This window comes from Tasmannia lanceolata, unplaced genomic scaffold, assembly GCF_043159265.1.
Source record: "Tasmannia lanceolata isolate RefF3 unplaced genomic scaffold, GAP_Taslan_0.1 ptg000003l, whole genome shotgun sequence".
Classification (NCBI taxonomy): Eukaryota; Viridiplantae; Streptophyta; class Magnoliopsida; order Canellales; family Winteraceae; genus Tasmannia; species Tasmannia lanceolata.
The window spans coordinates 6,067,253-6,128,200 of NW_027518680.1; the positions used below are offsets into that span (position 1 = coordinate 6,067,253).

The 60,948-nt window shown below is 39.2% G+C and overlaps 3 protein-coding genes and 1 long non-coding RNA gene across 8 annotated transcripts; 1 reads left to right on the plus strand and 3 right to left on the minus strand.

Annotated features, from left to right (window-relative positions):
- Positions 1 to 4,164: 4,164 nt before the first annotated feature.
- LOC143849358 (E3 ubiquitin-protein ligase BIG BROTHER-like) lies at positions 4,165 to 15,160 on the minus strand. 4 transcript variants are annotated; one of them, XM_077358372.1, is made up of 11 exons: positions 15,007 to 15,160; positions 14,815 to 14,921; positions 14,614 to 14,640; positions 14,393 to 14,477; positions 14,069 to 14,238; positions 13,358 to 13,592; positions 11,954 to 11,988; positions 8,841 to 8,885; positions 5,440 to 5,567; positions 4,603 to 4,711; positions 4,165 to 4,509 (listed from the first exon to the last, which is right to left on the minus strand). In XM_077358372.1, exons 5-11 carry the CDS (start codon positions 14,207 to 14,209, stop codon positions 4,459 to 4,461), a joined length of 744 nt encoding a protein of 247 aa, XP_077214487.1. In that variant the 5' UTR covers positions 14,210 to 14,238; positions 14,393 to 14,477; positions 14,614 to 14,640; positions 14,815 to 14,921; positions 15,007 to 15,160; the 3' UTR covers positions 4,165 to 4,458. The 4 variants fall into 4 exon arrangements, with proteins under 4 accessions (XP_077214487.1, XP_077214502.1, XP_077214483.1 ...); XM_077358387.1 differs by lacking the exon at positions 14,614 to 14,640; XM_077358368.1 differs by having other exon boundaries at positions 14,815 to 15,138.
- Positions 15,161 to 25,788: 10,628 nt separating this feature from the next.
- On the plus strand, positions 25,789 to 28,672 carry LOC143849410 (uncharacterized). Its single transcript, XR_013235666.1, has 3 exons — positions 25,789 to 26,061; positions 26,247 to 27,167; positions 27,755 to 28,672. It is a non-coding gene; the product is annotated as an uncharacterized LOC143849410 (long non-coding RNA).
- Positions 28,673 to 29,507: 835 nt separating this feature from the next.
- Positions 29,508 to 34,810, minus strand: SLO1 (SLOW GROWTH 1). Its single transcript, XM_077358395.1, has one exon. The coding sequence runs from the start codon at positions 32,558 to 32,560 to the stop codon at positions 30,545 to 30,547; it is 2,016 nt and encodes a 671-aa protein (XP_077214510.1). The 5' UTR covers positions 32,561 to 34,810; the 3' UTR covers positions 29,508 to 30,544.
- A 137-nt stretch (positions 34,811 to 34,947) lies between these two features.
- On the minus strand, positions 34,948 to 45,109 carry LOC143849395 (ADP,ATP carrier protein 1, mitochondrial-like). Of its 2 annotated transcripts, none has more exons than XM_077358405.1 (4): positions 44,954 to 45,109; positions 37,725 to 38,235; positions 36,579 to 36,950; positions 34,948 to 35,514 (listed from the first exon to the last, which is right to left on the minus strand). In XM_077358405.1, exons 2-4 carry the CDS (start codon positions 38,223 to 38,225, stop codon positions 35,218 to 35,220), a joined length of 1,170 nt encoding a protein of 389 aa, XP_077214520.1. In that variant the 5' UTR covers positions 38,226 to 38,235; positions 44,954 to 45,109; the 3' UTR covers positions 34,948 to 35,217. The 2 variants fall into 2 exon arrangements, with proteins under 2 accessions (XP_077214520.1, XP_077214524.1); XM_077358409.1 differs by having other exon boundaries at positions 37,725 to 38,247; positions 44,954 to 45,082.
- Positions 45,110 to 60,948: the final 15,839 nt, after the last annotated feature.

The window sequence follows — 60,948 nt, forward strand, 5'->3', positions numbered from 1 at the left end:
ACGAAGTTTACAAAGCCGAGATGCTATGATTCGTTTGTTGAAACACAATTTGCATGAAGCCCAAAACCGTATGAAGCAACTTGCGGATAGACATCGCACTGAACGTCATTTTGAAGTGGGGGACTGGGTATATTTGCGGTTGCAACCATATAGACAGACTTCAGTGGCGCTTCGCAGAAATATGAAACTTGCCCCCAAATATTATGGACCATTTCTTATACTTCAAAAGGTGGGACAAGTTGCTTATAAATTGGATTTACCAAGGGAATCTCGTATCCATCCTGTATTCCATGTATCTTGTTTGAAGAAGAAACTCGGAGATGCGGTTCAGATGCAGACCAAGTTGCCAGAATTGGGTGAGGACGGAGAAATTAAATTTGAACCAATTGCTGTTTTGGATAGACGGGTGATTAAGAAAAATAATCGAGCAATTACTGAAGTCCTAGTTCAATGGTCTAACCTTGGGCCTGGAGAAGCTACGTGGGAGCCATGGCACCAGCTGAAAGAAAAGTATCCAAGCTTTCAACCTTGAGGACAAGGTTGCTGCCCAGTGGGTGGCAATGTTACGTATCCATACTTAGTATGAGTCTGTTGTTTTTATTTATGTTTATTGTGTCTGTTGTTGTTAGATATGTAGTAGTTAGGTTATGTGTATTGTTAACAATCATGTGTAGTTAGTGGTGCTGTAACTGTTTTACAGCTTATAGGTAGTGGGGTGATGTGGCAAGGTAGTTACTGTTTGTGATGAGTGGTTCTCAGATCTGGGAAAAGTGATGTTTATGTAGTTAGTTTGTACTGGAAAAAGGCAGAGAAATATTTTCCTAAAATAGAACTATTGAGGTTGTTCCCCTGGAAGTAGAACTCTTTTCTCTTCTATTTTGTGTATCTTCTTTTGATTCAGTGCAGGATCTTATCATCTTCCGTCCAAAAGACAAACCCTAGAAGACTCTTCGACAGTAGAAGAAGGAGGGACGGTTAGGGTTTCTTAGAGCACAGAGGAAGTTAGTTATTCGCGCTTTTATTCTTCACAACTTATTTTGAAAATGCTTCGGTGTACGTAAAGGCCCCACTTTTCTCGACCCGAATGATAAATCCACCCCCTTTTATTTCCACTCGCACCCCACTCTTTATACACGAGTTCGCACTGTTATGACTTATGACATGTCAAATATCTTATATTTAGAGTGGATTCTGGTCCCGGAGTAAATTTTAATTGGAACAGCAAGTGCCTGTTCGTTTTGGATTGTGAGCACCGATTATAACTCAAAATTCACAATCTATAACGAACAGTGCCCAAGCAATCTCCGGCGGCCGGATGCGACCAACGTACCAAAAGATATGGAGACGTCGTGCCAATTATTGGATTATGACAACCGATTGTGGACTCCCCAACCGATTATTGGACTCCAATTTAGTGCAATTTTCAGTCCAATAATCGGCTGAGGAGGTCCACAATCGGTTGTCATAATCTAAAACAAACAGGGCTTGAAGTATAAATAATCGGTTTGCGACTCCCAATTGATTGTCATGATCTCAAACGAACAGGTTATTGTGGTGCATTTGGAATACTGGATTTAGGTGTTGGAATCAGCATTTGATTCCGATTCGACCTAATTCCTCTGTTTGGTTAAAAAAACAGGAGATCTTATATGATGAAAGGCCTTATAAACATCCCATCCTTCTTGAGGAGCTGCTGTTGGATCAAATTTCAAGGATGGTACCTTCACCGTTCCACCTTTACGGTTCATAGAGCCTTTCATCATATAATTTCTCCAAAAACACAATGATGTTGGAGAATAAGTCTTTAAGATATAGCCTCAGGACCCTATTTGGATTTTAGGATTTTTTTTGTAAAAGTTAGGAAAGGAAAAGCTTTTCCAAAATTTCCTTATTTCGATTATTTGATTACACAAGGAGGAAAAATTGAATGAGCGTGTGGTTCAAGTTCTATTTAGAGAGACTTTCAATCTATGATGGTATCCCTCTAACTAAGACACAATCATATCATTCCTCTTAAAATCATGGAAAGGGAAAAATTCCTAAGAAAAGTTTTTCCTACAATCCAAAGATGGCCCAAGTAACTAGTCTTGCCTCAGTTTGTTTATTCGCTATTTAATTTGTAATTTTTATTTAACTATCACCTAAGACCAATGTCGGATCCTTTAAATGTTTTATTTTTTACTTGCATCCGTAGGAGTTTTTATATGGCATCCACATGAATCTTTTTTTTAAAATAGAGCACGTAAACTCCATAGGATGATCCTAACCATTCATTTATTGCAGCCTCTCATAAATAGGTCATGCCCCAAAAATCACCATCCTAAGCCTCCGATCTATTATTTATAGAGATTTCCATGTCTTTCCATCCTACAGATTAGAGGATTTGGATCATCTTACGGAAATAATTTTCTGGGCACGGTTTATTTGTGTTGTGGCCAAACAAATGAGTGGTAGGGATCATTTTAAGGAGTAGGCGGCACTGTATTTTAAAAAAAGGAAAATATACAGATACAACCCCTCAACTTTCTAACATTTTCAACGATAACCTTGACTTTTCGAAGTCATTAACAACATCCCCTTAGTTTTCAATAATACTTGTTATATGACGGGGTGGACGAGAACGAAGAAATTGTCACGGGTGGTCTTTGATGAATTTTAAACTATATGGTGAAAAGTCATGGGTCTACTTCATGGACGGTGAAAAGTCAGGGGTGCCATTGATAACTTCGAAAAGACAGGGTTATCGTTGAAAATGTCAGAAAGTTGAGGGGTGTATCTGTATTTTTCCCTAAAAAAAAAAAAAAAATGCGTGCATTTACTCGGAGACACCATATAATAACTCTCTAGTATAGTCTATAAGTCGCCACATCCCTAGTCAATCAGTCGGCAGCCCTTCTCATTCTCGCAGAATTAAATGGGCGGAAACGGACTCATGAGAATCTTCAGAAGCGACTGAATCGATCCGAAAAAACTCGGGTTCTTGGATTCTTTTTTCTCAAATGATTTTACTGCCTTAGGGCATCTTTAAAAGCCAGAAGATCTATCCTAATTTACAAATAAGATTAGATTAGGCTTACTTTCGTATGGGGCATTACAGTAATATAGATGCAAAAGTATCTATAACCTTTATTGGTTCCTATATGATGGGTGCACGGGGAAAAGAAGAAGTGGAGGCCAGTTGCTCAATGATCCAAACCATTTGTTTCTTAGGCCTTGCTATGGATGAGCAATGGAAAGAAATCCATCCCCATTGGGAAATTCTAACCGGTGAAAAAAGGGTATCAGTCTATTAATCAAGAAAAAGTCTCCATAATGGAGGAGAATAAACTTCCAATGAGGATAGGTTTTGCTCGGCTCTTACACGATGGATCCTAGGGGTTAGAATAGTCCGATGGGAGTGGATTTTGATGCATGGCCTAAGGCTTACTAGAAAAGGGGTTTGGATCGTTGAACAAGTGTGCTCCCCTTTTACTCCTTGAAAAACAATATGTGCATTATTGGCTCATCCATTACAAGGCCTAACAGATAAATGGTTTGAATCATTGAACAAATGAGCCCAAATTTTTCTTTGAAAAATATGCGTATACATCTTATGACTATGAAAACCCATTTATGTAAATAAGATTTCATGTGGACAAAATCTTGCCCTTAGAGTATATGAACTCAGCTTCAATACCAAAGTTTCAAATGAACTTCAAACCAAATAAAGAAACACCAAGCACAACACAAGAAAAAAGATATGGCAGACGGGGGGGAGGAACACCAGATTCAGCAAATAGGTGGATAATATTGAATCCAAAAGGCAAATATTCATAACAGAAGAGAAATAGAATGAAATTTGCAAGATCAATGGAGAAGAGAAGAGGATAGAGACTAGAGGGGAAGGAATTTGGAAGGAAAAATACTATCTAGAAAAGAAAATATTTTAAGAGAAGGAAAAGGGATAACAACATCTAGACACGCAGAGAGAGAATTGGCGAAAGAAGGGAAAAAATATGTGGATTTAATGGAAAGTTTCCATATGATTTTCAAGCACAAATACTAACTTGGACATTTGCATGACACACTGCAGCTTTAGAAACCAGATTGCACAACATAGTTTATGCAGCATGATAGACATGTAATTTTAGGTTGGAAATGCAAGAAAGGAACTTCTCAATCAACTTAGGCCAGACAAATTGTAGAATCTTTCAATTAGACAGAAGACCAGAGGAACTCAATTTTTGGTAAATCCCACCCTCCATAACAAGGCAACCGGAGAAAAATCCATTAAAATTGTTCAATACATTCACTTGTTAAATCTAGGAAGGTTCCTCTACTAAAGAAAGCTGTGTGAGAAAGAAAAAAAATCATTCAAATCCTTTTTAAGCTCCTCGTGTGGAAAACCAAACTTGGGTGAAAACCCAAGTTTCAGAGTAATGGAAACAGGCCAAGAGATAGTTTTAGCTCACCAAGAAGCTAATGTTTGGGCTCATCACTGAATACCTCAGTGTAGCAAACTGGACATGCCTGAGAGGAAGAAAAAAAATATAAAAAACGGCAGAAGAATTAATCTGAGTTCACAGAAAAGTTTTAGTGGATTTAGTAAATGCTTAAGCTAACCTTGTTGATGCTAAGCCATCTGGTGAGACAGTTGGCATGGTAGATGTGCTTACAGGGGAGAGTCATTTGCCGGTCTCCTCTTTTATAGTTCATCTGGCAAATCACACACCTGTTACAAAGAACACCGCAAAAATTCTTACACATGATCAACCCAGAATGAGGAAAGCATAATTTCAGCAAGATCCTGGGTTAAACTGGGCATCATTGGACGTGCTAAATTTTCTATACGGACAATTACTCAAAAAACAGATTCCAGACTGTTCTAGAGAAAACAAACCAAGAGTAGAAACAAGGAAACAGCAAATCAAATGTAGGAGAGAATCTCCTATTTGTTGATTCTAAATGCCCTTAGGTAAGTAGGGGGCGCCACCCAATCCACTCTTCCATTCCTTCTGAACGTGGCCAACGCAAAACCGTGCAAGGCTATTCGTTCCATCGTTGTTGCTTAACAGTCAACCGAAGCGAAAAAGATTGGATCAGGAGGTTAAGTTCACAGATAAGATGTAAAACACATGCAAGACCAAAGCTGGTTGGAGGAAATTCTAGGAAATACATATATCTCATAGCAAATGACAAAAATGCACATATCTCAAAGAGAATAACCAAAATACTCTCTCCTAGAAAATAAGCAAAATACACTTCTCGTGAAAATGACCTAAATATTCTTACTGATAAAAAACCTAAATACCCTTATTTATATCACAGAAAGTTACCAAAAAGTAGGTCTATATGATTTATCCAAATGCACCAGATATTCTATTACATATGCATATAAATTGAATAATAAAGAATACAAGCATTGAGAATGAAAAAGCAAACGTGAAGGCCTTAACTTACCGTTCACATCTAGACTTTTTTCTGGAAAAGAAGCTATATTTGTACTTCGAGATTGGAAGTAAGGAAATACGGTCTGCGGAAAGACCTCGGCTGTGAGTTCCAACTGCTTCACCTAAATCCAATAATTCCTGCGCATCAAAACTATTTTCATATGAGCTTTTAAGGACAACGAAATTATAAGCACTGAGAACGAAATCCAGATAACATAAAGGGAGTCCCATTCAACCACCGCTCTATCCAGATCAAAGCTCTCCAGAAGCTTGATACCTTGATAGGCGGCACGGACCTCCACCTCACTGGAGGTTCGTATGGGCGTAGTTCTGTCATTGTACTTATAACTCTAGTAACACACAAATATATATATATATATATATATATATATATATAGAGAGAGAGAGAGAGAGAGAGAGAGGGAAGTGATATATCTGCCCCTTTTGATCACCAGGAACACCCCCTGTCAGTGTCAGTGTATCAATGACTAAAGAGGGGCCGTTGCACTTATGTCAGAAGAATTCAATGCCCCTGATTGCCACAAACACTGACAGGGGGTGTTCCTGGTGATCAAAATGGGCGGATATATCACTTCCCATATATATATATATATATAGAGAGAGAGAAAAGGGTTGCTGCGCTCGAGCGCGGCTAGGCTTAGCTGCGCTCGAGCACAGAAACAGGGGGGTGGGGCCATTGGGGGGGTGATCCTAAGCATTCATTTGGAAGGCCCCATCATGGATGGGGGGCCTACCAAAAATCAGCTCCATTGGATCACCAATGGGTGTCCATTTGTGGGGCCAAAAATGGACAGATACTGTTTGTCCACAAATCTGTCCATTTTTTGCCCCACAAATGGACACCCTAAGGTGATCCAATGGAGCTGATTTTTAGTGGACACTCTACCCATGAAGGGGCCCATCAAATGAATGCTTTGGATCCCACCCAAAATGTGGCCCCACCCTGTTTCTGTGCTCGAGCGCAGCAAATGCATGCTCATATATATATATATATATATATATATATATATATGAGAGAAGTGTTCCTGCGCAGGGAGTTACCTACGCATTAGTAGCTTAAAAAGCCACCGATTGGTCGCTTTTTGTGGACCCCGCAAAGGTGGACCTGCCATACGAACCAATCGGTGGCTTTTTAAGCCACTATTGCGCAGGAACACTTTTCTCATATATATATATATATATATATATATATATATATATATATATATATATATATATATGAGAAAAGTGTTTCTAGTCTGCCGACTAGAGATCCTTCTCTAGTCCGTCGACCAAAAAACATGGGTCCCACCTTATTTGAGTGATGCAAAGCATTCATTTGATGGGCCCTGACATAGAGAGGGTGTCCAGAAAAAATCAGCTCCATAGGATCATCCCAACCCTGTGATTTGTGGAGCTTAAAATGGACGGCTATAAATCAGCACAAATCTATCCATTTTTTAGCTCCACAAATGGAAGGGTTAAGATGATCCTATGAAGCGGATTTTTTGTGGACACCCTATCTATTATGGGGCCTATCAAATGAATGCTTTAGATCACCACAAAAAATGTGGAGAATGATCTCTAGTCGGCAGACAGAAACACTTCTCTCTCTCTCTCTCTCTCTCTCTCTCTCTCTCTCTCTCTCTCTCTCTCTCTATATATATATATATATATATATATATATATATATATATATGAGTTAAGTGAAGCTACACATACGTGTAGCTAACTTAGCTACACCAACGGCTTAAAATACAGTGGGCCCACATTGTTTGAGCGATCCAGACCATTCATTTGATAGGCCCTCGCATTGATAGGGTGTGCCCAAAACATCAGCTCCATTGGATGATCCCAACCCTTCAAACTGTGGAGGCAAAAATGGACAGATTTGTGAAGGTTTTTACAAGTCCATTTTTGCCTCAACAAATTGTAGGGTTGGGATGATCCTATGGAGCTGATTTTTTGGGCACACCCTATCTATGTGAGGGCCCATCAAATGAATGGTTTGCATCACCGAAACAATGTGGGGCCCACTGTATTTTAAGGCATCGGTGTAGCTAAGTTAGCTACACTCTCTCTCTCTCTCTCTCTCTCTCTCTCTCTCTCTCTCTCTCTTATATATATATATATATATATATATATATATATATATATATATATATATATATATATATATATATATATATATATATATATTATGAGTGGGAGAGCTCTCTAACTATCTCATCTCTTTTCTTTCCATCTCTTCTAACCATTAAGACATCAGATAACATTAAGGAAGTCCCCTTCAACCACCGCTCTATCCAGATCAAAGCTCTCCAGAAGCTTGATACCTTGATAGGCGGCACAGACCTCCGCCTCACTGGAGGTCCGTATGGGGGTATCTTTGTCATTGTACTTAAAACCCTAGTAACACACTTAAAACCCTAGTAACGGCACAAACCTCCGTCTGATTTTTTGCGGACACCCTATCAAGGTAAGGGGCTTTCAAATGAATGGTTTGGATCACCCAAACAATGTGGGCCCCACTGTATTTAACCCAACCGAGTAGATAAGCTTAGCTACAAGACCGAGTAGCAACACTTTTCCGTATATATATATATATATATATATATATATATATATATATATATAGAGAGAGAGAGAGAGAGAGAGAGGAAAATGATTGTACGCTCGAGCGTACCAAGCTTATGGTACGCTCGAGTGCCCAATCACATGGGTCCCACATTTTTTGTGGTGATCCAAAGCATTCATTTGCAAGGCCCTATCATAGATAGGGTGTGTACCAAAATCAGCTCCATTGAATCATCCTAACCCCTCCAAAAGTGGAGGGCAAAAATGGGCATATTTGTGGTCTGTCCATTTTGCCCTCCACAAATGGATGGGATAGGATGATCCTATGGAGCTGATTTTTGGTAAACAGCCTATCTATGATAGGGCCTTTCAAATGAATGCTTTGGATCATCCTAACAAAGTGGGCCCATATGTGATTGGGCACTCGAGCGTACCATAAGCTTGTTACGCTCGAGCGTACAATCCTTTTCCTATATATATATATATATATATATATATATATATATATATATATATATATATATATATATATATATTATGAGTGGAAGAGCTCTCTAACTATCCCATCTCTTCTCTCTTTTCTTTAATTCTTTCATGGAGACAACAGTGGTCAAGATAAGCTTATGCAATAGACAAGATACCTGAGTCTAAAATCCAGGAGAAAGAAAACTCCTACATAAAAGACTCCCGGAACCCTAATAGCTAGAGGTGGTGAAAATTATTACACTCTACATATTCTTGAAGTTTCTAAGCATGCAATACAATGGTTTTAGATTTCAATAAAATAACATCCAAAACATAAAAGGTACTGATGATAGAGTGTACGTCGCAGACCTCGTAAGTCATATTGTCAGGGTCAATATTGTCTTGCCGAATGACCTGCATCCGTCCCAAATAAAAGACTCATTGTGATGACAAAAATACATATGCATCCAATCTTTCAAATAACTGCAATTATATGCATATACATCACAATGCAAATAATTACAACAACAAAATTTAGAAAAAATAAATACATTGTGTGACAGATACATAAATAGAAGACATTTTTCATGGAAGACATACATTGAGATCTATAATGAGTAGAAAAATATGTGGATCTTCGTCTGATAGTTTTTAAAATTTAAATGAAATAAGTAAAAGATGTCCAATTAAACCCTAATAAATATTTAGGTATAAGGGTGTCAATTTTAGCTCGGGCTCGGAAGCTCGCTCGAGCTCGGCTCGACTCGAATCCTTAACGAGCCGAGCCCGAGTTAGGCCAGGCTCGGCTCGGCTCGGCTCGTTAAGGCTCGTTAAGAATTTAATATATTTAAATATATATATTATATATTAATATATACATTAAAAGGGTTGTCCATGGAGTGAAAGGGGGGGGCAAAATATGTCACTTCATTTTTGGAACCCCATTTGTTACTAGGACCACCCCCCATAGTGTAAAAAAAGTAGTCAAATTACACTAGTAGGGCTGTCCAGGGAAGATGAGAGATGTGAACATAATATAACCCGAGCTCGGTAAGGCTCGCGAGCCTGACCGAGCCGAGCCTCACTTGTGAGCTTAACGAGCAGAGCCGAGCCTGGCCAAGCTCGGCTCGGCTCGGCTCGGCTCGTTTACACCCCTATTTAGGTAAGTAATAAATATGAGTGCATTTTCATTCCGAAGTCCCAACACCTCAGGTTAGTCATACAAATAGAAATAAGACACATATCCATGAGACCCAAATCCATTGTGTCGAATGAATTTTTCCTTCAAAATCAATTGGATTGAGAGGAGTCCAATAGTGAAGAGAAGACAAATAGGAGGCACCAAAAGAATAACAAAAATCAAACAACCAAGCGGAAGGAAGCCAACCCGAGAAACTAGATGCATCAACAGTCTAACATGGAAGACATATACATTGAGATCTATAATGAGTAGAAAAATATGTGGATCTTCATCTGATAGTTTTTAAAATTTAAATGAAATAAGTAAAAGATGTCCAATTAACCCCTAATAAATATTTATGCAAGTAATAAATATGAGTGCATTTTCACTCCGAAGTCCCAACACCTCAGGTTAGTCATACAAATAGAACAAGACACATATCCATGAGACCCAAATCCATTGTGTCGAATGAATTTTTCCTTCAAAATCAATTGGATTGAGAGGAGTCCAATAGTGAAGAGAAGACAAATAGGAGTCACCAAAAGAAGAACCAAAATCAAACAACCAAGTGGAAGGAAGCCAACCCGAGAAACAAGATGCATCAACAGTCTAAACAAGAACCTCAAGAAGGAATTGCAACAGACAATATCTTGTTCCATGCATCAATATCAAATACGGACTTTAAAAGCCTGAGCAGGAAGTCATGGAGTAGAACCATAAGGGGAGTGAGAAGACACGTGCACAAGATGCAGAGTAACAAAGAATGAAAAACTATATGCAGGAAGAAGAGAACAAAAGCATAAGCACAGTAGCAGAACAAAGACAAATCTCCACAGTAAGGGCTTCATGTCACCAAGGAGAGCAGTTAAGATGCAAAAATCACAATCTAATATTAAAAACAAATATGCAGCAGGAAGAATATGACGACACGATGGTCATGGTACACAAAAAACATCCAAACAGTCTTGATTAGAAATCTCAAGATCAAATGCTTAAGAGAACTACTCAAGTCCTTCATAATGGAAGATGGATGTGAAAGGTAATGGATGACATCCACATCCCTTTGATGCAATGCAAACAAATTTGTGCAACTAAAAGGAACATCTACAATCAGCTTGCCAATACAAAGCCTGATGTACTTCCTTAATGAGGAAGCCCTCTAAAAGACGGGGTTTACCGTTCAAAAAAAAGACCAGGTTTAGCTCCAATCAATTAAGGATCTAGACAACATAGGAGGTAGGTACTAGGTAAATGCAATAGTATGACCATTCTTAACATTTATTAATATCCATTGCAGATGGAACAGCATCTAAAGCCCAATGAGTAGCACCAGCAGCTAAAGCTCAATGAGTAGCATCATCAACATACTGAAGAAGTTGATTAGTCTACAAAAGTATCTTCATATAGAAATCCCAATTACAAAGTCCAAACAGAGTGGGAGGGAGCCATTCAAAAAAAAAAAAAAAAAACAGAGTGGGACAGAGAAGATTGGCTCAAAGAAAACAAGGTTGAGTTGGATCTTCCACTGGATCCGTTTTGCTTTGGTCCTAAGAGGTGTAAGCACATTTACCAGCTGTAAGACTAGCATTTGAAGGCATTTTGAGAGTAATCATAATGCGTAAATAGTTCCATCACCCAATACAGAGAATATTATGCAGAAAGCTACTTTAAGGGCTCCAGGTCTTCCATGTAAAAAGTGGCGTTTTAGTAAAAGAGATATTCTTGGTGGTTGTGCATATTTATTATTTCAACCAAACTATCAGGGCTTTTGGTGCATCATATCCGCACGCAGCCCTAGGTCCCAACATGTTTCTTAGTCTATAGGCTTGATAATATTGAAACCTCAATGGAACAGATTTTTTACATGAGTATCAAGTACTACATCCAGACAAGAATAAATTACCAATCCCAAAAAAGAATAGCAGCACTCAACTTGGCAACCAACTACATGAATGCCCGCATGATATAATAACAAGGAATTCCTTTTCTGACAATGTAAAACGGAAAAATCATTTTGTGACTACCAATCAATGCATTCTTGATTTGGATGTTTTGTTGTAGTTCTAGTTTAAAACTGGAAATTAGATGCAAGTTCCGAAAAATGAGAGTAGAGTGCTAATGTTTCTTCTAAGGCTACAAGTAGATGCCTATTTAGAATACATTTAGAGGAATTACACAATATATGAACCTTGTAGAAGAGGAAAAGATCAAGAACATTTAAGTATTGAGATGCATATTTCAAGCCATCTAAAAATCTAACTACAATTCATTTCCAACCGAGACAGATAAGCAAACTTCGTACCTGAGAACTGCTTGCATTATGGTGATTTCGAATGCCTGCAAAAAGTATGGTGACAAGCAATAAAAGTTCAATTTCTCCATAAAAACAAAGAAATGGGTGAAAATAACAATTCACATAGAAACCATGCTTACGAAAGAGAAACCAGCCCATTAAAAATACCAAACTAAAGAATAGTTGGTTGTCCAATTGTACACATCACTAGACTGTCTACACAAGATGGACTCGTATGGCCAAAACTGAGTCACAAGATGGACTCATATGGCCAAAACTGAGTCAACTCAGCCAAGTCAATGATTGACTCTAGAAGCTTTTAAATAGTGATTAAAGTTACTTTTACAGTTAAAATACCATCCACTTCCAAATCAAATAAAAAGTTTAAAAAATCATAAAGAGACTGAATTAAACTTTGCCAATTTTCATAATATTGTCTGATTTTATAAAATAGGAAATGTGAGGATTGACTGAACTTATTTCTTCAAAAATCCAGACTTGGTTCTTGGATCCCAACCTTAGCTATCATATCCAGACAGCCAGGTTCCAAAGTCCAATTTATTTTTTTTTAACCTTGCAAAAGAAGTAAAACATGATCCACCTAGAACAATCAAGCATGACCAAGCATATCCCAAAAACCCAAAGACATGTGGGTGACATCAGTATGACCACAACCACAATATATTAACAAACTACAGACGTATGACTAGTTACCACAAGCTGATCCAAATTTAACTTTGTGGTCAAAGCCTGAATTGACGCACTCCATGCATGCTGCTTGTAAATGCTTGATTTACAATTAAATAAATTGGAACTTAATTTCAAACAAAACACACTATTCAACTATAGGAAAGAAGGAACCAATCTATACGAATATTTCATTACGTTGAAGTAGGGTTTACGAGCCCTAAACTAAGCAAGAATGTCCAGCCCAGCAAACTTAGGGCTACCATAAACATAATAATGTGTCTAACGGAAGCAAATATTTTAACTCGAATTCCCCATGCGATTAATGAAAATAACACAACAACAAACATAAACGTAAGAAATGCATATCTTGTCCATAAGTGAGCCAGCCAGCAATTGGTTAACCATTTGGGACATCAACGCCTTACAGATGATTTTCTGCCCGAGGTGGACTAACTATCCAAATTTGAAGTTCCTACTTTATGGTGATTGATAGAATCTTGATTGCTACTAAAGGTTCCCCGGTTGCATGAGAGATATTGAAATGATTCACACAAAGGTCAAAACACTTTCGATAGAAAATCAATTAGTCCTTGACCAATTTCCTAAGAGCATCTAAGTCATATGAGTGTCAAGAAATTGCTTCTCCTATCAAAATTTCCATTAGAATGCCAAACCTTTCATAGGAATCATATCATTATATCAATACAACAGAGGCGAACTTACACTCCTCAGGGCTAGTGTGCATAGTTGTGTCACTGTATCCGGCCCCATGAAGAACTGGGGTTGGCGGTTCTTCATTTCTGATAATTGATGGGTTTTCCCAAGCCCTCCTGCCTCCATCCATTCTCAGTACTTGATCATTTACTTCATATGCATGATTGTGACTGAGATATGGAGCACTGCCTGAACCAGACCCATGCTTATACGAACTGGTATGTGCTGACCAATATGCACTTCCCTACATAGAGACCAAAGAAATTCCACAAATCACCAATGTTTTCAAGACAGAATTCAAAAATACACTCATAATCCAAATAAACACAGGTACTTCAGTCACTACCACATCCATAAATATTCAAAGCCAATATTTACAACTCACCAAACCTAGCCTAAAAAAGACACAGATTCAGATAAATCCGTTTAATTAGCAAATTTCCAGTAGCTATGAAACCTAATAGAATGCACCAAAACTATCGAATTTCCCAACCATTTCCCAGGTTCCACCATATTGACAAGTCAAATGCAAGTTCCCCATGTTTCAGCATAGATTTGCAAAAACAGTCTCAGATTCCATTACCAAAATATATACATGGTGAATATCTTGGAAGTTATTTCAGCAAATAAACTATGCTTCCACATGTTCAATAAGTATGAGGAGCAAAGAATCTGATTCCACTTTCAGAAAAAGAGAACTAGTCACATCCTGGCGCGAACCTGATCATGAAGAGCTTCGGCAAAAGTAAAATCCGACTGAGCGTATGTAAGACCTTCAAACAAATCCATAAAACTTTCAGTACTAGTATAAGGAAATCCAGTATTTATGTAATGAACCTCCATCTGCCGGTAATCGTTCATTTCTAACTATTCTGTTCCGTCACAATTTGCTGAAACAGAGGTAAAAACATATCAAAAATATAAATAACGGCATTGAAAGGCTAGAATTTAGGAAAAGCAAAATACGAAAGAAAAGCTTCAATTTCTAAACAACAGGATCGACACGAAACTTAAAAAATAGGAACAAAAGCTACTGGAAATTACCGTTTTTAGAAACTCAAGGTTTCTAGGGCACCGGAGAGCAAACTAGTGAAGATTTCTCCTGCATTGATCGTTTTCCCTCAGTTTCCTGCACTCATTTAACATAAAGAGGCTAAATCTTCGATTTCCGAGGTAAAGAATCGATTATTACTGCATCAAACATGATCTCCCCGTGATAAAAGGAAAGAGAATCGGTTTTTAGGGCAAATTAACCATATATATACCTCGATTAAAGTTATCTATTCATTTTTCTGCAATAACGACATGAAGAAACAGAAACGCGATCAAATTCTAGAAAAATAGTCATCAAAACTTTATTTAACACGATCGTTGAATATTTACATCATTCTATCGATTCTACATTCAATGCCATGGAAAAAACAACTGAAACTACTGATTGTAGGTGAAAAAAAAGCAACTTATACCTTATTTAACATAAACTTCTAAATTTTCCGGCAATCTGGTTCAGATTTCGGTGATTTCAATATTAGAGAAAAAGATTCGAGACGATCGATCGATCAACTGACAAAAACTGGAAAAAGAAGATGATGAAGAGTAGAAAAAAGAAACTCTAAATTCAAAGCACGAGAGACTGAGATTTGAGCGCTTTAACCGACATTGATGATCACTTTTACAGCATTTTTCCTGTGAATACGAACTCAGAGAGAGCTCTCGGAGGATGAGCTTCGCATGAAACTCTCACTCTATCTCTCTCTCAATCTCTCTCTCTCTCTCTCTCTCTCTCTCTCTCTCTGTTTTATATGCAGACACAATACCACAGGCACGAGAAATTGGATTCCTATAAACCGCGAGATGAGAAATAGTGAGAGATAAAATTGGAATGAGATCGGGAGCATGTGATACTGTTTATAATTTTCATTGTTTTTTGTTTCCTTCTTTCAGAAGTGTTCGGCGGTTTTCAAGGGATAAAACTTAAAAGAAGGAAAAGTGCCACTGCAGATCTGCTTGCAATCTGCACCGTACACGTGGAGTAAATCAATGATCAGGTGGGCCCACAATAGGACACGATCGGACGTTCATAATAATCCATGATGACCTTCACATGGAGGACTATCGAACTCGTTCGGAATCTATACTATCGTACAATATTTTGGTTGCCAACCATGGAAATAGGGTTTCCCTTGAATAGAAAGTGAAATGATAACATTTTCTTAGTGAGTTTTTGTTGACATTCCTCTTGTTAGTGTTGATTCTACTCTCTGTGTTTGCAAGGAATTTCTGTAACATGTTCGGCAACACTTCTCATTGTCGCCTAAAGAATCGGGGGAGTGATGAGAAACTTAAGAAACGGTTATTTATCGCTTCAAGGAATCCTATTTTTTAGTCAAAAAAGAAGTAGAAATTTTGAAAACGGACCTTAGCGGTCACGTAGCGAACAAGATTTTTGAGATTTTTTTAGCTTTCGTCATTCTCCACCCCTAAAAAAGGGGAAAATCCGTTAAAAGAATAATTGCCGAACACACTGGGTTTCTTGCCAGGTTGAGAGTAGGGGTGCAACTTCGGCAGAGTTGGATCGGGTTGAGGCAAACCCTAGTCCAACCCAAGTTATCATTCACTCAACCCTAACTCGACCTATCCTGAGCCTTTGGGTGTGGATGGTCAACCCTAACCCAACATGCCTCTAAATCTCTCAACCCTAACCCAACTCATCTTATCCGAAATCGAGTCGGGTTGAGACCGGTTGGGTTCGGGTTCACCTAGAGCAAAACAAAAAAATACTAAGAAAAAGAAAAACATAATGCCAAAAAAATCTTGATAAAATTAGAGGACGGAGGTCAGATCTGGTTGCCAAGGCCCCACCTAGCAGTGGAGACAGGAATTTACACTGGGGGGCGCGCAAACTAATTTACACTTCGCTGCATTGGTCTTTGGGGGGCCATGGCCACTAAACTAGCTAAACTAGCTAAGCATGCATGAGAATTCCTAGCTAAGCATGCAATATAAAAGGGATTTTGTAAGTCATTGGGGGGGCCATGGCCCCCTCATGTTACATATGCCTCCGCCCCTGGCCCCACCCTAACCCAGCCCAACCTTAGGAAATTCCAACCCCAGCCAAAACCGGGTTGCACCCATCGGGTTCAGGTTGAGCCCGACCCAAGTTTCACCCCTAGCTAAGAGGAAGGTGAAGGGGCGGTTTTACTTGTCTCGTGACTAGCTGTATTAGACCCGGCAAACGGGTAGCCCGCGCAGGTACGGGTACGACCTGCGTGGGTACAATACCCGCGGGTACGGGTAGAAAATACCCGTGATTCTGCGGTAGGTCCATACCCAACCCGCACGGGTTGGGTAAACCCACGGGTAACCCGATAAATATATATTTAATTTTTAAAAAAAAACTTTTGGGGCAATGACGATTTCAAGATGGGATGAATGGCAATTGACCGCATTTCAGCAAGCAACAATTCATGATCATCTTATTGTCTTCCGTGTGTGAGTCACCTTGAATCGCATCTGTCAGGATAGTCTCGGATCAGCTTAATTTTTGGGCCGCGTGTAATCCAACATAGGCCCCAGTAGATGGACTATGCAGATTGATTCTGACTTGGTTCATAAGAGTTGTAAGGCATCACTCATCTTATAGAAATGGATATCATAAAGAACTACGAAATCTGATAGTACTAGGCAATGTTCAGAAGACAACGGTTAGCTTGGATAAGATTTAATTGGATACTCGTTAAAATAGGCAAAGATTTTCATTTAACTTGGGAGTTTCCAACTCACAAACTACAAAGACCACTATACATAGGCTTAAAGTACTTAAAAGTTACAACTATTGAGTGATTTGGATATCTAAACTCGCAGTAAATTGCATTCCACATTGATAAGTGTGGGCAAATAATTCACCTAACTGTAGTTTTGCAGGTAACCCGCAGGCACCGGCACCCGACACAGACCCATCCACTGGTCACGGGAACAGGTTAGGTGCAGGTATTTTTTTTCGCAGGTAACGAAATTGGTACCCATACCCCTGCGGGCCGGGTGTATCCACGGGTACGGGTCCCATTTGGCCGGGTCTAAGCTGTATCGTCTTTCACTTTCCTGTGAAAGGCTGAGATAAATTTTAAAAACATGTGTTGTATTGCGATTAACCTCAATCTTTGGCAGGAAAGTAAAAGGCTAATTTCTAGGGAACGCACTTAGTCGTGAGGGTCGTGAAACGGGTTCAAAAGTGAAAGTAAATATGACCTTTACTTCTACTTAAGTTTTAGATGAATGATAAAATGAAGGGCACCCTTGCAAAAAACAAAGCCGCAAGGGCGGCCCCATTGGTTAGGGGGCACATAAAATCAACGTGCATTTATTGCTCTGCCATCTCCAAACTTTTATGTTACCACTTTATGGATATGGACCGATGGGAGGAGCCCTTGTAGCTGATTTTTCATACCGCGCCCTTCATTCTATCATTCTTCTTTTTTTATCTGAAACATTTTATTTTCTTTCCCACGGATTTGTTCAGTTGACAAGAAAATCTCATAAAAGAAATTGCGTAACAAAAAAGAAAAAGAACTCAATTAAAAATAGGATGCTTCCGCATAAGAGGTGCTTGATCTACTACCCATTGAGATGGCAGGTATTGAACCCAAGTTCCTTACCCATTAGGCACGATTGGAAATTTCGGATTGTTGAGGGGCGATTTTGTCAATTCATAGGGACTAAGGGTTCCAGACTTCCAGTCACTACAAAATACAAATATTCATAATTTTCAATGAGAAATGTGGGCCAGTCAAAGCCCATCTATTCTTTGTTCTCTAGTCGCTCTAGAAAGAAAGGACAATGGATCGTGATAAGGATATTTTGGTCATTTAATGTAGGGAAATGATATCAGCTAGAGAAAAGTACGGAATGTTTGTCTTGGTTTCGAGCAATTACGGATTTCGGATACTTTTTTAAACAATCATCAAATACGGGTGATTCTTCAAAAGTAGGTGGAAAAAATACCCCAATATCGTTCTGACATGGTGAGAGTCCTCGTATATTGCCCTTCGTGATAAATTCACAACCCAACGTCAATTATCATCTTTAAAGTAATATTTTATTATTTCTCACTCCTCTTTTGAATGAGAACGTCAATCATTATCTTTAAACTAATATGTTATTATTTCTCACTTCTCTTTTGGATGACAACGGCTACGTTATTAAAAAAATTATTATTTACACATCTCTTTTGGTTGAGAATGGTGATGTTATTAAATATTTTATTATTTCTCACGTCTCTTTTAGCTGAGAATGTCGTCGGATTCTTGAGTACGTTGCCGAATTATAGAGTACGCCGCCGGATTCTAAGGTACACCGCCAGAATATCAAGTACGCTGCCGGATTTTCTAGGTACAGACATGTGTTCTAAACGTATCGAGTACGCCACCGGATACTATAGTACATCGCTGGAATATCAAGAGGTACGCTGGCGGAAATAGGGTGTAAGCAGAAATAGAGTCTACGCCGGCGGAATTCAGGGGTACGCCGGCGGAATTCAGGGGTACGCCGGCGAAAATAATGGGTACGCTAGCGTAAATAATGGGTATGTCGGCGGAATATCATACAGAGATGCGGTATTATTAGAAGACGCCACCATTCCATATTGATGTCTACGTGTCGTGGATCCAACCGTCCATGCATATTGGCCGACGACCATGATTTAAACGAACCCAAGGGACTCTGGGTTCAAAGGAAAATTTCAAATCCAAATCAAACCACATGTGTATAGGGGCACCACTATTCCAAAAAAAAATTTAACACATGTGAGGCATCCATCCGTCTCTAATTATTTCCGACGGCCAAGATAGAAACGAACCCAAAGTTCTATCGGTTCAAATACACATTCAGACAAATCAAAAGAAGCCTTGTGAAGCGCACCAATTTAATGGGCATTAAATACAGTGGGATTTTCTATAATGTAAAAGGAACCTGCAAGGAGAATCATGTTGCTGTCGGAAGGGTATTGGGGTTTTTTTCCAGCTTTTTTGAAGAATCACCCGTGTTTGTTGATTGTGTTTAAAAAGTACGCTAAATTAGTAATTTCTCGAAACTATTACCCCCCATTCCATATTTTTCTAACCATGTTTTGATATTTTCGGGATGAGAAAGTCTAAACTGAAGGGAGCCCTTGCAAAAGAGAGGTGAAAGGGCTCCCCCATTGGCTGCAAATATCACCATCATGTTTGACTTTTCGGCAGTTATTAATGCACGATGGTGATGTGCAGCCAATGGGAGGGCCCCTTCACCTCTTTTTTGCAAGGGCTCCCTTCAGTCTAGAATTCCTCCTTCTCTAATAGTATTTAAAGAGGGGTGACGGTGTGAAAAGGTTATTACAGTTCCCGAAAAGCTCTAACAAAAACAACTAAAACATAAAAGATAAGCTATGCAATTATTAAAAACAGAGTTTTTACATGGTGCCCTTGATATTTGATCCAACAGCAGCCCACTTTTTAAGAGGCTGCTGTTGGATTAAACTATGGTGCCCTTCACGGGACTTGACGGTCGGGCATCTTATAATTTCTCATTAAAACATGTTTGTCTGTGTTGATATCATTTCTCTAATTTGTAATGTTCATTCTGTGGTTCGACACATCGCTTTAGCCGTATTTTCTTCTCAGATGATACGATAATATGTAACGATATATACTGCGAGAAGGAGATTTTGTTCATGAGCACGCCAACTACTCAAGCGCATAAGTTCTCCTCTGTCGGTAAACAGCTCCTTTTTGCGGATGGCTAAGGCCACGTGTTCTTTTACCATTGGCTTGGGGGTATGAAAAAGCTATAAATTGGAGGAGAGAGAGGTTTGTAACGGATAATTTATTCATGAGAACGCTTTGTATATACGCGACAAGCAAATATGACACTTTTGCGTCGAATTTCGACGCCCTCGTGTCGTTCTTTTGACGCCTGCATTTTGGTAACGTTATGGAAGGTAACTTATACATTAAAGAGGATAGGGCTGGAATTGACACTCCCATAATTTAGTCACTTCCACCTAGGGCTGCAACTCAAGCCGGGTTTTACCCGACCCGCATCGACCCGACCCGAAAATAACTTGGGTCGGGTTCAGGTTTCATGGGTTTCGGGTCGAGCCGGGTTTGAAAGGGCCCGACCCGACCCGAGTTACATAAGTTATAGTATGTATATTTTTTTCTATTGTTAGTTAAAAGTTAAAGGGATAATTACGTTTACACCCCCTCTAGTTTCTGACATATCCACTTCCACCCCTATAGTTTAAAACGTGACAAATACACCCTTGTAGTTTCAATTTGTTTAAGGTAGGCCCCCTCAGCTGAAGGTTCGTCCATAGATTGAAGGGTTAGGATGATCCGATGGAGCTGATTTTTTGGGCACACCCTATCTATGTCAGGACCCATCAAATGAACGCTTTGGATCATCCAAACAATGTGGGCCCACATTATTTGGATGATTTTTTGGTAGTGTTTGGATTCGGGTAGGGGCCCACATTATTTGGATGATCCAAAGCGTTCATTTGATGGGTCCTGACATAGATATGGTGTGCCCAAAAAATCAGCTCCATCGGATCATCCTAACCCTTCAATCTATGGACGAACCTTCAGCTGAGGGGGGCAAACCTTAAACAAATTGAAACTACAGGGGTGTATTTGTCACGTTTTAAACTATAGGGGTAGAAGTGGATGTGTCAGAAACTAGAGGGGGTGTAAATGTAATTATCCCAAAGTTAAAAGTGAAAACCCACGCACCCACTGTTACTGTATGTGAGTGTAATTTCTGCTTCTATGAGTTGAGTTGATTCAAGTGTTTGATTGTAATTACAACATTGTTTGATTACAGCATTGTTTGATTCAAGTGTGATGTGAGTGTAATTACATCATTGTTTGATTCAAGTGTCATGTGAGTGTAATTTCTGCTTTTATGAGTTGAGTTGCCTTGCCAAACAAGAATTTTCCTTAAAAATTTGCGTCAACGTGAAAAAACCCGACCCGACCCGAGATTTATCATGAGTAGGGCCGGGTTTGGGAATCGTGGGTTTTCCGAAAAAAAATCCGACCCGAGATATTTCTCGGGTAGGGTTGGGTTCTCCAAAACCCGACCCGCCCGACCCGAGTTGCAGCCCTACTTCCACCCATATCCGGGACTTCAAAACTACCAGCCTCTTTGGTTAAGGAAATCGATTAAAAGTGCATACACCAAACCCCAATGTTTATAAAGATAATTTTAGCTGCAAATGGGATATTAAGGCTTCTTTAAAAGCTATTAACTATTTCATCACCATCATCTAACAAAGATAGATTCTTTGCATAGTTACAAAGTTTTGGATTCAGAAATAAATCAGCTAGACAAATGCTCAAATAGATGGAAAATGTTTGGATAGGGTTAAAAAATAACACATGCTTTTTTTCCCTATTCATATAGTGATGTGTATATCTTCAACACATAATTATTTTTCTAAATAAGACATCAAAAGGCAAGAAATAATGGTCAAATGCATGATTTTTCTAGATTAAGATGTGAGTTCAAATTTTATTTTGAGTTTCATGTGAGATTTACAAACAATATATGAGAAATTGATGAATTATTCATCAAATTTGTGCTTTTGAATTATTCATAATTTTTTTAATTTTAAAATGGGACGAGGGTAAAAATTCAGGATATTTTGAAGAGTTTTTCAATGATAAGTAGAATTTTGTAATTATGGTATTTAATATGAGAAAAGGGTTGCTACACTGAGCTGCGCTCGAGCACAGAAATAGGGGGTGGGGCCATTGGAGGGGTGATCCTAACCATTCATTTGGAAGGCCCCATCACTGATGGGGGCCTACCAAAAATCAGCTCCATTGGATCACCAATGGGTATCTATTTGTGGGGCAAAAAATGAGCAGATATTGTACAAATGGACACCCTAAGGTGATCTAATGGAGCTGATTTTTAGTGGAAACCCTACCCATGAAAAGACCCATCAAATGAATGTTTTGGATCCCACCAAAAATATGGCTCACCCCTGTTTTGTGCTCGAGCGCAGCAACTCTACTCTCATATTACAAACTCAGTATATCTTAAATTTTGCCTCTTAAAAAAGGCATTCTATTACGAATAAAAATAACTCATTTTATTCTCTCTTATCACTGCCCAAAGAAATAAATAAAAATAAATAAACGTGATGCGTGCTTATGTTAGTGTATGCACGGGGTTGGCTGGAAGAGATAACCAAATCTTTATCTCCCTCAGACCAAAGAGAGGCTGTGTTGGTTGAGATTCGTTAGAAATGGCCACTACTTTGGTTAAAGTTCTGCCTATCATCTCTTATCTAATAGCGAATCCCGAGTACAACGAAATGCGCGTGAAATGTGTGTATTTGGCCATCGAAGGCTGACTTTATTCAGAGAAGGGGTGGAAATATCATTTTCTTAATAATAAATGAGAAAGCGAGGTATCAACTGCTATATCAACTTGACGACTCTTTAAAAGACAAACGACTCACGCAAAGGGAGATGCTTTGGAGGCTTCCTATTGGGGTTGTCCAAAATAAAAAAGAGAATGCAAAAGTCCGCAAATCAAGTAATCTTAACCGTCCGATTAAAACTAAAATATATTCCCAATGGATCAGATTCGATGACCATTATGGAATGGTAATGCGATTTTTTATGGCCCACCTAGAATGAGCCCCACCAACCACTTAACTAATTTCAATCATTGTATGAAAATATGGATGCTGCCAAAGTGCCAATGAACACAATTTGAGGAGATCTCACAAGTCACTCTTTTTTTTATTTGGGAAGGTAATTGAAAGAGAAATGAAATTGCTGGAGCAAAAGGCTAAGGCTCTGTTCACTTGCCTTCTTGATAAAGGAAAGGAGAAGAAAGTAAGCCAAATTTGACATGATTTGACATTTTCTGCTGTTCACTTGTTTTCTCGGGAAAGCATAATTACACAGGTGGAAAATATAAATAATGACATGGAAAACTAACTTTCTTGCACTTTCCCTCTAAATTTTATCACCAAAAGGGTGAGAAAATCACTTTCCTGAGAAAACCACTTTGCCTGCATACTTTCTTTTCCTTTCTCAGTCAAGTGAACAACGGAATTTTCTCACAAAGAAATTTTCTCACAGATTCTTTTCCTTTTGTTTCCAGTTTTCCACGTCATATTCTTTTTCTTTCTTTTCTTTTCCTGCAGCTAGAAAAGAAGTGATCAGAGCCTAAAAGAATCCTAATTTTAGAGATTAATTTAAAAAGATGCCCGGGACACACCTAAGATAGCATTCTCATTTGTTTGGCAATGTCCCTCTTATCAGTCGCCTATGAGAAACTACACTTTAATAGCTAGAAAATGTGCCACTGGTTGGGTTTGTAGAACATCATCTATTAATTTTATTTTACTTTTGTTTTTTCATTCTCCGCACAGAAAAATACAAAGTTACTGCAGAGAATACATCAAATACATGTTAAAATGATTAGAATACCCCGAGTCATCGAAAATGGTTAAAATACCCCCATGACATAAAAATGATCAAAATTCCGCCGAATCAGATAAAATAACAACAATATCTCTTCATCATGGAAACGACTGAAGTACCCTTGTATCGGGTAAAAATGATCAAAATACCCCATCATGGAAAATGACTAAAATACCCTTACCACATAAAATGATCAAAATACCCTTATATGGGATAAAATGACTAAGACTACCAATGAGTTATGGAAAATAACTGAAATATCCCTATATTAGGTAAAATGTCCATAATATTCCTAAGTCATCAAAATGACTAAAATACCCCCATGGCAAAAAATGATCAAAATACATGTATTAGATAAAATTGACCATAATACCCCTGTGTCAGGGAAAAATGACTGAAATAACCCTAAAATGGGTGAAAATGACCAAAATACTTTCGAGTCTTGGAAAATGACTAAAATACCCTTATGACATAAATATGATCAAAATACCCCCATGTAGCGTAAATTAACTATATTACTAAAATACCATCATGAAACAAAAATTGATCAAAATGCGTAGTATCGGCGAGTCATGGAAAATGACCAAAATACCCTTATATCGGGTGAAAATGACCAAAATACCCCTGGGTCATGGGATATGGTTAAAATACTCTTATGACATTTACCCTCTACAATATGTGGTCTTTGAAGAATCTTACTGAGAGATGCATCGGGTGGGTTCATATGGCTAGTATGGTAACCGAACAATCATTTTTCCTGCGACAAAAACATCTTGAATTGGCGACAGAAGTGTCGAATCTTCGCAGGACGGTGAATAGTCCCACGACAACTATTTTTCCGATGATTTCGAGCTGCAAACTGTGGTTCGATGGAAACTCGTTGTCAGCGCAAATGCCAAGACAATCATTTCCAGACAATCGTCTGAAAACACATTCGTCGCCTCAAAACAGATCGGACACTATGCTCTGATACCAATGCTATGTTTGAAGGATAAAAACTGAAGCTAGCCTTCGCTCAGCCATGGCGAGTTGATGCTATATTTAATATGCGTGAGATGTCATCTCTCTTTGCTCTTATACTTTTTGTTTGAGCTGGAATCCATATCCAACTCAGAATCATCCAAAATCGCCCCTTTTTGTCAGGATTGAACAAGAAGAGTTGCTACGTGTAACATAAATAAGATTTTGAACCAGAGCTTCCTCTAACAAGAGAAGAAGCCGTTAGCAGTCCAGGTTAGGGTTTCGGTTGAATACCAATCTCCCTATTCTGATAGCAGAGTAGTGTTAAAACCAATAAGAGTTGTATGGGCGATGACCTAGTCTTTCAACACAGTCAACATCCTCAGTTTAGCAGTCAAGTGACCAGTTCAGTCATAGGTATTCGTTCTTTGAGTTGGTTTAGTTACAATCTCAGTCCTTTTTGTTGCACCCCTTCCGCAACTAACACCTATACAAGATGTTTGCTGTAATACCTGATAAATTTAGGATTTCACTAATTCTTGGATGCATTTATAAGAGGATCAATGTGTGCTTATATAGAGCACTTACATGATAAACATGGAATGGAATCAAGATAATTCTAGAAGGAAATAATCCTAATCAAATCTACTTTCCTAATCTCTATTGCTTGCCTCTTCTAATCCACTTGCCTAATTTATCTAGTTGCCTCGTTTACCCAACTTACCTAATCTACCTCCAAGATGATCCAACGGTGAGATCTTAACCCAATCTAACCGTTGGATCCCACGTTGCATGATAAACATGGAATGGAATCAAGATAATTCTAGAAGGAAATAATCCTTAATATATTCGGTGAGGCCATGTGTCCACCGCACTAACAGTATGTTGTTTATCATGCTCTTAATAAGGATGATTTTATTTGCCAGGTCATTTAAGTTTAGCTATTTCTTTGCATGATGGCAGGATTATGCTTTGAAACTTCGTTTTTATTAAGTTAATGTAGCACGTTAAATGTTGGCTTGCTGTCACTGTGGGGGGATTTTTTTAAAATTAATATCGCATACTAGAAAACCGTGATTCTTACTTTCTTTTAATGCTGTCTTACTTGCTTGTTGCAGCTTTTGTATTGAATTCCAATCGATATTAAATGGGCAAACTAAAGGGATTAGTCTCCAGAAATGCAGTTATTGAGGTTAACAGCGAAACAAGGGATTCTCCCTTGGAGTAAAGCACAAGAGACGGAGAGTTGTTCCCAAAATTGCAAATGTTGAGGTACGCAAGTTTTAGATGTAGTGACTCCAGAATTTTGAGTTCATAAAAGTTAATTGATTGATTTCCTGTGTTGGGTTTCTAGTTTCTACAGATATGTTGGTTCTTTTGCATTTTGTAGTATAAAAAGAAACAAAAAGGTTGTATCTTTTCTAATGCCATTTGTGAGCTCTGTTTAAAATTAACAGATTCACAAGTTTGTGTAGGATCGGCTTAGCGAACTGCTAGATGAAATTCTTTCTTCCATTATATCGGCAATGCCCGTGAGAGAAGCAGCAAGGACTAGAATCTTATCGAGCAGATGGAGGTATCTCCGGCGATCCTTCGATCCCAATCTTTACTTGGACGCTTATAGCATACATGGGCGCAACTATGGGAGCATCCATGGGAGGGAAAAAAAGATGCGTAGGTTTGTAAGATCAGTTGATCAGTTTTTGCAATTTCACGCTGGTCATACCATAAAAGCATTCGGAGTTTTCTTTTATTTGGACAAGGAGTATTCCAAGCATCTCGACCAATGGATCAACTATGCAATTACAGTTGGGGCTGAGAAGCTTCAACTTGACTTCACCTACATCAAGGGTGAAGACCCAGATGCTAAATGCTATACTTTTCCTTTTCAGTTTCTTCGTTGCAGTATAGAATCCTCCTTAAAACATTTGGAGTTGGTATTTTGCATATTAAGATATCAAGATTTTGAAGGTTTTAGCTCTCTTACAACCCTTACTCTAAAATATGTCGAGGTAGGTGATGGAGATATAGTGGACCTCTTATCCAATTGTCCACACCTTGAATGGTTTAGTATAGAATCTTGAGTGCATCTGGTTCATTTAAAGATTGTTGGTCCATCCCTTCAACTGAAATATCTGAAGGTAGATTTACCTTGTCACTGCAAATTGATGAAGATCGAGATTCATGCAGAGAATCTTCGTACATTTGAATACTGGGGGCGAAAGACTATATACCTTCTCTATTAGGTGGGCCCCGCAGTTGGTAAATGTGTTGGTTAGGTTTAGAGGAATAGAAGCAACATGATCTCTCCCTTCTCACGTCTTCCATGCCATCTATTTGGTCAAATAGAATTTTTGGCCTTGACCACATATATGAAGGTAAAAGTAAAGTTGCTATGTGGTTAGGGGTGTAGCCGAGCCGAGCCGAGCTTGGCCAGGCTCGGCTCGGCTCGTTAAGCTCACAAGTAAGGCTCGGCTCGGGCTCGAACCAGGCTCGGGCTCGGCTCGGCTCGGTCAGGCTCACAAGCCTTACCGAGCTCGGGTTATATTATGTTCACACCCCTCATCTTCCCTGGACAGCCCTACTACTGTAATTTGACTACTTTTTTTACACTATGGGGGGTGGTCCTAGTAACAAATGGGGTTCCAAAAATGAAGTGACATATTTTGCCCCCCCCCCCCCCCCCTTTCACTCCATGAACAACCCTTTTAATGTATATATTAATATATAATATATATATATTTAAATATATTAAATTCTTAACGAGCCTTAACGAGCCGAGCCGAGCCTGGCCTAACTCGGGCTCGGCTCGTTAAGCTTAACGAGCCGGCTTGGCTCGGCTCGTTAAGGATTCGAGCCGAGCTCGAGCGAGCTTCCGAGCCCGAGCCAAAATTGACACCCTTATATGTGGTGTTATTTGTAGTTAAAGAGTTCATATCTTGTAATTCTACTTTTGTTGTTTTAGGTGTTTGATCCGGAGGTTGTTCCACAAACTATATCTAGACTCACTAATTTGAAGAAATTCCACGCGCATGTAAGTTCCAACTGAAACAAGTGTAATTTATCGTAGTAGGGTTTGAATATTGCAAACGTGCTTTGTTTTTACAAAATTGTATTTGATATGAGCATCTTAGCTAACTGGTTTAAAAGCCCGGACATACTAGTATCGTTATCCATCTTGGTGACCATTAGTCCATGTATGGTGTACTCGAGTGAAGGCTTTGTAATCTGCATGCATGCTTTTATACACCAATTGTTGGGGCTTTTTATAGGATAATTTTGTCTTTCTAACTTGTGAAGAACATAGAAATTTGTTACCCTCATAATCACCTCAAAGAATTTGAGCTAAGTAACTTTTATGGTAAAAAGGCTGAAGTTGAGTTTGCTGTGTATATTCTAAACAATGCTGTGGCTCTTGAATCAATGACTATTGATCCGAGTCATAAAAATTATCTTGGAGATGGTAGATGGGACTTTAAGCATTTTACTGCTAGAGTGATATGGTTTGAAAAAATACGGGCAAGAGTTGTTGAACTTCTTAATCAGGAAGTCCCTCAGAGTGTCAAGCTAGTGATCGTATGATCCTACTTACTTTCCTCTACAAGCTTCGCGAGAGCTGCTTTTGGACCTACCAGTGTCTAGTAGTAATCTTATGATATATGTATGCTTTCCATCTGGTCTGGACATCATTATTGTATTATTTCCTAATTTATGGGAGCTTTTCTCTTTATTTCATTTAACATTAAATGAGAGGATGAATGTATTTGTTGAATTTATTATAGTTATGATGTTAATTTGATCTTGATTACTCGGCCAGAGTCAATTGAAAAGCTTGCTGCAATCTCTTGTATTTGTCACTGATGCAACCGATATGTGTTTATGTCACACCAGAACTGCTACAAGATTTACTTAAGGCACTGTTTGTTTTGCATTTTGTAACCGATAGTCCGTCCGAAACTGATTATTAGACTCAAAATTAAACGTTAGTTTTGAGTCCGCTAATCAGTTTTGGACTCGACAATCAGTTCTCAAAATCCAAAACAAACAGGGCCTTACTGGTAGGGTCTCACATTCTTATTGGATCTCAGGGATAGTCCGTTACTCTTTAAGAGGAGGAACAAGTTCGAATTTTATTAGCTTTATATTTAACTAGTAGAAATGCCCGTGCAATGAACTTGTGTACGATTAAGGCTTTTCCGCATATCCCAATCTATGAATAATTGAACAAGAGCTCATTAGCTAGATTAAAACCATGAAAGATATCTATGCAGTTAAATCCTATATGTAGTTTAGCCTGCGAGTTTTGACACGGCCATACAATCTAACTGAAGCAGGTGTCATGTAGGTTATTGGGAGTGTTATGATATTCTTATTACTGTACGTAGATGATACCCCACTCATTTGGAATGAGGTAGTGATTTGTCCAGTGCTAATGGTCATTTCAGGGATGGAGCCAGGAATTTGCTCCACAGGGGGACAAAGCTATTGGGTATATAATATAACCCATGTATGTTCTAATATAAGCCCAAAAAGATAATGGACCGGTGTAGTGGGCCTATTTGGGCTAGAGCCCACTAACCTATTAAAACCCTAGTGTATCTCTATATATAGGGGCTGGAAGCAACAAACTTGGTATTCCAAACTAGATACCTTGGGTGTAATGCTTTAAGCGTCCTTGCTTAAACCCTAATTACTCTAACAAAAGCATGGTTGTTATAACATGTTACCATTTTACAATTCAAATGTTAATAGGTGTGGCCCACCATCCATGCGTAAGGTGTGGAGCCCAGTATTTACATAGCATATTTTGATGTGTAAATTCCTTTGTGTTTTGAATTTATCTAACTAACCTCTTGTCTGTCGATAGTTTTACATTTCGATAAATCATCTTATCCTGCAACTACTAATAGAAGCTTACATTCATTTCTCCATTCTGACAATGCCCGCTAATATTTTGATGGGGAAGTACGGAAAAAACTTAGAAGCACATTGTGCTATTCATCAGAGCACGCGGCCGTACACACCACAGCAAAATTGTGTGGCGATCACCTTCTTGAGGTTGAGGTTTGTTGTTAGCTTTGTAGTGCCACCTTCCTGAGGTTGCTCGAGGGTTGTTGTTAGCTTTTTAGTGCCGAAGAAGTATTGGTCATATGCGGTGATGAATGCATCATATTTCATAAATCTAATGCCTGTCCGGATACTTCAGTTAAAATCTCCACTTACGCTCCTTTGCCCTTGCAAACGATTATTTCTCCTTCGGTTGCATGTCTTTGGGTGTCTTTGTTTAATTCATGTGTTGAATCCTTTACATGATAAACTGGATCCTAAAGCTGTTCGCAGTGTAGGTTATTCTCCTACTCACAAAGGGTATATGTGCCTTGGAGAGATGATGCAGCACAGAGCTTGACTATGAAAGTGGGGCCTTGCCATTTTTTGCTTGGTTCCTCACCTATAGAAAGCATGTAATAAGTGGGAATCTGATAGCCTTGACCCTTGATAGCCTTCATACCTATAGGTAAGTGGGAATCTGATTCATTGATTTGATTGAACCTAGCGGGTAGCATGCTACTTCAAAGCTTGCACCCGGCAACAACTTTCACTCCCTAAATGGAAGCGCCATGGTCTACTCAGCTTTGATCTCCCTGGGGGTGGGGGTGTCCATTTGGGTTAAGAGACCTCCACAAGGATACTGATCGTCGCTAATCTGTACATTCGGAATCATCTTTCACCATGCAAAAGCAAGAGAGTTTGTTATCTATGTTAAATTAACTTGCAAATCACTAGAAATATATCCAACGAGGTCTAATTGTCTGTCCAATTGAATCAAACATGCATAAATCTCTTTGTTTTTTGGGTGTGATTTGTCTCTAACTATGAATTCATAAACAACACCATTCACCTCAATCAAGCTACAACCAGGAGTCTTCTCTATCCCTCTCTGCCTCATCATCATCCTCACCTTACCCGCTTCACCCCACATCTCGGCTTCCACATACAAATTCGCTAACAACACATAAATCCCACTATCATTAGGGTCCAATTCGAGGAGATGAGACGCAGCCCGCTCTCCCATCACAACATTACCATGAATCCTACAAGCAAAGAACAAAGCTCCCCAGACCACACTATCTGGCTTCATGGGCATAGTCTTGATTAGCTCCTCCGCCTCATCTAAGAGCCCAGCTCTACCGAGAAGATCCACCATACAAGAATAATGCTTAAGTTTCGGCCAAAGATCAAATTTCGAGCTCATTTGAGCGAAAAACCGGCGACCCTCTTCGACCAAGCCAGAATGACAACAAGCAGATAAAACTTCTATAAACGTGATCTCGTCTGGTTTCAATCCAATACCAATCATCTCTTCAAAGTGGTTTATGGCAACTTCGCCGTGCCCGTGAATGGCAAAACCGCCGATCATTGCCGTCCATGTCAACAAATTCCTCTTGGGCATGTCTCGAAATACCCGGATCGATCTTTGAATGTTCCCGCACTTTGCGTACATGTCTACCAGAGCAGTGCCAATGGCAACATTCAGAGGAATGCTGTGTTTGTCAATATATTGATGAAGCCATAGCCCAATGTCAAGTGCTCCAAGTTGGGCACAAGCAGATAATAAACTTATCATAGTCACCTCATTGGGCTTCATACATTCACTTTGCATTTCATGAAACAAAGCAAGTGCGTCCTTCGCTCGCTTACATTGCACATAGCCCGCAATCAAAGCGCTCCACGGCACTACATCTCTCTCTGGCATCTCTACGAAAAGCTTTCGAGCGGCATCCATGAAACCCAATTTTGAATACCCCGCAATCATCGTAGTCCAAGAGACTATACTTCTCTTGTGCATTTTGTCAAACAAAAGCCTCGCCAGCTCCAATTTTCTACACTTCACATACATATCCATCAGTGCATTACTAAGAGGAACAGTGAATGTCAATCCATTCTCTTCAATGTACTTATGAAACTCTCTTCCAAGACTCAAATCTTCCAATTGGGCACAACACGAAACCACCCCAATCATCGTCACCTCATCGGGCTTAACCTTTTCAACCCCCATTTCTCGAAAAAGCTTCAACGCATCATCGAACCGCCCGTTCCGAATGTAACCATTTATCATAGAATTCCACGAAACCAAATCTCTCACACACCCTTTATCAAACAGTTGGCGTGCGCATTCCAGTCCTCCACACACCGATAACATATTAATAATCGCATTATGTACAAAGATCTCGGAATCAAGACCCAGACACAAAACATGCCCTAGAATCTCATTCCCCATCCAAAACGCAGATAATCGACCACACGCCTTGAGCAACAATGGATATGTATAATTATCAGGCCGCGTACCAGACCCCAAAAGTCTCTTATACATAAAAATCGCTTGTTTAGGATCCTCACTCTCAGAAAAACCTCTAATAGCTACATTCCAAGAAAAGATATTAGGGTTTTCGAAATGGGTTAGGATTTTTCGACAGTAATCGAGGCTACCCGAATCTGAGATTGCGCAAAAAGCGATCAAACGGCTAGCAGCGAATTCATCGAGGAACAGTCCAGTTAGTATCATTTGGGCTTGGATTTGTTTTAATTGTTTCATGTTATTGCATTTTTCCAAGAGGGAGAGAATTGGGTTTGTTAGAACTAAGGTGCTGTTTGTATTCCAGTTGGGTTTTTTTTCTTTATCTGAAAGAAGTCGAGTGTGGAGAGATGAGACAGATGGATCTTTGAAAATGCGACGGATGGAACGAAGATTGGTGAGAAAGAGGAAGAACATGAGGGTGTAGGATAAGAAGGAGGGTGGCGTAGGTTAAGCTTAGAGGGAAGAAGAGGCAGTTGATTTTGTGGGGTTTGGAATGGGGTGGATTAACGGTCATATGCAAGAGGTTTGAATTTGAATTCACTCGTAGGAACATTTCTAGAAGTGGGCCCACCCTGAAGGAGCTTAGAGTGATCACGTCCGTTGATCTCATTGGCACATATTGTTGTCATTCTGTTTCTCCTTCCTAAAATGCTGTAATTGGGGCCTACTTTTGCTTCATGTATTTGATCAGATCCGTTGATATGAATGGCAATGATAAGTTAAGGTCGATCGGATGATCTAAGCCCTTGATCTATAAGATTAAATGATCATTAGGGTATTTTATTTCATCAGGCTCCTAAACTAAGAAGCTATTTATTTGGCAGTCGAAATAACAGCTTTACCTCTTTCTTTCTCAAATATCCTTCTTTTTTTTACTTAAATGGTGGATCTTCTCTCATTATTCTTCTCTTTGTTTTCTTTTTTAGTTTTTTTCTTCTAATCCACAACTAAGTAAAATGTTCAAATCGAGAGATACCTTCATCTATGCGTACGGTTTCCAAGCCTGATAAGAAAACTTTCTTTGATTTTGAAAATGGTAGGGAATTGTTAGAGATCTTCAAAATGGTTGGTCAAAATACAATTTACTTAAACGTGACGGATGCTCGGTCGACCGCGGATTGGTCACTAGAAAATTAATTGTTTTCTAGAAAGGCATGACCGGTCGAGCGCGATAGTTCGTCGACCACGGTTCATTAGATCAGGAAAAATAAAAAGATCCAGATACTTAAGGGCAGTCGACCGACCCTATCCCGGTCCTCTTTTTTTCTTATTATTCTTCTCTTTTGTTTCCTTTTTAGTTTTTTTTTTTTTTTTTTTTTGCTTCCCAACCATAAATATGGGTCTTCTCCTCAGTTGATTTCGAACAGAAAGGAAACCCGGCTAAATTTCCATCAAGACCCAGGTTTTCTACTGGTTTCCTCATAAATCTTGAACCCATAACTAACATATTTCTTTAGGCCCTTTCTGCATTTAGTTATATTGGAAATCAAATGAACAAACCTTTAGGGTCTGTTCGACCACACTTCTCATTCTCTCACTGGAAGACCGAACAAAATAGAAAGAAACAAGAAAATGAGAATCACAGAATTAAATCTGCGTGGCTTTAAAAAAAGCAAGCAATAACTCATCCGCCAACGCCATTTTGCAGGGATTGGAAAAAGGGGAGGGTTAACGGGTCTGGTTTGCAGGACGGGATTTTACCAGTTTTTTAGGGGCCGTTTGGATAGATATTAGAATCTTGGATTTCTTCAAAATTGTAGATTGGAGACGAAAAGAGGCGACCAGCCGTCGATTCTCACCCTTCTTTCCATCAGCAAGAGAGTAGGAAATCATCCCATGTTTTTAGGTTTTAGAAATCTCAGAATGGAGAGATTTCTAAAACCTAGATTTCTTTCTTAAAATCCAAGAAATATACTGTCCAGACACCATCCGGCAGCTTGATTATGAATCCACTTTTAACACTTTTTAAATTAAAACCTGAAATCTAAAATCCGCATATAGGGCCCGATTGGATACGCGGATTTTAGAATCTTGGATTTCCTCAAAATTGTAGGTGGGGGAAGATAGGAGATCATCCCATGTTTCCATACTATAGAAATCTCAGGATGGGGAAGATATTTCTAAAACCTGATTTCTTACTTAAAATCCAAGATTCTAAAGTAGATCTTCTTGTCCTCCATTCAGGATTATGAGGAAATCCAAGATTCTGAGGTCTGCTTTTCCAAACGGCCCCTTGGTTCCTTATTTTTTCACGAGGCAAAACTATGGGAAGCCTCCTGGAGAATGGTTGCCGTACACACGCCCCAATTCAGGGCATTATCACTCCACCATGTGGATATAATTAAAATTGAGAAATGCTTTTATAGGGTGTGAAAAGCCAACTACAGCATGGTGGGTCCTACCATTGAATGATCTGAACCGTCCACATAACACTGGCAGGTATTGCCTTGGATCTCCTATGGCAAAAAAATTACACCCATCAATAGTCCTAAGCCCTTAACATGCAACAATATGTAGCCTCACTGAACATGGATAGTAAAAAGCTAGACATAGGAAACTACTAAAAAATTTATCTTATTGGAAGTTAAGACACACGATTGGGATGATTTCAAAATCAAGGGCTCCCAAACAAATGGTTCAGATCATTCAAAAGTGGGACCCACTATGCTGTCGTTGGCATGACTAACTGTATTACAAATTTAGTTACTATAGATCATGTCTAAAACAGTAACAGTACAATAACCATAATTTGCAAGTAATCAAATTTAACAGCAAAACCAATTGCAAATACTATTTAGAGATATCCTCAAATCATCAATAAATGAAAAAAGTTCATACTTTAGGCAGAGCATAACACCTCATTGCTCTACACATAATTCCTTCAGGAGGACTCAAATATGGAGCAGACAATGTAGACTGCTGCGATAATAAGTTCAATAAGACAAAAATTCAACCAAAAAATTCGGGTCAAGCTCCCGCTGAAGCTAAATTATTTGGAAAAAAAGTCAACAAATAGAGATAAAGATTTTTCATCAACATCAGTTGAGAAGAAATCAAGAGAGAGATTACCATTAACCGCCTCCAGATCCGTACTTCTTCCCGAACACAACTAACTGCAACTTGTCATAACCGGCGAGCACACCAGCACCAGCAACGGCACGGAGGATGTTTGCACCGGCACCTTTGAACAGAGACCTGGCTCCCTCATTCCTCAGGATCTGAGAAAATGCATCCAAAGAGTTCTTGTACTTAACAGCTTCACCAGAGGTCATCATCATTCTTCTACGAACAGTGTCAAGCGGGTAGGATGCAAGACCCGCACCATTTGTGATCACCCAACCAAGGGCAAAACTCGCGAAAAAGCTATCCTGAAATAACCCAACAGATAGTCCATGTGAAAAGTGAAGGGTCACTCAAACATGCAAATTACAATGGAGTATTTTTTTTTTAAAAGGATTACAATGGAGTACTTGTATGCAATTTAAAATAGAGTTTTTATATGGTGCCCGACCGTCAAGTCCCCATGCAGGCGGTACCACCCTAGATATTTGATCCAACAGTAGCTCATTTTTTTACGAGGCTGCTGTTGGATCAAACATCAAGGGTAGTACTTTTTTCGTACCACCCACAAGGGACTTAACGGTCAGGCACCATATAATTTCTCGTTAAAATATAGCATTTGTAGATATAATGTGTACAATAGATTGCGGAAATGATAAATGCGCCCCTTTTCATCATTTGGGACACCTAGCAGCAGTGTATCAATGACAACAGAGGGGCTGATGTACTTCACGTCAGATGAATTCAACAGATTTGATTGCCACGTACACTGCAGTTGGGTGTCCCATGTGATGAAAAGTGGCGCATTTATCATTTCCCTAGATTGCTTAACTAAAATAATTTGGCTTCATTAGAGTACAAGTTTTGTCATTTTCCACATTTCTAACTGTAATCGCCCAAAAAGATAGTCAATGTGATGAAAATGTAGGGCGACTCCCAACATGTAAATTACAAAGAGTATTTGGATGCAATTTAAAATATAGCATTTGTAGATATAATGTGTACAGTAGATTGCTTAACTGAAAAATGGCTTAATTAGAGTATGAGTTTTGTCATTTTTCACATTTCTTATTATTAAGATATCAGACCTATTGCATATGCATCCCCATCGCTCCCCCCCCCCCCCCCCCAAATTAGCATATCTTGATTTTGGGCTTCTTTGGATACCATCAAAATAAGTCATTTTTTGCAAAGAAAATTACTTTAAATTAATCTTATTTGCAAATAGGACATTAAAGCATCTTTAGAAGCCACTTGTAAATAAGATTAATCTTTTTTAATCCTAAAATGATAAATCACACATAAGATTAATACAAAAATCATTTTTAGTGGTATCCACAAAGTAGAATGCAAATCTAAAATTTCTACTAACCTGCATCTTTCCTGTCAGAAGAACTGGCTTCAGGGAATCATACATTCCAAAGTACAGGCCACGATAAACTATAATTCCAACACACGAAATGTTGAATCCACGGTAGAGTCCAGCAATGCCATCTGACTTGTAAGTTTTACGGTAGACATCAACCAGACCATTGAATTGTCTTTCACCTCCCCCCTTTGCAGCCTTTGCATCATTTGCCAAACGGGTCCTGGCAAAGTCCAATGAGTAGACAAAGAAGAGGGAAGAAGCACCAGCGGCACCTCCGGATGCCAAATTCCCAGCAAACCATTTCCAGTAGCCATCTCTGTCTTTCTTGAAATTGAACAACCGCTTGAAATAATCCTTGAATGCAAAGTTCAAGGCCTGGTGCATATTTCAATTTGCAGTAATCAGCATATATGGAATGGAAAAGACGATTATAAGTCAGTTTTCTTGCGTATAGGGGACCTTAAATCCATATTTTCGTGAAACTAAGGTTACATATATACCGTGATCTTTTACAGCAACTGACTACGGGACAGTCACTACCAGTCAAATGTTCCAAAGTCATTATGCATTCTCATGACCTTATCCCAGCTCTATTTCTAACCCATGGAGGCTGTTTGGCAAGTGGTATAATTTTATCCCGAGTGGGTTTATTTATTTCTTACCAGTGATCGTCGATTAATATGTTACAGTGAGGAGAGAAGAGGAGAGATGGGAAAGGGAGGAGAAAAAATAGATTCCGTTGATCACTGGTCTTTTTTACCCGTAATAGGCAATTTCTGGCAGATGGAGAGTGGAAGTGAGAGAAGGAAATGGAAAGATATAGGGGATATTGAAATCTAAGATATCAGCTGAGATTTCAATATCCCGGTGTTTGGGCGGTAACGAGAAAGATGGGAAAAAATTATCTTCTACTCACTCTTAGGGTAGACAGTTGAGATTCACCCTTCCTTATCTCAGCCCCATTAAGGCAGGGAATAAAGCCATGGCATCCAACTTAATCAGCACAAGCTGATTATATAGAACAAGATAAAGGTTTATGACAAAGGGGACACACTTTATATACCAGTTTGTATTAAGATGAGATCGTAGTAACTGAAAATATGATTATATTTCAGAATGATTGACAACAAAAATGACGAGAGAACCAACCTGAGTGGGGAAATAACGGATCACATTAGCGGTGTTCCCTCTCCACAGCGATCCAAAACCTTCATCCTTGATTGTTCTCCTAAAACAGTCCCCAATTCCCTTGTAGGGTTCAGAAAGCCGACCAGCCTTGATCATCTCATCCTGGTTCTGGATCATAAGCTTCACACGCTCAATAGGAGCAGCGGCAGTTTTTGATACAGCCGCAGAGACTCCACCCATCATGAAGTCAATGAAAAAGCCGGATATGCCTTTCTCCGAAGGTGCTTGGACAAATATAGGAGACACGGGATTAACCATAGAGACATTGTGGCTATGTCCCAAAGCCGGAATCTGGAATCCCCCATTGCTATATTTCTCATTTGTAAAATGCCTGGTGTACATAGTAGTTGGCCTATAGTAGGTACCTTTCCTAGCCTGCAAATCTTGAGAGAAGCTGGAACTGAGATGGATCTGGCCAGCTACCTTCTGAATAACGGATGGGTGGTGAGGCCGCTCAGCCATACCTTGGAAGCTGAAAATACAACTTTTAAATATCTTATCAGAAACGAACAGAAAAAGAGAAATCATTCAAAAATCATTCCAAAAATAGGAACAAAAATTGAGAAATATTTATGCAAGCTTGAAACAGTTTATTGACATTTCTGATAACATTTGACAAAGAAAAACAGGCATTTAGAGATCTTGATCGGAAACCATTCTAAAACTTAATACAGTTTTCAGATGAACATCAGATTGAAATTCCATTGACACCAAAAGCATGCCCACTCGCACCAAAAACACACGCCTACACACACCAAACACACATGCACATACAAACATGTACGGACATGGTTAATTAGCAACATTCTCAGGTCACTATTGGAAACATGGGTTGCAATTCGATGCAAGCGAACTATCCCTATATTCATCGGGTAGCTTCATAGGTTAGTCTAGTTGTCCAATCCATAACCACTAACACAACCTTGTACACTAACTTGTTCCTAAATATGCCCACCTATTTTTCGGTAGAAGGCACCACGATCTAACTCATTTGTGAAGTACAGTCTACGTAATGCAAAGATAAATTAGGTAGGTTCCTAGTTAGTTCACTTAGCATCACAAACTGGAACAGTTCATAATTACAGTATAGCATTTTATGAATAGAGCCCTGTCTGAAAGATCCAGAGAACCTATTTCAAAATGAAGTATATATTACACCACAGATACAAGAATAATGAGGTTGTGTGTTCAAGCCAGTTTATGTATAAAAAAAGATACAAGGAATATGAGAGAAAGGAAGTGTCTCACAAGGGGTCCCCAATTTGCATCACCCACAATCTCCACTGTACATGTGCAGAGTTGAGTGAATAATCAGAAACAACCACAGGGTGAGCCTCCAACTTGGATGGGTCACAGTGTAAAACACATGCTGATTAGACTATCATGACCGTACAATTGGTAGCCAACACAACTTGGATGGATCACAGTGTGCTGATGAGACTCATGACCGTACAATTGATAGCCAACAAATGGGTGTAACATTTCCCCTGAGCCCACTTGCAGGTCAGCCATCATATGGCAAGGGTTTGAAAAGTCTAGTATCTGTACTATGAGACATTGATGGTGGGCCCAAAAGATTATAGGCAGTCCTGCAATTGTTGTGTTGTGTTTATGATGTTGTAAGTTGAGGTGTCCCTAAAAGACGTGTAAAACATGCTGAAGATCTTGCATACTGGTCCGAAAGAAAAAGAAAAAGAAAAAGAAATAGACAGTCTCTCTCATCTAGAACTTTAGTACATGGCTGCCATGCTAAATCCAGCCAACATTGCATTGATATCAACTTTGTTCCAGGAGTCAAAAGGAGCAAGTAAAGTTAGTTTAATGGATTTTGGTTCTTTGGAAATAATTTCCCAACGGAAACATTTTGCCAAAGGCTAGGCAAAATATGTAGTCGAGAGTCGAGACTACCACAATCTAAATTATAAAGAAAAAAAAAGAGGGATGGACATCAAAAGTGAATTGCTGATTGTAGAACTTATTATTAATCATTTGATTCGGCAAAATGTCTGAAACTATAGGTTTTTTTAATAAGTAAAGAACACTAAAAGACGTTTAAGATCCACAATCTATGTACGGGTGTTTACATTATAAACACTGGAAAAGTTTTGCAGTTGACAGCCAAATTAAAGGGAAAAAAGAAACATGAACAGGAAACAATAAAATACCATAAGATTTCACTAATGATCCACATTCTAACTGAATCATTAGTAACCTAAGGGTGAAAGAAGCCTTAAATCGCAAGCAAGCGTGGTGCATGGATGCATCAAACTATCCGAAGTTTTAGATATAATAGCGCTTTTCAGAATTTTGTGTACTATAAGTAGCAAGCAATCCTACTTGAATCAAGCGTGATGAATGAGTCAAGCCACATAGGTGTTCATCCCATGGATGGTTTTGATTATCTACTCCCAACCATGGTTTTAAATTTCGGTTTTGGCTAAAATTTTGGACTAATACGAAACCGAAATTTCCGGTGAAATTTGGTATTGCCGCATGAAATCCAGGATATTCGGGACGAAATTTCGCGTTTGACTTACTTTAACGGGATTAAAAAGTATTATTTTATTCTAAATTTCGACGGAACTCCCGAAATTTCCGAAATTTAGTAAATTTCAGGAATCGGGAATTTCGGTTTCAGTACCATTTCGTTTCGTTCCTCACTGAAATCCGAAATTTCGGATTTCGGTCGAAATTTAAAACCATGCTCCTAACGCCCATGGAGTTTCCCTTATTGCTTGTCGTGAGAAGCAGACACTTGAATTAGAGCTTGATGAAGAAAACAGGACAAAAATATTCTAAACAGTAGGACCTGGGTTAGAAATAGAGGATGATTTTCCTTTTTTATAGTTAAGAAACCTTATTGAAGAAAGTGAGAAAAAGTACAGCAAGGACAAGAAACCAACAGAAATAAGGGGTGAATTATAAAAAGGGAATCTAAGGGTTTGCATAGGGAGCTTACCTATGCAAACTCCTCAAAAATACGGTACGGCCGACACCATAGGATGATCCAAACCGTCCATTTGAATCGCCACGGTGTGAGTAGGCTAAATCACATCATCCTACTATCACTCTAACTGCAAGAGAAACTTCATCTCTAAAGATGTTAAAATTCGGTTACTCTGAGGGACTTGAAAGACTGGTGAGAACATATCCCCCAGAGAATATTGTTGCTCAGGGATGGGGCACCATATACTTAACAACTTAGAGACAAGGACACAACTCCATCCCAAAGGAGTTTATAACTCCATTACTCTGAGGGACTTGAAAGACTGGTAAGAACATATCCCCCAGAGAATATGTTACTCAGCGATGGGGCACCATATACTTAATAACTTAGAGACAAGGACACAACTCCATCACAAAGAGATTCAGGAAATATCCCCAATGATGTAGCAGATTATCGAGTGTCTCATCCTCTAAATATACTTCAACGTTGTTTCATTGGAGATAATATTACCTGCCAAATGCGCACACTTTCAACACCAATGTCCTCTATGCACCACGATCAAAAGTAAGATTTAAAAGACAAAGAGCAGTAAGTTGACACTTTAGAAGATCTGATAACGTCAAGTGTCCAAAATTGTCAAAGGCCCTCCTCTACCACAAAAGGCACAGGGGCGTTTGGTTAATTGATAATGAACTTCAAATTAAAAAGTGTGAAGAAAATTAAAACAGCAAACTCAAAGGCTCCCAAAAAAGACACATTAAAGTTGGAAACCAATAGAAAGACATATCGCATTAGAGGCTTCTCCTCCATAATAAATCTCTAAAATCCTAATGGGCAAAGATGCCTCTTATTGGGCCTACAATCTGCATCACTATGCATGTACTAAAACTCATGCTTCATCCACCTAATCGCATTAGGTGAATCCCCTTCAAATCAAAACTGAATCACCCCCTCCCCCTCTTCTCCCAAATCTAATTTCAAGGAACACCATCTGCACAATGTGTTACAGTATGGTAGATTGCAAAATGAATCGGTGAAAACAAAGACATTAAAACTCCCTAAATTGTCACTCGACAACTCATTTAGTCTAGAAAAATTGTTTAATATGGATAAGGCAATTCCAATCAATGTTTCGAGATGGTTGATCCCAGTCTTGTGCAAGCCTGTTATGAACAGCACTAATCCACAACTTCAATGAACAAATTTTTGCTTTTAGTTATCGAGTGGTCCCTTAACATTTGGACATTTAGCTGTATAAGTGGGATTCATTTATCAGCAAACTAGTAGTTGATACAATGACACCACACCAAAACTACAAATTTTAACACCTGTGGTTCATTGTCGTACTCAAGGTTTTAAATGTCGGTTTCGGTGTCAGTTTCGGCCACAACGGAAACCGAAATATTTCGGTTTCGGTGGAAATCTTTACATTTCGGTAGAAATTTTGTAAATAAGGGTGAAAAACGAAATTTCGAATTTCGGTGAAATTTCAGGGAAATCATGTAAAAATCCGATTCAATGTAATTTTGGTTTCTGTCCAAACCGAAACCGAAATATTTCGGCCGAAATTTAAAACCATGGTCGTACTTGACTTAGAAGTATTAGCTTGGTCAATAGGACTACGAAATTCAAAAATTACCAGTGACAATTTTTTTCTTTAGAACCATTTAAGAAACAATATTGCGAAAGATAGAGGATGAAATGGATAACACGAACGAGCTGCTCGTCAGGCCAAGTAAATGGAAAATTGAGACCAAAGCCAAAACTCCCTAACTATCTTCGGCTAATGAGTCTACCCCAAAAATCAAAATTACCAATACTTTTCAGTCAGTCATGTTCATGTTAGCTTTGTTACTCACTGATAATTTGATTAGTAGGACTACATGATTGGTTAAATATCAAGTCCATATGATATATGCATATACATGTGCATATATGTATATATGTATATGTATATATTACACAACACACAACACACACACACACACACACATATATATAACACATTGGAACCTGATCAAATAATACAAAATTTAGCAAAAGAATTGATGTTATTAAATAAATGGAAAAAAACCAACTGCAAATAGTCACAAATCAAGTCCAAAATGAACCACATGAGAAAATAGAAGCATTAAAGCATGAACACCATAAGTACAACATAAGAATTACAAATAATACATATCGGCGCAATGCAGCTGGAGATGCACCATCATTTCATCTAGAATAAGGTTATGCATCTGAAAGTCATAATCTAGCCATCAATATGTGTGTGTGTGTGTGTGTAACTCTTTCCTCAGTTGTGGCTATAAGCTGAACTCCTAAGAAGTACAGTGCATGACAAAATGTAAGAAATTTTTAACACTAAAAATATGAAGTAATGAAGATGATGAATAAGTGAATAACAACAAAGCGGCTCATGCCCATTTGTGATGAGGCAACAAATGAGTGTCATCTAATCTAGCTGAGATTAGATAAAACAAATTGTAAAATGCCAAGAGATTGCCAAAAAACAACCATATGCCAAACACAACCATAAAGCTCAAATTCAAAATGATCAAATGAAGTGAAATATACCCAAGTTATAGGAAAAGGAGTTCAAAGATCAGTAAGATTTGAAGAAGCATGGCAAAACCCATAAGATTTTCAGAAGCAGAAGGCATGAAAATCGGAAATATGGAAAAAACAAGAGGGGGGTTGCGTGGGGGAATAGAAGAAGGGAAGGAAACATGATATGTTATTTTTTAGTGGAAATTAACCATGCGAAAATAGAACAACTGTCCAGCCCATTTGGACATGAGCTCAGAAGACCGAAACAACAGATAATAGAAATACACAATCATTTAATTTCCCAATAGCTAGGTGGACAAAAAATCAATTAAGCCCAAAATTTGACCCATTATAAGAAAGGGTGGTTCTTTTAAAATAAAAAACCATAGGATAGAGGGATGGTCCTCTAGATTGTGTATACACAGATTAATCAACTTATAAGGTATCACTACCAGGTCAGTTGTACAGAGGCCCAGACTTGCAGGTCTGTACCTCAAGATCAGCACTAGATGCAGCGATCTGAACATAAACAAAGGTGATATTAGCACATACACCGATTATTCAATTATTCGGCGTATGCTTTGATCAACTTATATATGATAAGTTAGTAATTAAATTTTGACCTAATAACCTCAATATACTAAAAAGTCAAATATTCTTATTTTCGCTTTGGACACCCCAAAACTAATATGGTAGCTTTCCTTTATGTTGTTCTGTTGTTCTGTTGTACATGTGGACAAACACAAAGAAATACAATATACATACAGCCTAACAGATACTGTAGAAACAAAAGACAAGATATAACAAATCAAAACCCTAGAAATAAATTTTGTTACTTTGGACAAAGGCAGAGCTAAAAACAAAGCTAACAGAATGCCCAAGGAGAAAAAGAAAATCATGCTAACCACACAAACCGGATCCTACGAGGACAGCTTAAGGAAACAAATTAATATCTGTGATAGTAATATTAAACAAAACTTCAAAAGACATGAGAACCACATAGAGAAAATCCGCTTAGATAAATAAATTATACCACAAAAAAACTGCAAAATAGTCCTCGGACACAGAAAAATGACCTAGATCTATAAAACTCGAATCCGAAAATGAGAATTGAGAGATTTATAAGTAAACTACAAAAGATTTGCATGATCTACTGTACAAGGCCACTTTTTGAAAGCAACAAAGGCCAAACTTGGAAGGATCGGACGAAATCTGGCCGTCCAAATGCAGTAACCGATCAAACGGTTAGGAACACCAGATCCGAACGATTCTCAAGCGAAAGACCATTCAAAAAACGTCTCATCATTTAGTCGATCGAGATCAATGAGCATGTTCATCGATTGGATAGTAGATCTGATTTATACACTGAAATTTCAGTACATAGAATCAGATCTATCATTACAAAACAAATACAAGTCCAAAAAAAAGACCTAGGAAAGATCCGATCAGACTCTTTGCTTCTGCCCTAAAAAAAAGGGAAAAAAAACAGAGAAAGAGAGAGATCTGGAAAGAGAATCAAAGAGCAAGAGGAAAAAAAAAGACTAAAAGGTCTAAAAAATCCACACGTTGGTCTCGATTTCGAATCGCTGGATCCGATCGAGAGATAAAAGGCTTCAGACGTGAAGAAAATGAATAAAATCGAAAAAAAAAACAGAGAATATAAAAGGAGATTTGTAAAACTAAGCATTGCATATACCTGTTGTGTACGGTCTCTGAGATTGCCGGCCTCTCGCTCTGGTAAGAGGAGAAGAAGGTAGAAGAGGTTAGGGTTTCGATGAGAGAAAAACAAGATGACCTGCGAGGGTTGACGTTATAAAGAGAGGAGAGAGAGAGGGAACGTAAAAGATCTTCTTTCTACGTATTTTCTTTTGGGAGATGATATTTTCACCCCTCTACAGTACGTATTCGCCCCCTCTTAACGTGATTTGACGTAAAAAGCGTTAAAGTTGCCTACGGTTCGGGGGCGAATGCGTATGGCAGAGGGGTGAAAATATCATCTCCCTTTCCTTTTTTTCTATTTATTTTCTTTCATTTCTCGTTGACCACGAGAAATTAAAATCTCGAAGGGGAGATTTTAAATTCGCCCCCAACCCCCCGAAAATGATCTCAGCGCGATAATGTTTTTATAGTTGCACGATCCTAGCTTGTCTTTTCTTGCTGAGTGCTGCTACGGAGACCGAGTGTGGAATGGATAGTGGAACCTAGCAAATCAGGACAAGAAACGTGGACGGGGAGGGTAGTTTTGCCATTTAAAAAATAAAGATAGGAAAACATGTGAATAGGCTATTTGTTCGGTTCTAGTCTTGGCAGTTACCGTGTCATTATTCTTTCTTTTTCAATTGGCTCGTGAGAGCTTTTTGCCAACTGTAATAAGCTTTTGACGGCCCTTTAAATACTAAAAGACAAGAAGCTTTAGTCAAAATATCAAAATATCATTTCCTTAGGCTCTGTTCACTTGTTTTCCCAAGAAAGGAAAAGAAAAAGTTTCCCAGGAATCTGACGTAGCATTAGGAAAAGAAATCCAAGGAAACTGTGTAGGAAAAGGTTTCCCGCGCCTGTTCACGTGCGCAGGAACTGTACAGGAAAAGGTTTCCCGAGAAACTGCTTGCCCACCTTTTTTCACTAGTTTTCCCGGAAAAGCAAATCCGACCAAAATAGTGGGATTTGGTTTCCCACACTTGTGAGAAAAGAGATATTTCCACATCATTTTTGGCAATTTTCATGTCATTATTTGACTTTTTTCACCTAAGCTTGTTACTTTCTCAAGAAAGCAAGTGAACACTAGAATTTTGTCTTGTCAAGGAAAAAAGAGGCTGTTTTCCAGGGATTTGCTTTCCCGTGAACGCAAGTGAACAGAGCCTTAGTTTATTCCTTCTGCTCGTTTGTTTTGGAACATGAGAATCTCACTTTTAGTCCAAAATAAATAAAATGCTAAAATGCTAGAGTCCATCGCAAAAGGCATTTTAGGGTTGGTCTGCATGTCATACCAGGTGGTGAGAGAGGGTTAGGGTTGGTGAAGTGTCTAAAATAGAGTCTCCAATTGTACTACTAGACGATAGGGGCCCTCCCTGCCCGATCTCCATCATACTATGTTCATAGTTTGGGCAGTTTTTTGGAGTTGTCAATACAGTGTAATGGTGTAACTAGATTCGAAATCTTTCCTGCTTCTATAGAGAGAGAGAGAGAGAGGAAACTGACGGTGAGCTTAAGCGCCCAATCACATGGGGGCCCACTTTGTTAGGATGATCCAAAGCATTCATTTGAAAGTCCCTTACATAGATGGGGGGTGTACCAAAAATCAACTCCATAGGATCATCCTAACCCCTCCATTTGTGGAGGACAAAAATGGACAGACACAAATCTGCCCCATTTTTGTCCTCCACAAATGGAGGGGTTAGGATGATCCTATGGAGCTGATTTTTGGTACACCCCCTATCTATGATAAGGCCTTGCAAATGAATGGTTTGGATCACTCCCCAAAATGTGGGACCCATGTGATTGGGGAGCTTAAGCGCACCATAAGTTTGGTGCGCTTAAGCTCACCAACAGTTTCCTCGTACATATATATATATAATTGGGGAGTGATTTGTGATTGGGGAGCTTAAGCGCACCATAAGTTTCCTCACACACACACACACATATATATATAACGAAGCATAGGATTTTCGAAGGGAGTGATTTGTCCGACGGAAGAAGGTCAAACCCCATCCCCATTTCTTCCATTATTTTCACCCACTGATTTGCGCATCATTAAGATGAGATATGCCTATTATCTCTATCTCACACTAACACTAAGTCAGGAAGAAACGATTGAAATTTTTTCTTCTTTTTTTTCTATAAGAATTAGGTTCGGGGTACGAGTCAAATTCTTTCATCTCACCAGGTGCATTCATTCTTGCGCTCATTGATCTGTGCTTAGGTCTGACAGTAAGTTGGGCTCGTTAAGTGTCATGGGTAAAGTAGCCTTGCCGTGTCTTTGTCTCTAGCCATTTCCCTCATAGGAAAGAGTTTCAGGCAAGATATCATCAGGAGTAACCTTCTTGACCCAATGGAAGCTGAGCAATGGCTAAGAAAAAGGGTGGCCTAGTGCACGAGGCTCCCGCCATTACGGGATCTGAGGAGGGCTAAGATGTATGCAGTCTTATCCCTGCTTTGCAGAGAGGATGTTTCCGTGGCTCGAACCTGTGACCACCAGGTCACAATGAAGCAACCTTACCGTTGCGCCAAGACTCACCCTCTAGCAATGGCTAAAAATAAGGAAACAAAAAACACTACTTAAAATAGGATCGGCTTTTTCCAATATTTTAGCCGCTTCTCTCCCTCATCTCAATCGTGCCTCTCAAATTTCTCTCTTTCTCCCACCCATGCCACCTTCTCACACCCCGGAGACACTAATTTATCATGAAAAGAAAAAATCATGGCTGCCAGACATGGCCTTAGTGTCATGCGAGAATGTTAGATAATTAAACACATAGTACATTTCACACATAACTCACATATGTGCTTATACATAATACATAAATGGCATTTAACGGGCCGGATGTTGCATCTGAGAGCATCCACCTTAGTTGAATTAAAGAAGAGGACAAAATGGGTTGAAATGTGAGCACATGCGGCTGCTCTCTCATACAGTGGTCAGCCCCGAAAAAGCCTTATGCGATGGTCCCTAGCAAATCCCTAACGATTTTAGTTTCAATATAGTATATAGTTTGGTACGTATATCTTTCAGTGGGGTTAGAAATTGAATATTTCGATTGTTTCATGTTAGTTTTTACAAATATACAAAGTACTTATTGACCAATTAAACGATGTCGGAGATCTGGTTCTAGAATCTTACGAAATGGACTCTTAGTGCCTTCAAAAACTTTGAATAAAAGGGTCCTAGAAATCTATCACCTCCTCCAAGAATCACCCCTACAATGCATACAAATATAGTACCTATTGACCAGGTCAATAAAACGCTGTCGGAGATCTGGTTCTAGAATATTAAGAAGTGGACTCTTAGTGCCTTCAAGAACTTTGAATAAATAAACCCGGTAGGGTGTGGGTCTTTGGCGTAAAGCCATGGGTTTGCTCCCCAGTGACGAGTGTTCGAATCCTCCCTTGCTTACCCGATGCGCGTGGTTTCCGGGTGATTGCGCGCATCCGTAGGGAAATAGTCCTACCCCCGAAGGGTGTCCGTTACCCCAAAAAAAAAAAAAAAAAACTTTGAATAAAAGGGTCCGTGAAATATATCACCTCTTCGAAGAATCACCCGGACAACACTTTGATCGGTCACTGCAATTAATATCAAGATAAATAAAAACCTTTGGAGATAAACCAAACTATAAAAAGGAATCAAAAGCACGATACGAACCCAAATTGGCTGTGTCGTTGTTCTCTCACGCAAAAGTAAGCTGCAAAATGGCTTTCCACCGAATTACCTAGCAAATCCTTTTAATTTTCTGGTTGAATAATTGAGCATTTTTTCAAAAATTTCATTAAAATCCGGGTGCCTTCATTAAAATTTTATAAACAAAATATGTAAGAGATTCCATAGTACTTAATAGATACATATGTTGCTATAATAAATAGAGAGTACAGATAATCAACTGTGAGTGCCAAATTGATGGTTAAATAGATAAATCCAAAGCAATAAAAAACTAAAATATAGAAGGGTTAATATCCTTTGGCTTAATTATACACTGAAACCTATTGTGCTTTCTTGATTTTTTTTGTTCATTTTAAAAAAATGTGTTTTCTCGAAAATGTCTGCATTGTGCTTCTTTTGTTTAACTTTTACTTAAAATACTCATTATCGAGAAGGGAGATGATACTTCCATTCCCATTTTCAGCATTCCCACTTTATAGTGTCATTTCAGCTCCCACTTCAAATGGGCCTAAATTTTACACCCAATTTTAATTAAAAAAAGAGAGGAATGATAGATGCAAGGGCCCTCTTTATGCAACGGCTAAAGAAGGGCCCTAAAATAGATCCCCGTCATTCTTAAAGTGCAACCGACTTTAAAAACGTCGTAGAACTATTCAAGGGCCCTTCTCCGGCCGTGACATAAAGAGGGCCCTTGCATCTATCATTCCTCCTTAAAAATTGGGCCTAAATTTTGCTTTATGCCCATGTAGGAGACTCCATGAAAATGGCTTCACTTTTAAGAGAAGTCAAACCAAAAAACAAAATGAGTGAAAAATGAAGCCACTTTTTTGGAGAAGATAGAACAAATGGGGTGGAAATGCTCGGCAAAGGGGTGGAAATATCATTTCTTTTTCAAGAGGTGTAGGAATGCTGAAAAATGTGTGCAAATATCAATTTCCAAATAAAAATATCTTAAAGGTGTCTCGTTTGCCGGTAAAGTCGATGATATATTGTGGTGAATTCTTTGTTATTTCTCGTGGACCTTGGTGGGTCCCACGATAGGGGAAATTTTTGTGGCTCTGGGCGGCCGAGGAGGTCCCTTTTAAATTAGCGGTGGGCAATCAAGATTCAAAGTCTTCATATGCTATTCTCCTTGCCTACCATTTGCGTACCTTTCCTGGGCATCTATTTAGTATTTACACCCCTTTTCGTTTCAAACTTCCCCAGCTTGAAATTCTTATTATATGGCAAAATCAATCCCGTGAACCTTCTTCGAAGCGGTAGTTAGGGTCAACCCAAATCAAAACTAAATCCATGGATTAAGTATCTCATCTTATGATCGAGACAGTCCATGTTTGCTTCAATTAAGTATCTCGACTCATGATCCAGACCGTTTACGTTTGGATAGTGGATTTTAGAATCCAGGTTTTAGTTTGAACGCGGTGTAAAATTTTGGATTTTACAATCCATTATCATGGATTTTAAGGAAGAAATCCATGTTTTAGAAATCTCTCCCCCATCCGGAGATTTAAACTTGGAGACACAGGATGATCTCCTACTCTCTAGCTTGACAGAAAGAAGGGCGAGAAATCAAAAAACGATGGACGGTCTCCTTCTCTCGCCTCCCATACAGGATTTTGAGGAAATCCAAGATTCTAAAATCCGCTTATTGGCCGTTTAGATAAAGCCGATTTTAGAATCTAGGTTTTTAGTTTGAAAACAGTGTAAAAGAGGGTTATGATCAAGCTATTGTATGCTGTCCTGACAGCGTTTCTTGAATTTTAAGTGAGAAATTCAGGTTTTAAAAATCTGTCATGCATCCTGAGATTTCTAAAACCTGAAAATATGGGAGGATCTGCTACTCTCTTGCTGACGGAAAGAAGGGTTATAAGTAAAAAAATGAGTTAAAAACGACGGCTGGTCTAGTTTGGTATTTCGGCAAATTTGTGGCTACTCTCTTGAAATTTCGGCCGAAATTAACGAAATTCCGAAATTTGGTATTTCGCAAAATAGTGGATTTCGGCAAATTTCGGTTTCGGTCTCGAAAGAAATCCGAAATTTAGGATTTCAGCCGAAATTTAAAACCATGCTTGTAATCTCCAATTCTTATAGTGGATTTTCTCATTGCCCTTTCCATGGATGTAGGCTTTGCCGAACCATGTAAATTTTTGTATCTTTGTGCGCATTTGCTTGTGTTTCGTTCTTTTATTTCCCTCTTTATTGCTATTTGGGGGGTTTTCACAACAGTATCTTATTCCGCTTTCCTTTATTTTATGAAAGCTGGGATTGAACCTCCAGCCTCTTTGTTGAGGAATACGAAATGGAGTTCTGCAACAAGAGCTTGTGGCCCGAGCTTTGGGTGGCTAAAAGGTGGTGTGATGTTTGAATGGCAATTCAGGCCTTTTCAATATTGCTGCGGGGCTGACTCACCATTCCATTATAAGCATATTCAATATTGCTGTCGGGCGCTGATATTTTAGTTGGGTTGCACCGTACTGCTAATCAGTTACATAGAGAATCCGAAGAGTTCCATTCTAGGCGGTTTGCATGGGGAGTTTCAATAAGAAATCGCGTAAAGCCGTCTTTTCCTGAATTGGCTCTGACAGAACTGGCGAAGAAAATGGTGAAGAAAGAAAAAAGAAGAGAGAAAGAAGAGAAGGAGAACCTCGAAAGATGCCATAACAGGTGTTACGAGGGGGGAAGAAGTGGGAAAAGCTCAACAATAAATGCGAGCTTTGAAATGACTTAGCGTGGCCACCGTTTATTAATGGAAACTTGCTCTCTCTAACCACAGTTAAGAGTAGGGATTTTACTCCAGGTTAAACCTGTTTCGTGCATTTCAAGTTTTGAGTTGAAAATACATGTCAGTTGTTTCGAAAAGGTTAGGATTACGGTGCAACCCATCTAAAACCCATGTCTTTTCCCTTCGTCACCCAGGCATTGGACTCATAGGTTCAATACCCGAGCGGACATTTTCACGTCTCCCCCTCCTAAGAGTTCTCCGCCATCTCTTCAATCGTCTCTCCACAACATCCCACCAGACTTCTCCAACCTCAACCTTCTAACAAACTTATACCTACAAAACAATCTACTGTCAAGAGATTTTCCACCGAAGTTGTTGGGTTTACGCCGTTTAGAGCACCTCGACTTATAGTCTAATCAACTCACAGGGACTATTCCGTCATCCCCCAATAACCTCACCAGCCTCACATGTATTTTTCTACAAAACAATTCTTTCTCTGGTTCTCTCCCCATTCTTACCATCAAAATCTTGACCGAGTTCAACATTTCGGATAACAATCTAAGGGGTTCAATTCCCGACAGCCTAAACCAAGTCCCCGAAAGCTCCTTTTTCGGGAATCACTTGTGCGGAAAGCCCTTACATTCTTGCATCCCTTCTTCCATATCCCCAGCTCCCTCGCCGTTCCCACAAAACCCATTTCGGAAAAACCTCTCTACCCCCGCTATTATCGGGATTTCTGTGGGGTTGGGTGTTGTACTCCTACTCCTCTTGGGTCTGACGTTCCTCTGTTTGAGGAGTGGAGGTGGACGGGTGTTGTACTCCTACTCCTCTTTAGCCCCAAATTGTGCACGAGTCGTTATAGTCTCCTCTCCTCGATTCAAAGTGAACCTATCAGAAGCATATCTCTACTATTTGTTATGGACAGGAAGATTATCACTGAGAAATACAAGTTTATAACCACTAAATCTGAGTTACGTTCCAAACTGATTTTATGTTGAACAGGTCCTTGCGAACCAGTCTTCTTGCTGCTTCGAGCTATGGTGTCTTTTAAACACTGCTCAAAGAGGGAATTACAAGAGAGAAATAAAGAGAAAAACAGAAATAAGAAATACTGAACTTCCTAGATTGTTAATAAGAAAAACAGAAATAGTAAATACTTTCCATGATCAGTTAACAGTGATTTCCTAGATTTACCAAGACAAAGTGGATCATCCAGAGTCTCAAAACTCAGGCTCGATCTAGAACACGTCCAAAGTAAAAGAAAGTGAGTTGGGTGAGTCAATAATTGTCGTGGTCATCACCCGAGCAAGGTAGAGGAGTTTTGATTGGCTTGACAAGGCACGATGTGGGCTTGGACAAGAAATTGGCCAAGGTAAAGGGAGTCGGCTCGGGAGAGTTGATGAAGGACTCGGAGGGTCTTTAAAAGAGGGGTTCATCATCTTAGCCTAATTATAGAGGCTGCTGAAAACTGGGAAAGGAACAACAACCACAAATTCAAGGTATAAGCATGCAAATAGCAATAATATTTTTGGTCCATCACTTCTGTGCAAGAAGTGCAATAAAAATCTTGGCGTATAGAAGAAATCCAACTGAAAGTCTGTAACTCAATACTTCCACCAATCCACTATAAAAAGTCGGTGCACAACACAAAAGAAACTTGTATGACTCAGTTAACATAACTAAGGCTATGGTGGAAATGCAGAAAGAAGAATAATCGCTTGCTCATAGTATAACAAATCAACTTAACCCTGTCAACCCAAAACTCTAACATCTTCTGAACACAGGAGGAATAATAATCCTTCCTTCTCTTGGTAAGTTCTGTGTTCGGTAAGACTTGAGATTGTTAACTTCATCGGAAAAGATACAGTTCAAGTCTCCTTTAATGGATATGACCGAACCCTCTAAACCCCCTGACCCAGGCAACCCCCTTTTTTCTCAAAAAATTATTCCTCAAGCTCAGCTTGAGGAAGAGTACAGGTTCGCAAATCTCAAGGGTTCTGCCGATAAAATAGAAGGGAGATTATAGAAGGGAGATTTTGGGCTCCAACAACAGAGGTTGAAACCAACAACAAAAAATGCTCCTCCCTCCTATCTCAATCTGATTTAGAAACTCTCCTTAAGAAGCATGATGGAAGTTCTGAGCAAGAAAGCTTAAAGTTGGAAGCCTTCTACGGGCCAAAAAATGATCCAGGCGTTGAGGGCCCAAGCCCTTCTAGTATCCATCCAAATAAAGACGAAGGAGCATCTTTCTTGCAACTTCTCTCGGCCATGGATCAGACTGATCGTGGAAAACCCTCCGTTGGTAAGGGAGATGGGTGGCCAAAGCAAGCACACCCAGCCCCAGGTTTTTTCCAGCATATTGATGCTCTAAAAGAGGGAGATTCATTTAAAAATCTCAAGAAATCTGAAAAGAATCTGTTCCAAAATATAGCAAATCTCAGAGACGGCAATGAAGCAGATACCTCTGTGGATTTTGATCCATCCACCGATTTCAAATCTGGAACTAGGATTCATAAAATTCTCCCCAAGATGTCTCCTGTGGGAAAAATGTCTAGCAAAAAGACGGGTAAATCTCCCAACCCCTCCCTCTCTCTTTCGAGTTTTCCACCTTCTGATCGAGATCCTGAAACCACCGTTGAATTCCTCCCTCCGCCAGCCCCTACTGTAAATCAATTTCTGTTGAACCCATCTAACCCGGCAAAACCAAGCCTCCGGCGAGATCCAGCGGTTCTAACTAGCCCAGAGAAAGATTCATTGGGTAATATCCAGGAGAATCAAATGTATCCGGTCAATAGATCATCTCCTGGGGAAAGGCGCCAATCTAGATCCCAAAGCCCGCAGAAATCAAATTTTGAATCCTTGGTTTCCGCTCCCATAAAAAGTGGGACCCACAGAAAAAATCCCTCCTCTCCTCTAGATGCTTTTGGCGAAGTTGTAGGATCTGCTTCCATTAAGGCTTCCCGTTCTGGGAGGAACCCCTCATTTCAAAATCTTTCTAAGATGCCCTCTCAAAATCAATCTTTCCCAAATCAGGAATCAAATGTTCCATCCAAACCCTGGAATACTCTTTTCTCCAAACCAAAATCCTGCAAACCCATTAAACTAAATCTCCTACCCCCAAATCAAAATGAAGAAGGAAAGATAGTCATTGAAGTTGGTCTAAAGACCAGGAAGTCGAAGAAGCTGAAATAAAATGGGAAAATTGTCTTGTGGGATATTTCTTGGGAAGAAGACCTTACTATCTGGCGCTGAGGGATCATTTAGCGCGGAAATGGAGTTTGAAAGGAGATTTGCTGCTTTTTGCTATGAGTAATGGTTTTTTCCTCTTTAAATTCTCCAACCAGGAAGACTGCTCTCAAGTTCTTGAAGTTCCGTCTCATTCCTATGGAGGAAGGCCTCTGATTCTTCGGAAATGGGCAAAGGACATGCTAATAGAAAAAGAAAACCTGAAATCCATCCCTATCTGGATCAGGCTGCCAGGCCTTCATCTTAAATTCTGGACTCCCAGAATTTTAAGCAAAATCGCCAGCGGCATAGGAACTCCCCTCTTCATGGATAGCCAAACAGCAGGCGAATCTAGGCTAAGTTTTGCAAGAATGTGCGTCGAGGTTGAAGCTGGAGCTCCTTTACCTGATTCCATTCCCATCAAAACTTCTTTTGATCTCACCTCTCAGCCAATCGAGTATGACTGGAAACCCCAATCCTGTTTCCTGTGCAAAACTTTTAGCCACACCCCTTCATCCTGCCCCCAACAAGTTCCCAATTTAAAGAAGGCCGTTGTAGAGAAAAAAAAATGGAGGCCCATACAAAAAATCACCCAAAATCAAGCCTCTCCCTCCAAAAATTCTGATTCAATGAATAACCCTAATCCCACCCAGAGTGTCAATCCTGAAAAAGCCATTGTTCTTCAAGAGATGACCACCCACAACCCGTTCTCTGCTTTACAATTAGAAGAGGATGAAGGTGATGAAGAATTAGAATCGGAAGAGGACGAAGAAAATGAAATTATGCTTCCTGACGAAGGGGAAGTAGATGAACTAGTGATTAGTGAGGATGAAGGAGAGAAATCTGGCAAAGGAGAAATGGAAAATTCAGAAGAGGATTTTGTTTTGAAAGATTCTCAAAGATTCAAAAATTTGCGAAAAAACTGGTCCCCAGGCCTAATCACAAATCAAAAAAACTCTTCCAAGGATCACAGCTTGCAATTTGAAAGCTCTGACTTGAAGGATTCTGTCTCTGCATCTCAAAATGCCCCCATTGCATCAACCATTCCCAATGATCAAGATAGGATGTTGGAATGTTAGGGGGCTCTGTTCGAAGAGAAGATGAGGAGACATCAAAAGTCTTTTGCATGAAGAAAGGCTCTCCTTCATTTGCCTTCTAGAAACCAAAGCCACAGAAGACATGTTCGAAGAATACTCAAATGAAATTGCAGAGGGATGGTCCAGGTATGCCAACTATCACCACACTGATAGAGGCCGTATCTGGATTCTGTGGAATCCATCTCAAATTAATTTCATAGTTCATAATGACTCCCTTCAGCATATCCATGGGGACATTGTTTACTTTCATTCGGGTATCAGAATCTCTGTTACCATGGTTTATGCTAAAAATGCTGGAAGCGACAGAAGAATCCTCTGGGATGACCTGAGAGTTGTAGCCTCTTCAATAAACAAGCCCTGGGTGGTAGCAGGTGACTTTAATATTGTTCGATCTGCGAAGAAAGATATGGTGGGTCTGGTCCGATACAAGGCGACATCGAAGATTTCAACTCTTGTATCTTTGATTGCTATCTTTCGGATCTCAAGGCCCTGGGGCACACCTTCTCCTGGACAAACAAATCTGCCCCGGAAAATCTGAAACTTAGGAAGCTGGATTGTGCTTTGGTTAATGAAGAATGGCTATGCAGTTACCCCCTCTCTTTGGCAAATTTTAAAAATCCTGGGTTATCTGATCATTGCCCCATTATCATTCAAACTCTCGAACCAAACTCCCATGACCGAAAACCATTCAAGTTTCATGATATGTGGCTGGAGGAGATCTGTCCTTGTACGAAGTGGTGGAGAAAGCTTGGGCCTCCAAGTTCAAAGGAAATCCGTTATTCAGGGTTACCAGAAAGCTGAAAGAAGTTAAACGGTGCATCAAGATTTGGAATGCAAATGTCTTTGGCCGGGTTGATATTCAACTTCCTCTAGCAAAAAATAATCTTAAAAGCATCCAATCCAAGCTAATAGAAGACCCCCAAAATCCAGAGTTAAGAGCTGAAGAGAAAAAAGCTACTGAAAACTACTTTCAGATAGCAAAGTACGAGGAATCTCTTTACAGGCAGAAGGCCAGAATATCCTGGCTAAACCTTGGTGACACAAACTCTTCCTTTTTCCACTCAGCCATGAAGTCCAGAAGAAATTGCAATGGCATCCATGCTCTAGCCAACTCTGAAGGTTTCATATCCACTGATCCAGAATCCATTAAAGACACTCTGGTTCAGTATTACGATGCTCTTCTCAACAAGCAGAGAGTGCTATTGGAGCCTATCACCCCTGATCCTAAAAGGTTCCTCACTTCTGATCAAGCTTCTTCCCTTTCAAGGCAAGTTTCTCGTGAAGAAATTGAAGAGACCATTCGATGCACTGATGGTAGTAAGGCCCCCGGGCCGGATGGGTTTAATGGAAATTTCTTCAAAGCTTTCTGGTACCTGATAGGGGATGATATATCTGATGCTATCTCCTACTTTTTCCACGCTGGGAAAATGCCATTTGGTCTGAACTCTACTTATATCTCCCTAATTCCAAAATCCCATGAAGCGTCCTCCCCGGATATGTACCGCCCGATATCCCTCTGCAACTATCTGTACAAAATCATCACCAAGATTTTAGCTTCAAGACTAAAGGAGGTAATGGACAATATAGTCAGTCCTCATCAATCAGCTTTCATAAAAAACAGAGCCATTCAGGACAGCATTCTTCTTGCTCAAGATCTGGTTCACAACTTTCATCTGAAATCTAAAGCTCCTGTCATGTGTCTCAAAATGGATATTAAAAAAGCTTTTTGAAATACTCAAGAGGGGGGGTGAATTGAATTTAACTCAATATTAGGCCTTTTGAAAATTATCTATAAACCCTAATTGGAATTTTTCTTCACTTAATTAAATATTTGGTTAGTGCAAATATAATTGAAAGAACAAAGTGAAATGCCAAACCAAAACAATAATGGAAATGCAAGAGTGAGAAATGACACACCGATATATAGTGGTTCGGCCAACGGCCTACTCCACTCTACTCAAGGTCGCACTTGAGGGATTCCACTATTGGAGACCTCCACGATGCCCGGCTCCGAGGCGGTTACAATTCCAAGGGATATTAAACAAGGATGCCCTTACACCTTTACAAAGACTCTCCTTCTCCGCCGAGTTCTAAGCGGTTGCTCTCTAGGGAATTAAAAAAGGAATGCCCTAGCCACCTATACAAGATTTGAAAGAGAATAGCTTGGCTTCTTCTTGAAAGCTTGATGCTCTTTGTAGACCCTTGATTGCTCTTCAAAGATGGTGATTTGCAAGTGAAAGCACTACTATATCCAAACTCAAAAGATTCACAAGTGAAAGGCAAGTTTGGGATGAAAAACAAAAACTCAAGCTAAAATGGATTGCAAATGTTTTTGATGCTTAAGGATGTTTTTCAAAGATCAAGAGAGGGTGAAAAACTTCTCTACATGTTGTATATATAACCACACCAAAGAATATGACCGTTTGGGGGTGGACATATCAAAAACCAACAATTAATTTGAATCCCAACGGCTATTTTTTAGTCTGTCGCGAGGTTCTCGGAGTTCCGAGAACCATTCTCGGAGTTCCGAGAACCATTCTCGGAGTTCCGAGAATTCTCGGAGTTCCGAGACAACGGCCAGAAGAAATAAAATTTCTACTGGACCATTTCTCGGAGTTCCGAGAAATTGTCTCGGAGTTCCGAGAAAGTGTCCAGATGCTACTGGACCTTTTCTCGGAGTTCCGAGGGAACTCTCGGAGTTCCGAGCTCGGAGCTCCGAGAAAAATTCTCGGAGTTCCGAGAAGCCTAAAAATCCGCAGTTTTTGATTTTTATTGCAAATTTGATTTTTAGCTTTTGGAACTCAACTCCTATGGTTATTTTGGAATGTTTATGAGGGTCCCAACATGTTGGTCCACCACATAACCATTCACTAATGCATTTTAAGTTCTTAAGTGTTCTTTGAAAACCAAGTTGAAAACACTTTGCCTTGACTTGGAAATCTAAAGAGAAAGGATGTACAATGATACCTATGCAATCTTCAACTTCTCTTTAGTCTTGGTCTTCAATTGATCTTCCATCTTGTGTATGCTTGCTTGAGAGATGAGGTGAGCTTCACTTAGCTCCTTTGACTCTTGTATGGGATATCTCCAAGCATGACCATGTTGTGTGTTGGTTTCTTCAATGATCAACCCTATCTCAAACACAACACTTCGAAGCAAATTGATTAGTATTCAAAAACACAATCAATTATGTTTAGAATCATCAAAACAAGATAGGAGAGTAGACCCTTGGGCTTACAATCTCCCCCTTTTTGATGATGACAAACAAAATTGATTATGAGGTGTGTGTGGAGTGACATAGTAGGCAAGTGAATACTAGAACTCCCCCTCAATATATGCACACATATAAATGATACAAGTTATAAGCAAGTGGTGCATATAGTCAATTGAATAGATAATCAATTTCAAACTTCTCCCCCTTTTGTCATCGACAGAAAGGGTGTAAAAAAAAATAGGAGTGGATAACTCCCCCTGAATCAATGCTTATGGTATAGAATTATATAACCAAGTAATGCACATATACCTGTTCATGATCGAGATGTTGACATATGTCAAGATGTTAGGTATTTTAATTAAAGTGAAGATACCTCTCCAACTTAGAAAAACTAAGAAGGCTAAGAATATCAATTGAGTGATTTTTAAGATTAAAAATTTGACATCTCATTCATGCAGATACTACCAAACAAAGATTATATATATAAATACTATATAGATAAGCTGGTTAAAGGCACAAAGTATTTATTTGGCAATTTCTTTGATTTGATCCGCACTCCATATGTTTAAGGCACTTCGGATATAGCAAATTCTATCATCACTAAGGGGTTTTGTAAAGATATCCGCTAATTGTTCTTCAGTGTTGATATATTTTAAGCAAATATCCCCTTTTTGTGAGTGATCTCTGATGAAGTGGTGCCTAATCTCAATGTGTTTTGTTCTTGAGTGTTGTATGGGGTTCTTTGTTAAGCTTATAGCACTAGTATTGTCACATTGGATGAGAATATTTTCCATTTTGATTGCATAGTCCATCAATGTGCTTTTCATCCATAGGACTTGAGCACAGCAAGCTCCAGCTGCCACATATTCTGCTTCTGTTGTGGACAGAGCTACTGAATTTTGCTTCTTGCTAAACCATGAAACAAGTGATTTACCCAAGAATTGGCAAGTCCCACTAGTGCTTTTCCTATCTACTCTACATCCAGCAAAGTCTGCATCTGAATATCCGATGAGAGTGAAGGAAGATGATCTTTCATACCACAGTCCTAGACTTTGGGTTCCTTTTAAGTACTTGAAGATCTTCTTAACTGCCGATAGGTGAGATTCTTTAGGATCCGATTGAAAACGAGCACAGAGACAGACAGTAAACATAATGTCTGGTCTGCTGGCTGTCAAATAGAGCAAACTACCTATCATACCCCTATACAATTTCTGATCCACAGATTTGCCAAATTCATCTTTTTCTAGCTTAGCAGTAGTACTCATGGGAATTCTTGATGTCTTACTGCTATCCATGCCATACTTCTTTAATAACTCCTTTGTATATTTTTCTTGATTTAAAAATATTCCATTTTTGTATTGTTTAATTTGGAGTCCTAAGAAGTAGGTTAACTCTCCCATCATGCTCATTTCAAATTCATTTTTCATTAAGGTTGCAAATTCATCACACAATTTTTGATTAGTTGAGCCACAGATGGTATCATCCACATAGATTTGGACAAGGAGGATATCATGATTTTCTCTTTTGATAAATAAGGTTTTATCCACCTTTCCCATCTCGAATCCCTTTTCAACTAAGAAAGTGCAAAGCCTCTCATACCAAGCTCTAGGAGCTTGCTTTAATCCATATAAAGCTTTATCAAGCCTGAAGACATGATTTGGATGTTTGAAGTCTTCAAAACCTGGAGGTTGCTCAACATACACTTCCTCTTGGATATAGCCATTCAGGAAGGCACTTTTGACATCCATTTGATATAGTTTAAATCCTTTATGAGATGCATATGCCAAAAGTATCCTAATAGCCTCCATACGGGCAACAGGAGCAAATGTCTCATCATAATCTATCCCTTCCTCCTGATTGTACCCTTGGGCTACAAGCCTAGCTTTATTCCTAGTGATAATTCCATTTTCATCCAATTTATTTCTATACACCCATCTCGTGCCAATGACTGGATGATCACTAGGTCTAGGTACTAGCCTCCATACCTTGTTCATTTCGAATTGACTCAACTCTTCTTGCATGGCCATCAACCAATATTCATCCTTTTCTGCTTCCTTGATGG

Bases quoted from the DNA above. Each gene is read 5' to 3' on its own strand.
- SLO1 (XM_077358395.1), bottom strand. From the start codon at position 32,560: ATGTTCTTCCTCTTTCTCACCAATCTTCGTTCCATCCGTCGCATTTTC.
- LOC143849358 (XM_077358387.1), bottom strand. From the start codon at position 14,209: ATGAACGATTACCGGCAGATGGAGGTTCATTACATAAATACTGGATTT. The intron at 8,886-11,953 runs GTACGAAGTTTG...GGACGGATGCAG, and splicing joins ATAATGCAAGCAGTTCTCAG to GTCATTCGGCAAGACAATAT. The intron at 5,568-8,840 runs GTCTGCGACGTA...TTTGATGCGCAG, and splicing joins CTGACAATATGACTTACGAG to GAATTATTGGATTTAGGTGA.
- LOC143849395 (XM_077358405.1), bottom strand. From the start codon at position 38,225: ATGGCTGAGCGGCCTCACCACCCATCCGTTATTCAGAAGGTAGCTGGC. The intron at 36,951-37,724 runs GTTGGTTCTCTC...AATATGCACCAG, and splicing joins TCCGTTATTTCCCCACTCAG to GCCTTGAACTTTGCATTCAA. The intron at 35,515-36,578 runs GTTAGTAGAAAT...GGGTTATTTCAG, and splicing joins TTCTGACAGGAAAGATGCAG to GATAGCTTTTTCGCGAGTTT.